The 72089-nt window shown below is 28.1% G+C and overlaps 1 protein-coding gene, 3 long non-coding RNA genes and 2 pseudogenes across 6 annotated transcripts; 2 read left to right on the forward strand and 4 right to left on the reverse strand.

Moving 5' to 3' along the window:
• Positions 1–1105: 1105 nt before the first annotated feature.
• LOC149880416 (uncharacterized) lies at positions 1106–27605 on the reverse strand (annotated as a pseudogene).
• On the forward strand, positions 13126–13672 carry LOC149880417 (uncharacterized). The gene is made up of 2 exons (XR_016446492.1): positions 13126–13218; positions 13345–13672. It is a non-coding gene; the product is annotated as an uncharacterized LOC149880417 (long non-coding RNA).
• LOC149880418 (uncharacterized) lies at positions 26778–31443 on the reverse strand (annotated as a pseudogene). Its single transcript, XR_016446483.1, has 4 exons — positions 29049–31443; positions 28715–28784; positions 27189–27683; positions 26778–27017 (listed from the first exon to the last, which is right to left on the reverse strand). The product of XR_016446483.1 is annotated as an uncharacterized LOC149880418 (transcript).
• A 1538-nt stretch (positions 31444–32981) lies between these two features.
• LOC149880419 (uncharacterized) lies at positions 32982–47454 on the forward strand. Its single transcript, XR_016446489.1, has 13 exons — positions 32982–33245; positions 33349–33418; positions 33713–33792; positions 33980–34554; positions 35903–35953; positions 38201–38415; positions 41084–41295; positions 41504–42068; positions 42315–42400; positions 42928–42959; positions 43954–44126; positions 44314–46268; positions 46933–47454. It is a non-coding gene; the product is annotated as an uncharacterized LOC149880419 (long non-coding RNA).
• On the reverse strand, positions 35140–47119 carry LOC149880420 (uncharacterized). 2 transcript variants are annotated; one of them, XM_090071003.1, is made up of 25 exons: positions 46834–47119; positions 45601–45639; positions 45348–45438; positions 45092–45257; positions 44824–45013; positions 44663–44701; positions 44463–44568; positions 44171–44227; positions 43380–43445; positions 43212–43286; positions 42831–42899; positions 42686–42745; positions 42477–42523; positions 41734–41805; positions 41410–41645; positions 40383–41306; positions 39990–40116; positions 38231–38636; positions 38004–38078; positions 37840–37908; positions 37681–37737; positions 36048–36113; positions 35715–35810; positions 35439–35598; positions 35140–35221 (listed from the first exon to the last, which is right to left on the reverse strand). In XM_090071003.1, the coding sequence occupies exons 1-24, from the start codon at positions 46849–46851 to the stop codon at positions 35462–35464; spliced, it is 3288 nt and encodes a 1095-aa protein (XP_089927129.1). In that variant the 5' UTR covers positions 46852–47119; the 3' UTR covers positions 35140–35221; positions 35439–35461. The 2 variants fall into 2 exon arrangements, with proteins under 2 accessions (XP_089927129.1, XP_089927128.1); XM_090071002.1 differs by having other exon boundaries at positions 35140–35598; positions 46330–46844.
• Positions 47455–68286: 20832 nt separating the features above from the next.
• Positions 68287–69844, reverse strand: LOC149880421 (uncharacterized). The gene is made up of 2 exons (XR_016446490.1): positions 69684–69844; positions 68287–68376 (listed from the first exon to the last, which is right to left on the reverse strand). It is a non-coding gene; the product is annotated as an uncharacterized LOC149880421 (long non-coding RNA).
• Positions 69845–72089: the final 2245 nt, after the last annotated feature.

Genomic DNA, 72089 nt, shown 5'->3' on the forward strand with positions numbered 1-72089 from the left:
AGTATTATCCAGGTAATAAACGATTTTAAGGTTGGATTTTATGGTAATATTTAATCCATACTCTTTAAACATTTTTGTAATTGTTTAGTTAACTCTTTCTGATTCTGGGCCACTTAGATTTTCAAAAAAGCCCAAAACAATTCTCTGTATAAATACCTATAAAATATTTATTAAAAACGGATGATAGCTTATCTAACAGAAATATTCCTACTAATTCGCAAACTTCAGCCCTTTCAAATTACCCATAGTTACATCAAATAAACCTCATCTTTTTTTCATCCATGTCTCATTTCTATGAAACAGAAGAGATTTTCTAAAGTGGTAGACTTTTCTTTTTAACCCAGTCGTAATACAATATATATATATATATATATATATATTAGGGTGGGGCATAAAATACCAAAGTCAATAAAAAAAATACTATTAATTTTTAATAATTCTTAATATAATTTTTCTGGTTCTTTTTGATATGTCTATTAAAAAAATGTAATATTTTTGTTTTTTTTTATGGGTACCTCTGTGGTCGGTCCCAGCAGTCCGAAAATTAGAAAATTTTATTTTTTGTAAATAATAAGGGGGGGCAGGGTCATTTCCAAATATTTTAAAGAAATCTTAAAGGTTATTTTTGTACCCTGATATATTTATTTTTAGATTATGTTTTGTTTTAACGCAAAAAATGATGGAAATGCTCAGCCCTACCCATTTAAATACATGTTTATATTTGGGAGGTAGGGGGGGGCGTATATATATTTTTTCCTATGTATTTTAAAAAAAAACATTTTTAAATTTGAATTTATTTTTTAAAGAAAAGTTATTTTGAAGCTTTCAACCAAGATTTTTTTTCTGTTGTCTGAAATTTTAGTCGATGATCTGCAACAATAAATTAGATTGGTCATTTTCTTCGCTTCTGAAAGTTTCAATAAAGTTTTGACCAAGTTTAATAGCACGTTCTGCACTATCATTTACAACTAGAAGACCAGTAACATAATTTATAAATCTAATATTACCCGAAAATTTTTCCCAGTTTGATTCTGTCTCATCCAATGTCATTTTTTATATATCAAATAAAAACCAGCTTTCAGGAACAATAAAATCTTCAATACTTTTAGTTATTTTTTTTTTCATTGTCAGTAAAAATTTTGAAATTCAGTTTCCCCATCTTATAACTGGTGGGCTTCTCTGTTTCAGCTAATTTAATAGCTAATTTTTATAGCTGATTCACAGGTAAACATTTATCAGCAACACACATAACCACAAATCTTTCATTTAAATACCAATTGTGCTTTTTAAGTGATTTCAGTACGGCTACAGCTGGTTTAAAACTGAAGTTAGAATATTGTATCATTTCATTAATAGTTCCTTACTAGTATTTTATCATGTAAATTTTATAAATACCTCAAAAAATATATATATTTTTTACCACAAAAAATAAATTTGTTAGTTTACTTGGTTTCCCTGCAATCCGACCCAAACCTGGTATTTTCCGATGGGATTCATCAACGGGATTCCCTTCTGGATTTCCAGTAAGCGCGCGCAGTTCATTCTTAAGCTTACTTTAGAGCTTGTTTAAAAGTCTTTTTGAAGTAAAACTAAGTTTTTATAAGCTGAAAATTTTATAATCACTTCGCCATTTAAGTATAATTTCTAAGAGATCGGCCAAAGTCAATCTAGTATTGTTCCATGAGTCAATAAACTCAATACAATAATAATTAGTCAATACAATAATAATTAGTCAATAGTATTAGTAGTTGCTTGTTTTCAATACAATAATAATTAGTCAATAGTGTTAGTAGTTGCTTGTTTTCGTTTGTTTATGACTTTCTTTTATTGCAAGCTGCTGAATACTTTAAGTTTCTGTTTGTATATAATAAAACAGTGATTCACTTAGAAAAGAAAATGACCCAAATAAGAAATGTGAAAGAAAAAGAAAATACATTTTTTAATAAAGTGATTACATAATCAGATTAGAAATTGACAAATATATCTAAAGTAACATCCATGAAACAGACTTTTAAAAAGAGCTGAGATATAATTAACATAATGCATTCCAATATATACATGCACATTAGACGGGCTCGAAATAAGCAAATTTTTATTGATGCTTTTGGGGTAGAGTGGAAAAGTTGTCTCTATACATATGTAAATTCTTTTTAAAATTTCAACACCCTAAAACACTGTCGTCTGTTCAGGAAGGGACTTAAAATTTCAAAAATTTAGTAAATTTGCCCTAATTTCATACTTTTTAGAATATTTTTAAAGCTTCTTTAAAGTCGTATTTATGTATGGTTAGATATTGTGCAAAGTTTGATGCCCCAAGGATAATTTCCTCTGTTTTGGTAAAGAGTCTGAAATTACCCCAAAATCGACAAACCCTTTATTTTTTCATTATCTAACTAAAACTTATGAAGAATAAATTCGAACTGTTATACACTTGCATACCATTATAAGAATTAACAAATAAATATAAAAATATAAGAGTACAATATTGGGTGTTTTAATGGGTCGTTAGGTTTCTAGACTTTAGAGTGGAGAAAATAAAAACGTTTCGTTTGTTATGACCACACGCTTTCTTTTAGGCTTCCGTAACCAATTTTAATGTTCTTTCCGCAGCTTGTGTGTGGCATGTAAAATTTGTAAAAGTCAAGTCAAATGGTATTGGTTCTTGTAGCATTTGCTTTTTCAAATCTTCGGTAGACTTATTATTTACTATTAGTGGTGGAGTAACTTTGCTAGACGACCGATTGATTAGATCGATGTAGTCGTTCGCTCTAAAGTTTGTTTTCGGAATACAGAGCTTTTTAATCCAACCATCTCATTTGGCTCTCCTGCTTTTATGACTCTTTGAATGCCGAGGGCTCGGACACGTGTTCTCTTATCAGTTAGCATTGCGAGTACAATGTTTTGTGGAGATGCAAAGTAAGCATTTCGAGAAATTACTGGGTCAATGACGTTACTGTGTTCCATCTTCAATTGAATGATGGATTTTGATGCGAAACAAAGATGGTACATACGCCCTATTTTATTTGATGGCTCTGTGGCGGAAACATAAAATCTTAATATCCTGTTGGCTGTTCTCAACCAGCGGGACATGTTTATGGGGCCTAAATCTCGCTTAGCAAAACTGGTGGACATGCACCTGAGCTAATGGCGAGAGAAATATCCCTCAGATGCCTCGGATCCTTACTGCAACTCGTTGAAATGCAGTTGACAAATAGCCTATTGCACCAATCTCCCGATCTTCAGTTCAAGGCAATGCAGTGCACCCCATTTTGAATTCTAGTATTTACAACCGTTTCATCACACTCTAGAATAAAATATGTTTTAAACCTTCGGGCACGTATGGTGTGGTATAGTTGTAAATACTTTCAGCAAGTATAATTGCGTGCATGGTTGGCCTGAAGTCAATCCAACAATCAACCTAGGGTGTTTTATGTTTTCTTCAATCGTTTAAAGGTAATTAATTTTGCTTTTTTGTCAAAAGAGGCTTTATAAAGATAACAAAAAGCCCCTTTAAAACTGCCCCGTATTCGAAAGTATTATCTCAATGCCATATGATCACTCACTACAATTCCTGAAACATCAGGATTAGCCAAAATGTTGATACTTGTGCGTTTCTAATTGCAACGACGGGCAAGATCTGGAATGCCTGTTGCGAAATCAACTTTGGAATATCAAGCAGAGGAGGCTATTAAGTAAAGTTTTGAGTTGACGTCTTAAATGGTTAAAAAAGTGCGATGTCGACAGTTCATCCGATTCTTTACCTCACCAAACAACTCCTTTCCTTTTCCAGTTGTATATAAATAAAAATCAAAATGAAAGCTTGGATTTTAACTCTTTCATAACCCAATGCAGCAATAAAACAATACAAAAAGTAGATTAATTTATACAAAAAGTAAAGTTTAAGCAACTGGAAGCAGCATAAAAAACATCAAGTTGTAATATCTTTCTTTATTGAATTCAAGTTATTTAAAAACTACTATTGAATTTTATAAAGTGCTAAAATGATTACAGCTAAGAATGAAAACTTTTAAAATTATTCAGTTTTCATAAATAGATCTATGTACATTAAACAACTGAAAGTCTTGAGGGAAACAAGTTCTCAAGTTGAGCAGTTGAGTTCAGAAAGTAATATTTCCTGATACCCATTTTGAAATAAGAATAAAAAAATTTTCAGTATTATAAAACAAAACTAAATATATTTTGAAGATCAAAAAGAATTAAATTGTTACGATCCGACGTAATATGCAGAGAAACTAGTGACTTTGTTTGAAACAATCCATCGAATTCCTTTCCAGGGATTGTAAAGAGAAAAACGATCGCCTTTATTTGCATACGTCACGATGCTAAGAAAACTTGTGATTCGATTAGAACTCCACGTTCTTGATGCAATAACTTCGTTATTTTTTTTTAGATGATAGCTGATAAATTCAGGAATAGTTGAGTTAATTGCTAAGCGCAGCTACGTGAAAAGAAATCTCCGTCAATAAAAGGTTAATCTTTTGTTTCAATGCAAGTATTAAAATGTAGTAATAGAGCATTAAAAAATAAGAGAGACATGAACAGGAAGGATTGATTCTCTGAATACATTTACTCATGCCCCAGAACTAAAAGACAAACTTAACTAAAATGCTATAATAAGGAAAGAAAAAAACTAAATTTCAGGTCACCAGTAAAAAACGTTGAGTACGTGAGTATTTACTTTTGAAATCTGATTTGTTAAGAAAAGCTTTAGTGAATGTTTATTGTTGAGCCTACGTAATTATTTATTCTTTTTCAAACACATAGCAATGTAAAATCAAATACCATAACGTTCACTTGATAAAATCCTTCAACATAAACTTCTATATAAGAATTGTGATGCAACGAGATTGAGCCAGTTTTCTTTACAACTTTCCACACCGAGACTGCTTCTAAATGCGAACGGCTCTATTTTAGAAAATTACAAAACCTTTTGACTTCATTTGATATTAGTGATTCGCATGCCATATATCTAACATTTCACTTACCGTCAAAGGCGATTATTTTCATGTTCAGTTCGTCTTTCGGACCAAGCACAATCACTTCTTGGATCTAAAAAGCGATGATTTATATAACAGTAGCCTTTTAAAGTTGGTACTGAAATGAAATGTTTGTGTGAACTTTAAAGTTAATAGGTCAGTAACAGCAAAGGCTAAAGGGTTTTTTATGAACAGAGAAGGAAAATGAACAGGATTTAAAATTTAACTCACTCTTTTTTCATCTGTATTTTGTAAATCTAAAGTTAAAAAATAAAGGTATAAGAAGAACAAAATTTTTTTTAAAGTTATTTCTCTAAGTTTTTACGTCCTTAAGTTTCATTTTCATAATATTGCTTCCAACCTTTATTTTCTTTTAGCATATAAAACAAAAATCTTAACTGACCAACAAAGTTGGTTTGCTCAAATCTTAGTTACTTTCATGCAATTTTTTTTTTTTTTTGTATTTTTATATATAAAGAAAATTAAATTTAACTAAACATCTTATGCAGCATGAATATAAATATTAAATCTCTCCGTATTTTCTCAGAAACTATTTAAATTGCTAATATCTTTATTAAAATTCGAAACTTATTAAGCGTAAATATTCATTACTTACTCATCCTATCAATATGATTATATTTTATTCTCTTACCTGCAATGTAAATGTAATTGTTTTCAATTTTATGATTGAAACGGCATTTCAATACAGCTTGCTTGAAAGCACTTACAGACATATATTTGCTGTCATAGGTGCTTCAAAATTACTATTTTGAGTCAATAAATGGGACATTAACCAACAGAGTGGTGTTCATTAACAAATAGGGTTGCTCGAATGATCCTTTGAGAACATAAACTGTACTTACAATTTTTTTATAAAATACAAATTTTATAGCGCATAAAAATTAAGCGCATAAAAAGAAATCACTGATGCTAACAAATCAGTTCCATTTTGTTTTACTTTTTCTTATCAAGTCAAACAGCTTGATTATTTTAAACTTCTATTGTATTGATAGAAACTTTGCAGCTTTGATTTTCACAGTTTGTAAAATTATAATCCCTTTTTTGATTTCTTCTTCTTTTTCCAATCCAATTTCCAATGCAAACGTTTTACGCCAAGTTATTTTTTTATAGTCATATATTGATACTTGCAGACTATTTTTTTCTTGTCCGTTTTTAAACAACCCATGCTTTTTGCACCTCGCGAAAGTTTAAAAAAACTTCAGAGAAAAGCCCATTTGGGAAATCAAATTTAAAAAAATTTAAATTACCTTGAAATAGATTTCGAAGCAGAAATAAAAACAAAAAGGTTTTGAGTCTGATTTTTTCTTTGTTCCTTTGCAGAAGAGAAAAACGCCAGTTTTGTTGTTCTCAACTGAAAAATATTTCACAGTTGAGCTGTACTGGTTGTAATTTTCAGACTATTTGCCTTTTAAGCCAAAAAAAATGCTGTCTTTTTTTGTAAGGTTGGTTTGAGAATGGGTGCTAAGAGTATGTGTACTAAAATCCTTGTCTTTCCTTGGATTTTTTCCACCTTCCCTGACCCAAAACAAGCCCTCTTTGTTCAAGATAGCATTCCATGTCACATGGCAAAGACTGTGCAAACCTAGCAAGTTGAGATCACGAATATTTGGCCACAATATATCAAGCACATGCTTGCTTCATTTGAATTATCTTGATATTTTCATGTGGGTGTACATTTAGGCTTGTACATTGGCAGTCCTGGAAATCCTAATATGAGCTGAAATGCCTTAGTAATAAATTATGGCTCAAAAGTTGGCTCGGAATCTAAACTGCGATTGCAGCTGATGGTGGCTACAATGATTTAATAATATCAAATACTTTTATCTTTCGCTTTATTCTTGTAAATACCCATTTGGTGGGCAGATTTGAAAAAAAAAGCCGTAAAAAAGTAAAGTTTTCTTTTTTAGTGACGCAATCAGTATGGTAAAGCAAATAAGAAAACTTTGCAAATTTTGTACCGCACAAACGTCTGCAAAACTCTGTCTCTCAAGTCATGAGTTATTAACTGTTTATAATATAATTAACTTTTCAGCAGTTTACGATTTCAGCATGAAAGCTATCAACAAAATTAGTTTCATTAATCCACTGATGTAAAAACGAAATAGTTTTTATTCAAACTGTTATTATTCAAAAAATGCCGACAACTTTCACTTGACTTTTGAAGAGTATAATAAAATGCATAAAAATTTTGAAATTTCCTATGTTGGGCTTTATTTTAAGTTTCTGATAATCATGTTATGTGAAAAACTTCAACCTTAAATACACGGTATTTTCAGCTAAAAACTATTTGCGAAACTATTCTCTTTTTAAAATGCCGTAAACAATTTGGTTTAAGGGTTACAGGCTTCTATAGACTAAAGTTTTATTTACCGGATTTCCGGAATCGGTATGCATTAGATATAAGACTTTAAATATGTACTTTTGATTAATTTAATGTCAAGGTCACCAAACAAAACAATTTCTGAGATGTAAAGAAAAACTTTTGCCATAAAGTGACATGGTTAATATCTTTTTTTAAAATGCTTGTGCTTTAATTTGAAACAATATATTCAAATTGCAAGATAAATTTGTAAAATTTTTTACCATTTAAAAGTTATTCAAATAATTAACATTACGATATCATTTACATTTAGAGGTTAATTTCAAACTGTTAGGTGTAAATATTGAAATATTTTAACAGCAACACTTAGCAGATTAAGGGTGAATATTAATCTCTGAAGAAAGAAACTCGTTGCTTTGAGCCTTACCTTGCACTTGCTTCTGTGCATTTTGGTTCTAAAACAAAAAATTAATGAAATTAAAAACGGAATACTTGTTTATTTAGGAAAGAATCATAAACAGTGTTCGTGATCTTTTTAAAGGAATAATTTGCAGAACGTTACACAGAGCTGATTAAAAGTTTAGCACATTTAAAATTTCAATCATTTTCTTTAAAAGTGAAAAAAATAAGTAAAAAATAAGAACTTTTCTTATTTTAAGATCGAGTTTTATTCTTTTAATCTATTCGGAGAAGCGAAAATCTACAATTTATGATATATGCTTTAGTTATTTAGTTTTCTAAGTTTACGTTTGAAGCTGAAAAAAATATTTTCAAAAAAGAAAGCTCATCAGTTTAATACGCTTCAAATCAAATTTTATTTTACAGCAGAGTTATAAAAAGCTCAGCTCTTTTTCTAATAGTTTTGACACTTTATCATAAATCATTATATATAATAAAATATAATAAAAACAGATGGCCAGTTTGTTCGACGTTGTTTTCCATACTTAGCTGCAATGGAGAATCATCTGGCCAATACAGTCGACATACTGCTGTCTAGTCACAGAAAATAAAATCATGGGACGGCATTGCTCCATCTTTTCCTCTCAGTTCCTTTATTAGTTTATAATTCTAGAATTTTGTCTCATCTGAGATTATTTCGACTTGCAAAGGGGCGGTTTACAGCATTTTAAGGGCATTTTTAAACTGATAAAGTGACTTACTGCTAATTCGACAAAATTGATAAAACTTGATTATCTGTACTAATAGAATATTGCGATAGCAGCGAACAGGATACCGTGATAACTATCCTAGTATCAAGGTTTAAAAAAACTCATGTTTTTGTTGAAATCCTTTCAAAATAAGTGATGTGTTAAATTTCTTTGTTATTTTTATGCGAAATTGAATTGATCATATATTTAATTGAATGTAAAATTAGAGAAAGAAAAAAAAAGTTTTTCACATAGTATTTTTTTGTTGCTTTTTTGATTTCTTAAACATTGATTGATTTGAGCATGCTGTCACAGATATCGCCTCGTTTTTTTAAATAATATATAGCTACTGTGAATTGACTAGACAAAGTGTAAAAGCGACTTCTTAGACCACCTGCTTTAAAATCATTATTACTACTGTAAGTTTTATCAGAAAACCGGTTAAATTCTGTGTAATAAATGGAAACTCTGTAGTTCAAAAAAGCGGTAATGATAATTGATGATAATTGATGATAATTGATGATAATTGATGATAATTGATGATAATTGATGATAATTCACGTTTATTTTACTAAATGTTTTAAGTATCAGAAGGTTCTTTGTCTGAAAGTGCCATTGCAGCCAGGAGCAAGGCCAGCAAAAGCGCATGATTAGGTTATGCACGCTTAACTTATTTTGCCGAAAATACTAGGGATACAGCTAGTCATTTATTTACATCATTTGAGTATAGATACATATACTGCAATGAGAACAAAATGCTAGAAGTATGAAAGCCAGAACGAAATGATGATTCAGCTGATATCTGTTTTTAAGGTAAATATAGGAAAAAGCTACGTGTATCTTTAAATTTAGTTATTTAAAGGTATTGCTTAAATTTGTTAATGATAAGATTTTAGAAAAATGCTGGTTGTAGCCAATCTATTTTCATAATTAATAATTTCATAATTCACATAATCAACGCAGTATGTTTTTTTACATTTGCAGTTATAAAAAAAGAACCAATTGCCAGAAAATTTGAAACATAAGAATCCCAATTTTTTATGTTTGAGAAATAATTGCGTCAATAAGCCTAAAATTTACTCAATTTTGCTTTACATTTTTGTTTTCCTCAAAAAAGTGTCTAAAATCCTATTTCTACTTAGGGATGCATAGTGCCATTCTCGAAGGCTTCTTGTAAATATTAAATGTTGCTCCACATAAGGATTGCTGAGACATGTTTAAAATGAAAATTTTAATTATATTTCAGTTATATCTATTTATTACAGTAAAAACAATTTTTCTTGAATGCGTAATTGTAAGAATTAGAAGTCGATAATAATTAATTTCTATAGAGTTTCTGTCTGAAACTATACTATTTACTATAATCATAAAACTTTATCAAGTTTTTTCAAATTTAATGTTTGAAAAAAAAAATGAAAATTTTATTAAACCATGCCTTTTTTAGAGGCTTTACAGCTTCACTAAGTTTCACATCACAACTTTTACATAACATAATAACAACCTTAGGGCCATTCTGTCGAGAATAACCTGACATAGTGAAAACTTCTTTATCAATAAATTTTAAAGCTTTTTCCGTACAAGATACTTTATCTCCTAAATATGGAAGATCATTTACATCTAGTAAGAATGCATCTAATAAGCAACTTTTAAAAAGTATTATTTTCATATCTACATATTGCTAAAAACCTAGCTTAGCATCAGAACCTTCATTCTGCAATTGAAGAGAATGGAAATCCTGGAGTTTCATTTTACTTTTATTTATAATAAAATGCTTATATTTTCATGTTAAACAAAAATGGAAATAGCATAAATAAGAGACAAAAGATCCTATAACCCTTAAAAAAGATAAACTGATATACCAGTCTTAGATTTTTAATTATCAAAAATTGTTGTTATTATTATTATTAGTATTATTATTATTATTATTATTATTATTATTATTATTATTATTATTATTACTATTATTATTATTATTATTATTATTATTATTATTATTATTATTATTATTATTATTATTACTATTACTATTATTGTTATTACTATTAATATTACTATTACTGTTGTTGTTATTACTAGTATTATTACTATTATTATTATTTATATTCTTATCATTTTTATTATTATTATTGTTGTTATTATTATTATTATCACTATTATTATTATTATTATTATTATTATTATTATTATTATTATTATTATTATTATTATTATTATTATTATTATTATTATTATTATTATTATTATTATTATTATTGTTATTATTACTATTACTATTATTGTTATTACTATTAATATTACTATTACTGTTGTTGTTATTACTATTATTATTACTATTATTATTATTTATATTCTTATCATTTTTATTATTATTATTGTTGTTATTATTATTATTATCACTATTATTATTATTATTATTATTATTATTATTATTATTATTATTATTATTATTATTATTATCATTATTATTGTTATTATTTTTATTATTATTATACAAACTAAATGATAAGTTAGGTGTTCATAATATTACTTATAATTTCACGCAATATTGATTATCAGATGTTATAAACCGTAAAAAATATTAACAATATATTCCTTCTACTTATACTACGCTGTATTGAGCACTCTTACTGAAAATATTAGGATATTCTCTACATAATATATATATATGTATATATATATATATATATATATATATATATATATATATATATATATATATATATACAAAAATATATATATATATATAAATGTTGGTGTAAAACTTTGCTTCCGCCATTTTTCGATAGGTGGCGTTAGAGATATGTGGTGAATAGAACTGTCGGTTCTAAAGTGTAATTTGGTAACTTTATGTATCTGTCGAAAGCACCACTTATATTAGGAAGTGTTGCTGTTAACAGATGCATAAAGTTGTAAATTTAAATGAAATTGCTTCTACAATATCCCAGTAATAAAAAAAAAAGTTCAGTTTCGGTTTCAGTTTCGAAAAATTAAAAAAAAACTCGGTTAAGCTCATAATAAAAGAAGAAAATAAAAGAAGAGAATAAATAAAAGATAGTTGCGTTAAAAATACATTTTTTTTAAATAATTGAAATTCAACTTTCTTAAAGTCTGTGTGATTTGTCCAAAACTCTTAGTCTCGCCTAACCAGTCACATCAACTTCTTTTCATTTATTGAAAATAACAGCAATATAACCATGTTATAAGCTTAATTTTTTATAGATATACAATCTTAATATTTTAAGAAATAACGCGGATGGTAAAAAGAAATTGAGATCATTTACTAAAAGACTTTAGTACACGTTTAACTTGATATATAATAAATAATACAAAATGTCAACTAGTTTTTTATATTCCTGGAGCATAATGGTTTCATGTTTTGTGAATTACTCTATTTACTATATTGCTGTAGTCTTCCAGTTTTATGAATATTACAGAATTTTCTATTTGGGCATAAAATTTCTGGATTTTTAGGGTTCTTTAGTATTCTTTTAGAGCTTCTTTAAGATTCACATAGAAAACAAATACTTTTGAAATATATAACTTTTTTCGTTCTTGGAAGTCAGATTACAAGTTGTAGTCATAGAGATTTATTTGAGATGTATCTACACTCCTTTTTTATAAGTCAACATTTAATATAACTTTATTTTTTCTATCACTATATTATTAATTACTATGATAATATCTAATTACTATAATATTATCTAATTACTATAATAATATTATTAACTATAACAATATTATTACTTTAATAGTATAATTAGTATAATAATATTAATTACTATAATAACATATAATTAATATAAAAATATATAATAATATAATATAAAAATATCACTATATTATTAATTACTTTAATATCAAGTAATGTAAAACCAATAAAAAAAATTCTTTTGCTTGAAGAAAAGCAGAAGAGAAAACATTTGCGATAAACCTTGATTGATGGTTAGTTAGAAGAAATAGACAGTATAGAAATTTAATTTTGCATTATAAAGTTTGCCTATAGATTAGTGCGATTACTGTTTGAACAAAAAAATTTTATGAACTGTTATCCAGGAAAATTTCCGATACTTACTTTTAATTGTCCTGCATGAACATCTCTTTCCAACCTGTATTGATTTTGCAGATCTCGCAAACTTATCATTGTTTCATTGGATTTTACCTGCAATTGGCCAACCCACACGCAAATACCGATTTGCAATAACATAATTACTAAAAGCATGTAAAGATTGGTGTTGCAAAGAGTCATTTTTTTGGGTTTGGTGGTAGCTTTCAATATAGTTTCCATCGTGTGCTGTATTGCTTAATGTTCTTAGCAATCTTTCCTTATAACATATTTTTAGTTAAAAACTAGCGCGGCATAAATATGGCTCTATCGAAAGCTAGTTTAACCCCTGGACAAAGAATCGAAACTTAGGGGTTTTTTTGCGATTGAAATATATTATTCAACAAAAAAAACCATCAAAAAGTATTATCAGGAGATTCAAGGAAAGGGATTAATGTGTTTCTAAATTTCTTAGAAGTTTTTTATACATTTATCTTGCGTCTTTCTTTGAGCAATTAAACTAGTATGTTTTTTTATTCAGATAAGTGACGAATGTCATACAGGAAAAGAATATCAGGAAACAGGAACTAAACTGTTAAACATTTTCAAATACAATGCTCCGACAATCTCCTCGAAGGTCAACGTTAATAAACACATATTTGCAAAATGACCAAAACCAGCGAAGAAGTGGTTAGTTATAATATATTATTTATTTTTAAATATAAATATATACATGCTTATATAAATAATTTTTTAGAATACTATTATAAAAAGATTTGCATATTGACAAATATTATTTATTTTCATTTTCAAAAGACAATTCCAAGTAGCAACGTTCATGTGGATTGACAACGGTTCGGTTCTGGCTGCGGAATATGACCAGGCCTGGCATGCCAAACCTCATGCTGTAACGCCATGCTTATCGGGTAAATATGGTCCAGGGCTGGCAAACCATTGCAGGATTTGGCGTTTCAACGGACCACCACTGGTAAATTCTTAAAGATCCAATGCTTGTTCACAGATTCACCAGAGCAGAATCAGTGACGGCCCACAAACAGTAAATCGCTATTATTAGAAAGCTCCTCTTCATCAGTTTTATATGCTGCATGTACATATCACTCAAAAATCGAAACAAAGTTTTAGATTTCTAATTTGTTCATAATATAAAATATTAATATAATATCTATGATATAAATTATAATATAATTAAATTATGCAATGTAAATCATTATATAAAAAAATCAAAAAGATTTGATTTACATACATTTAATTTTCTTCATAAACATTTAATAAAGAAACATTTAATTCAGAAACATTTAATAAAGAACTACCTATTTTAGAATTTTTTTATTATTGTTATTTTTTGATGATGATAAAAAGATTTTATTAATAAATTATTTGTATCATCATCAAAATCCCTTTGAGAAAGATTTAGAACTAAAATGCAAAATCAATCTGTGTACATAATTTATGCCAAGTTGCAATTATACAGTATGCGATAAAATTATTCATAAAATTTGTATCGATAAAACAAAAATTAAGGTGATTTAAATAATTTTAATTAAGACTAAAAAAACGTGTTTTTGCAAAAGCTATTAATAATATTAACTATAATATTTGCAAATTTAAATCTTTGTTAAATTGTTTTGATTTTTGAAAGTGAAAATTATTTAAATTTTGAAATATTAGGAAGTGTCAGAAGCATTTATACCTCTCAAAGTTTTATTAAGTATACCCGAGTATTTTGTTTTACAGTTGATTAATATTTAGTATGAAGTCCTTGGGCATCGATTGCTGCTTGCAAGCGACAAGGAATACTATTAATTAAGTTTCGTAAATAGTTTGGAGGAATATTATGCCAAGCTGCCTCCAAAGCTAAAAAGAAGTTTTGTTTATTGATATTGTGCTCATCCTAATTCGCATTATCATCCAAATAATACCATAAGTTTTCAAATGGATTGATCAAACAATCCAACGACTTTAATTTGTTTTCAAAATATTTTTTGGCAATTATACTGGTAAGGTTCAGATCATTGTCAGGTGGGAAGGCAAATTGATCCGTTAATCCTAATTTATTGACGGAGGGTATAATGCTGTTTTGCAAAATATTTACATATCCAGCTCCTGTTAATTTTTCTTCAATTTGAACTAAGTTACCAACTCTATTATAACTAAAACACTCTCAAAAAAGTACATTAGGACCTCTATGCTTGATGATTGATTTTACAGTTTTTTGTCTAAGCGTTTTTTTGGAATTCTGTAGTCTGAATTTACCTTCATCAGATCATAAAACTGATTTCCAGAATTCTATTGGCTTTTAAAAGTACTTTTCTGGCTTTGCAAAAAAGCACTTTTTAGAGCAACTAGAATTCTGGAAATCAGTTTCATGATCTTTCTGATGCATCTTTGGTTGGAGGATTTTTTCATAATGCTTCTGTGAATATAGATTATCCTTTGTAGCTGAATACAACACATAAGTCAATAATAAACAAATTACTAATAATAAAAATGACTTCTTACACTGAATATTAAGTTGACACTTAAAGTCACAAAATGGTTTTTTTAAGCTAACCCTGTCCTGACCAATTAAATATAATTATTATATTATTTATAATAACTATAAAACATGGGTTGAGGAATAATTCATGAGCGTTTTTTTCAAATTTCTTTTAAACTAAAAAACTACAACGATTTAATCAATAATATACTCTCCGTTGTTGCTTACGACTTCCTCCCATCGTTCAATAAGTTTTTCGATGCCTCGGCGATAGAAATCTTCCGGTCTTGACTCAAAGAATTAGTCCAACCAAGCCCTCAATTCCACGTCATTATTGAACGATACACCGCGCAAAGCGTTCGAAAGCGATCGAAACAGATGAAAATCTGACGGCGCCAAGTCTGGAGAGTATGAAGGATGAGGCAGCACTTCCCATTCGAGTTCTTGAATCGCGGCTTTGGTCATATTGGCGATGTGAGGACGGGCGTTGTCGTGTTGCAGAAGAACGCCATTTCGCCTATTTTGTCTTTTTTGCTGAATTGCTTCGTTGAGTCGGTGCAGTTGTTGAACGTAGAGCTCCGCATTGACTGTTTGGTTGCACTCAAGCAGTTCATAATGAATTATGCCTTCCCAATCCCACCATACACACAACATGATCTTTCGAGGATGAAGGTCTTTTTTTGCTCGCGGAGTCGCTTGTTTTTTGTGGGCTGAGCCATTCTTTTCGCTGCTTCATATTGACGTAAAGGCACCATTTTTCATCGCCAGTGACAATGCGGTAAAGAAAACGCTGTTTGTGACCATGTGTTGAGCGATGACGAGCGAGCAAACCGGCGGCGATTGTGGAACGTTGATTTTTGTTGTTTTTGCTCTAAGTGTGTGGCACCCAAGCGCCGAGTTTCTGAACCTTGCCCATTGAGTGAAGGTGGTTCACCACAGTTTTTTGATCACAATCCATCAGCTCCGCCAATTCTCTGGTCGTTTGACGTGGATTTTCGTGAAGAAGTTGATTCAATCGCTCTTCGTCGAACTCAATTGGTCGACCGGTGTGTGATCCGTCCTTGGGGTCAAAATTCCCATTTTTGAAGCGCGAAAACCAACGGCGGGCGGTACTTTCAGGCATTGCTCCTTCTCCATACACAGCACAAATCTCACGAGCAGCTTCGGCGGCCTTAACACCTTGATTAAATGCAAAAAGCAAATGGTGTCGAAAATGCTCAGTTTTGTCCACTTAACATTCCATTTTAATGATCTGAAAATACACAAAAATAAAAAAAACTAACAAATCAAAACACACTACCTTGTAGAGCAAAACATTCTCTTTCAAACAACATAAAACATTTTGCCAATGCATTTTATTTCTGCGTGCATTTTTAAATTTGAAAAAAACGCTCATGAATTATTTTATAAATATAATTTATAACCCAATTTTAAGCTATCCCTGTCCTGACCAATTAAATATTTTAGGAACCTCATTTTCAAATAAGCAGAAACCATGTCTAGCAGCTTCTTTTACACTTTGACCACTCTTTGAAGCAGCTCTATATGCTTGCATATAAGTGTATATATATATGTATGTATATATGTATGTGTATATATGTATGCCTAGGATTATTTTATACGTAAATGCAATAAACGGATATATTTAATAAGAATATTAAATACAAAATATAAATTCTTTAACTTCATATATCATTTTATTTATATATTATTCTTTGTAATATTCCAGCTCTCAATTTCTTTTGGGTTATTATTCAAAAGAACTTTAAAAACTATTTAAAGGAACATTTTGATAAGGGCATTTTGTATGCTATCAAAAAGTGTATGATATATATAAGTATATCTTTAGATTTTAATATCATCCCTTACAGTTTAGAAATAATAACTCCTAATTTAAAATATAAATGCTTGTAAAAACACCTTCATAATGCATTATTTAATAAATCTTTGAATAAAGAAAGATTTAATTCATCTATTATACTTTTTTACCTGTATTATATACTGTTATACTTACTGCTATGTATATTATGGCTACAGTTATACAGAAATTAAATAATTTTATCACGATGCCAAGTTGCTAAAATACTTTTTTTGAGAAAGAAACTCAGTTGCCTACCATGCAGATGTTTTATTGACCTTCTCGTACACAGCATTGTGTAGTTAAGAACTAAAATATACATATATTGTATAACAAATGCTAATTATTTGAAACTTGAGATTTTTACACTAATAATACACTACTAAGTTGGTAGCTGCCAACAGTTGTAAGTTGATTAGCAATTATGATTTTAGACCTGATAACTAAAAAAAGAGTTAACATACAACAAGTTATTTTAAGAATATGTTTTGTTAAACAAAAAAATATATTTATATTTGAAATTAAAGAAAATGTGTAATATTCCGTTATAATAAATGTTAAGTTAAACAACAAAGAAAGATGGTTATTTGAAACTTATGAATTATCATCAATTTCTTAATTTTCATAGTTGCCGTTCGTTTATGCTGCGAGAGTCCAAAACTGGCTTCCAAAATTTGGCGTAAACGCTATCTACTCGGATGATTAAAGACATGTCTGGCTCAAATTAATGTTCGGTTTCACCAATAAACATTTCTTTTGAGCATAACATTTTTTTGTCAAATAAATCACTGAAATGAACTTTACCAGGCGGAAGATGTTAAAAATTAAAGTATTAATTTTTTACGGCGTTATGGGTTATGACGGATCTTGACTTATTTGAAAAGAGATATTACATATAAAAATAAACAAATTGAACTCTATGCACAACTTTTTCAGTAATATTTAGTCTTGTACAAATCGATAATTAATTTTATCCACTTGCGCAACTTGTGATTTGTGATACGATGAGAAAATCAGACATTTTTTGTAAACTTCTAGCGTCGCCCGGAACCCGACTAAAAGGAGCGAAGATCATTATCGATGCTTAGAGATATAAAGTCGATTAGCATTTTAAAGCCTTTTATCTTTTTGTTGGGTGAAACCATGTGACCAAATTGAGATTTTTATTTAACCAGATCAGGTTGATGATGAATAACAAATGTTGAAAAACTAATAAATAGGTAATAAATATGAGAAATGAACCTCTTCTGCCTCTGGTAAAAAAAAATGAAATTAATTAAATAATCAGTAAAAAAAAAGTATCAATAACGAGAAATAAATCTTGTTTAGTAAATATTTAGGATTATTTGTTGACATTTGTTTGAGAGATTTAAACTGACCAATGATTTTTTAGATTTTTTAATTCTTTTTAGTTGTTTCAAGCAAAACAAAAATCACTATCTACTTTGAAAGTTATGCATGAAATTATGTTTAACCAGTTGTCTTGTTGCTACCTAAGTTTATTATTTGTTTCTTGGTTATATATATATATATATATATATATATATATATATATATATATATATATATATATATATATATGGCTTATGTGTTTCCATCTTTTATAAGAGTCAATTTTATATGAACAGGAAAACATCAAATATTATGTATTCTCAACCCAGCAAGCACACAACGATGAAATAACGTTGATCGACGTTGATCAACGTTATTTCAACGTTGTTTTAACGTTGTGTGCCCGCTGGGTAACTACAAATACTATTTTGTTATAAGAAGATTTCGTTGGATTATGGTTACCAGCATCATCAGCTTGTAAAACATTTTAAGTTACAAAAAGCAGTTTAGAATTAACTGACGTCAGCAGTTAAATGGCTTCTTTCTTTTTTATCCTTACGTAAAAACGTGAAAAATGGTGTCCAAAATTTAGTTTTTTACAAATTGCCCATTATTGAGATTAATTCCGCTAATTAGAGGGGAACATTGGTGCCTCTGTATCTCAAAAGCCTCACTGAACTTCCGATCAAATGTTTTTGTCTCTACTTTAAGAGTTTTAGTTTTCTCCAAATTAATTTCTTCTGAACATAATTTACTATGTGTGGCTATTGCAGACTGATGATGTTTGCCCTTGTGTAAGCTTTTTGATGTTATTGCGTTCGAGTTTTAATTGTAATTTTGATTCGCCAGCGTATTTTTTTAAACAGTTACATTCAATTAAGTAAGTTCTAGGATGGCTATTGCGTGGTAATTTATGTTTATTTTTACACGTTAGCAGTGATCTTAAACTAAGATTAGGTTTAAAAACTACTCTATATCCAACTTTTCTAAATATTTTTCTTAATTTTGGGGACAGTGATTTTGGTATTCACGGTAATAAAACTGTATGGAGGGTGTCACAATCGGTTTTTTTTTTTTTTTTTTTTTTTTAAGGACTGTTTTTTACTAATTTGGTTTGCAATATTTACCAGTTGGCGTTTGTCGTAACCATTTTCGTTGAACGTTTGAATTAGAAAAGTTATCTTGTTTTTTTAAATGTAAAGCACTGCATATGGATTGAGCTCTGTGAACGTAACCTTTAGGTATTGCGCTTAAAGTTTTGGTCTCGTGATTTGAGAGAGGTTTTATTTCAATATTCGTAATGTTTTCTTTCCTGTAAACTTAAAACTCGTAATTACCTCTTTGTTTTATTTACTGCCTTTACATGAGAAAGTTTAAGCTTTATTTTCGCTTTTAATTTCGATTGTGTATTGTATTGCAGGATGTTGTTTATTCAAAATAAGTTAGAATTATTCTGCTTCCTGATCTTTTGAAAATCTAACATGACTATCATCAACATATCTTAGATAGGATTTTAAATCAAGAAAAGGGTTTAGTGTTTGTGCAAATGTTAATGAAAATGCTTCTAAATTTATAAATAAAATCATTAAATTATTAATTAAATTATAATTAAAATTATCCTATCGAAGATAAGTTTATGATAGTCATGCTAAACTTTCAAAAGATCAAGAAGGAGAGCAATTCTAACTTATTTTGAATAAACAACATCCTGCAAAACAATACGCAATCGAAATTGAAAGCGAAAATAAAGCTTAAACTTTCTCATGTAAAGGTAGTAAATAAGACAAAAAGGTAATTACAAGTTTTAAGTTTACAGGAAAGAAAACATTACGAATATTCAAATAAAACTTCACTCAAATCACAACACCAAAACTTAATAATAATAATAATATATATATATACATATATATATGCATTTGTTATCCAAGCTATTTCAAATTTAATCACAAATGTATATATATACATATATATATATATATATATATATATATATATATATATATATATATATATATATATATATATATATATATATATACACAGTTGTGATTAGTAAAAGATTTCTTCACTCAAGTGTGCTCAGTAGCTTGCTGGCGAAAGCAATTACATTGAAAATACAGCGAAGGATGACAACTTTGTTGGTACTTAAAGTTCTTAAAGTTTCATACCGGCGTACCGGCAATCATCAGCCAAAATACATAATGAAAAAAATGTTGCAAAAAGAAAACATTAAAGAAAACGAAAAAACCGTTAAAAATATTGTTAATAGGAATTGTTCTTATAAATGACTTCAAATTAGTCTTTACTTTCAAATGACGCAAGCATGTATTTATTCGTAGGCCTACACTTACTCACCAGCTGTTACTTTTTATTAAATAAATTTGCGCCTCTATATATGGCTATTTCAAATTTTTCTTTTAAAACGTAGGACGCATCTTCTTGTGTTTGGTTGATGAGGTTGGCATTTCCTGATAATACTCCATTTAACTAATTGTTTTCCGTTTTTTTCTTTGTGCGCCACACTTTCTTGGATAGTTCAATGTCGCTTTTGTATCTTGCTGTGTTAAGCGACTTAATTTGGTTTGCATAATGTTCTTTAAAAGGTGGTTCACTTATACCAATATATACTATATCTAAATAAATTTGGAAGGTCGGAAGAAATAACGGCTTTGTATAATATCTTTTCAGTCAGGCAGTGTTGATATAGGGGACAATGCAACCTGCAGATACAATTACAGGATTTCTAAATATGATCTTAAATTTAGTCGACGACTTTTTTGTTATGCCAGTTTATTATAGATTTTAAATTCGGCATGCAGCTGTAACTAAATTTTAAAGTGTTTCTGTTGTATATCTTGTTCAAAATATGTTTTGTTGGAAAATGCTTGTCTACCAAATCAATAAATGATTGCCAACTTTAGTGATGACATTTTTGCTAAATGGAGGGTTGAACCATTTAATATTACACTTTCGATTATACTTCTTTATGGTATTATTAGGAATAATATTATATTTTAATTTATAACTGTATCCTGCTTTATTTAATGCTTCCTCATAACACTTAATCGCTTTGCCGAATATTTTCTTACTGGATGAAAGTCTTGATAATCTGCGTTCCAATAAAGCGGGTGTTTGCTTAATAATATTTGGAGGATAGTTTGATTACTTATGATTATAGTTTATTTGATTCCCTGTCTTGCTATAGGGTTGGTAAGTAGATTCGTTTAAGTTCAAAGTAATATCCAGGTAATTAACGATTTCAAGGTTGGATTTAATGGTATAATTTAATCCGTATTCTTTAAACATTTTTGTAATTGTTTTGTTAACTCTTTCTGGTTTTGGGCCACTTAGATTTTCAAAATCCGTCAAAACAATTGTCTCTGTAAATACCTATAAAACTTTTATTTTAAACGGATGATAGCTGATCTAAAAGAAATATTCCTACTAATTTGCAAACTTCAGCCCCTTCAAATGACCCATTGTTACATCAAATAGATTACAACCTTTTTTTCATCCAAGTCTAATTTCTATGAAACAGAAATATATTAGGGTGGGGCATAAAAAAACAAAGTCAGTAAAAAAACTACCATAATAATTTTTCTGATTCCTTTTGATATGTGAATTAAAAAAATGTATGCAAAATTTTCCCCACTTTGATAAACTGATTTTAAGCCATTCTGTCTCATGTAATGTCATTTTTAATAAATCAAACAAAAATCAACTTTTAGGACCAATAAAATCTTCAATATTTTTAGTTATTTTTTTTTTTTCATAGTCAGTAAAAATTTCGGAATTCGGTTTCCCCATCTAATAACTGGTGGGCTTCTCTGTTTGAGCTATGTTAATAGCTAATTTTTGTAGCTTATCTACAGGTAAACATTTATCAACAAGACACATAACCACAAATCTTTCATTTAAATACCAATTTTGCTATATAAGTGATGTCAAACTGGTTTAAAACTGAATTTAGAATATTGTATCATTTCATTAATAGCTTTTAGATCTAAAGAAGGTGCTATGGCAGGGATTGGAGCTTTAATAAACCATGGAACATAAAATAGTGCTGTAAATGAAGCAATTTCATTAATCAGCTCTCCCTATTGCAATGATATTATGTTAGGACATAAGTTACTGAATTGTAGCTGAAGAAGATCATATGTTAAATAATAAACTCCCTGTGCCATAAACCTGGCATGATGCGAAGCCATTGGAAATCTAAATTGAAATTTTGTTACTTTACCACCTAACCAAAGAGCTGCTAATTGTATAAATTACTGGTAGTCATTTCTTGGAAATATATCATTATTAGTGTTGTTACGACTTTGAAATTATTCGACTGTCGACTAAATCGATTAATGTATATTTTAAAGTCGACCAAAATCAATTAGCACATTTTAAAAACCGACTAAGTCGACTAAAAGTCGATTTTGTTGAAATATTTGAATAAAATTTTCCATTCAAATATTTCGAATAAAAATTGTTAAGCAACATTAAAGTATATGATAGTAATAATTGAATGTAATAATCATATACTATAATGTTGCTTGACAATTTATTTTTTAAATTCTATAAAACAAATAGAACTTTAAGAGAGTAAACAAAAAAGCTAGATGGTATGCAATACTATTACAATAACACATGCTGTTGTTTTATCAAGAGCATTTCCTTTGTTCAATTTTAATTCATCTAATTTATTAGATGAATTAAAATCGAATAAACAAACAAAAATAAAACGGAAATTACTATCACAAAGTAAAGAAAAAAAAACGAATGGGCATTTTATATCATTTTTTACAATAATTAAAGCAAAAAATCAACAAAAAATTTAATAAAAAGTGGTCGCGTAGTTAAGTGGGGGCAGATGGGGTGGCTAAACTTTTTTTGGGGTAGCAGATTTATTTAAAATTTTTGTATCTTGAACTGAGTACCATAACACATTACTTAACATTTTGTTTTAAAAAGTATCAACTGGTTACTATAATGAAAAAAAGGAAACATTAATGAAGTGCTGGTACATACAGTAAGCTAAGAGTTAAGTTAATGTGATACAGCAAATTAGGTTTAATGGTCAGATATTTTGGTTGAATTAAAAAAACAGCTATGAATGATATTCTTACGCATGGCTCAATCTTTATAAATAACTTATCTTTACAAGATAAACTACTTATAAAGATATCTCTTCAGTGCACAGTGATTCAGAAACACTAAAAATTTGGCCAAAATATAGTTTTTTGAGTCGCGTAATTTCCATAATGTTATTAGCAAATTATTTTCTACTGTTTCTTATGATTCTAATGGTATAAAAAAATAAATACTGAAATAATAGATTTAAAAGTTAATATACGTTTGAAATTGATCAAAAACAGCTTTTTTTTATCATTAAAATTTTATCATTATTAAAACTTAATTTTCTCCCTACAAAGTTTTTTATTTTAGTTTTTATGACATGCAAAGATAATAAATAATACTATTTTAATTTATACAAGTTGTAAAAAATCCATTTAAAAAATGCTTTTTTAACGATTTTAAACTGTTTTTATGGTGCTAGGACTTTTTACCTTAGACATCCTTCACGAAGCCAATTCTTTTTTTAAAGAGAGTTTGTATTATTTTATAAGAAACCAAAAAAGTTAGCTGCCCCAACTTGCCCCATTTGGAAATAATGTAGTTTTAAAAAGTTCATTTTATAGAAAAAATTAGCAACTTTCATGTTTTGAGAGTTTTTCCTGACACGTCTGAACAAAACTTTTTAATTTTATTTTATTCTAGTATATAGCTTATGTTGTTATCTATGTTGTAGTATGTATATACATACATACATATATATATATATATATATATATATATATATATATATATATATATATATATATATATATATATATATATATATATATATATATATATATATATATATATATATATATATATATATATATATATATGTATGTATGTATATGCATACTACAACATAGATAACAACATAAGCTATATACTAGAACAAAATAAAATTAAAAAGTTTTGTTCAGACGTGTCAGGAAAAACTCTCAAAACATGAAAGTTGCTAATTTTTTCTATAAAATGAACTTTTTAAAACTACATTATTTCCAAATGGGGCAAGTTGGGGCAGCTAACTTTTTTGGTTTCTTATAAAATAATACAAACTCTCTTTAAAAAAAGAATTGGCTTCGTGAAGGATGTCTAAGGTAAAAAGTCCTAGCACCATAAAAACAGTTTAAAATCGTTAAAAAAGCATTTTTTAAATGGATTTTTTACAACTTGTATAAATTAAAATAGTATTATTTATTATCTTTGCATGTCATAAAAACTAAAATAAAAAACTTTGTAGGGAGAAAATTAAGTTTTAATAATGATAAAATTTTAATGATAAAAAAAAGCTGTTTTCGATTAGTAAAGTTTTGTATGCTTATATATATATATATATATATATATATATATATATATATATATATATATATATATATATATATAACACTGGATGTGATGATAGGGCGACAGTGTAATTTTGTAAGTTTAAGGCGACATTTTTTTTTTCGTTTTATTTTTATCATTGATGATTATATCTATAGAATATAACTCAAAGGCATAAAAAAGGTTGTTTTTATCTTGTTTTCATCAACAACGGCTGAAATTTAAAAGATATAAAATATGCTGTCGCCTTAAAGTAATACAAACACTAATTGAACATTAAAGCGACTTGTCTATGTCGCCCTAATAGCCTTTTAGGTTTTCGAACCTTTTTCATTCGAATCGCTATTTAATTTTCACTGAATCACTTCTTAAATAAAAGTTTCTTCAATTTAGAACTATTTTTTTTAGTTTTGCTAATAACTATTATTTAAATTTTACGACATTTGTTTTTAAAAAATATTTGGCTTTGTTTAAATGACAATTTGAAGCATACACAGCTTTACAAGTATGTGTGATCAAATTTATTAAACAAACAAAACTAATTTTTTTAAATAAAAATAACTTAAATGTGTGAGAGAATACTGTTAAACTTTTCTACCTTTTTATTAAACGGGGATAGTCTTTTGCTGGGTTGCTTTCAGCGGAGTAACTTAAGAGTTTTCAACTCCCACCCATTTTTTTCCCCCCATCTTTTGAACAATTACCCCCTCCACCTTTCCTGATGTTCCCGTTATCCACCCGAAAATGTTTTGAAATCTTCAATTATTTTTTCCAGATTTTCATCACATGTTTCATTCTGACCAAAAAATATAGCTTTATACTTAGAGGAGCACATTCATTAGAATTTCTCCATCCTCCTCACTTTTAAACATTTTTATTTTATGATCGTTTTTACTGATCGTTTTTAGTAAAAGAGCTTTCTGCACTTGCTCATGTGAAAAAAACTAAAAAGGCAGTTACTCTCACTCAATGTTATATATTTACTAGATGACTAACTCGCGCTGCCGTTATGAAGCAAATTTTTTTTTGCTTCATAACGGCAGAGCAAAAAAAAAAATTTGCTTCATAACGGCAGCGATTTTCTGCGGGCAAAACAACCAGCAATGTTGTTTTGCCAGCAGAAAATCGCGAAATGATAAAAAACAACCAACAGATATTTTTGTCGGTTTGATTAGAAAATATGTTTAAGAATTGGTGAAAATGTAATTATTTTTTGAAATTTTGCAGTATTTAATGCTTTGTAGTTATAGTTATTTAAAAGTAACTTATACGTTACTTTTGATTTGCTGATATAAATAAATTTCGTTTACATTTTTCTATGAATTTTATGCGGAGTTAGATATCTAGTTAATATAGATCTTTGCTCTCATTTCATTTCCCGATATTTGATGTAACTCGTTGTTAAAATTTTTTATCCAGAAGTTAAACTGAATTAGGAACCTTGAATGTATTTTTTACCAGAATTTTAAATAAACAAATTTAAGTGAAAAGGAGCCTAATAAACGTACGTAAAATTTGCAAATTTTTCAAATGGCGTCTGAAGATTGCCGTAGTCCCCGCTTATTTTAATTACGCCACTGTGAGTTAGTTAAATCGCTGAGTTTAATTTAAAAAAAAAACAAAAATGTTATATTTCCTTCAGATAGTTTGTAATTTTAACGCATCTGAATACAAAACGTTTTTCGTTACAATTAAAAGTGAAATAAATTCATAACGGCGTGGTGTGAGCTAAAAGTGGTAGTTACATTAAGCATTATAAATTTTTATTTCAGTTGTCATAGCTTAAGAAGTTTCGTTAACTGAGTTTTCGCTTCGAAAAGAATATACTCATGATGGGGGTTTTTTAGAAACTCGTTGTAAAGTCAGAAAGTGTTTCTTAATTTGTTAGTTCCCTGAACAGCTCACATCACAGATATTCACTTTTTTTTTTTTTTTTTTATTTTCACTTAAAAATTGATAGTTTGACAATTTCTTGATCATGAAATATCAAAACCTAGACGTTAACTACATTAGAAGAAAAAAAAGTTAATAACATGTATATCTTAAGATAATTTCATATAATTGACGCTGAGCACTGGTTATTTTTCTTAATAATGGATAAAGTTTCTCGGATGGTCAGTAAAAAATATAGTCCAATAGATGAATTTATTTATGTTATCTTAAATGTTACAAAAGATTCTGCTCTGAGTAAAAGGTACAAAAAAAGTGTTTCTGTCCATGACATGCTGCTTTTGATTAACAACTAAAGAAAAAGGTTTTCTCATTTTGACTTTCAACGCTATTATTCGTGTTACATCCGCCAGTTACCAATCTTGTCACCTTGCCTAACCCAATGTTTTTCTCTTGTATTTTGTTTTGTGCTTTTATCTGCTAAAAAAAACAAAAAATACTAAACAGTTACTTTTCTTTTCATATCCTACATTTTATCTTGAATTTAAAAGTATGTAAAATATAAATAAACCTAATAATATCTATTGCAAAATATTGGAAATTATTTAACAAACATATGTTTTAAGATTTTTTCAATTTTTCTAAGCTTACTTTTAGTTTCTGAAGTTTTTTCCAATGATCACTAAAAGATGTTGTCTTCCCAACACATATATGAGACTAAAAAAAACTGTAAAATCAGTAAAAAAAAATTTGAAATATGATAAAGTAGAGTAAAATTAATTTTTCAAAATTTTTTTTAATTTGACTAAAACTTTGGTTTTCTTTAGATCTTAAAGATTTTTTTAAAATTTAATTATAACTCTCAAAATGCATCTCTTTCATTGCAATTTAACTTATGATATGCTTTTGGACAGCAACAGTTTTTTTTTTTGTATTTTTAAAGGTTTAATGGTGAAGTTAAGAGGAAGTAGAATAATAAAAAACCTGTTCACTGTGCCTCAGTTTTCATTCAGAAAATAGAATTAAATACTTAACAAGCACTTGCTTTACTTTCATATTTAGCTGCATATTTGGTTATCTTTTTATAATGATGATCAAGATATTTTCTTCCTAACACGATATATGGAACAGATGTGCTTATTAAATCTAAAAAACAAAATACTAAACAAAATACTAAACAAAATACTAAAATTACAACATAAGGCAGAAATATTGAACAAGATTGAACTGATGAGCCGTCAAGTTTATAAATATATATTGTTTATCAGTCAAAAGAAATATACTTTATGAGTAGAGATTATATGAATTAAAACTTCTGATATCTTATTGGGTAACTATTTTGGTATTTTACAAATTTAATTAACATTTTCAAGATAATTGTTTTTTAAAAAAAAACACCTGTTTTTCTTTTGCCTTTTTTTTGAATAAATTTTTGAAGATTTTGAAATTTGTTTTATATTTTTGTAAATAGTATATTTTTATAAATTGTATAATTGTACGCTTTTAAAACTGTATTATTATTATAGAAATGGTACATAAATTACTGAAAATGAAAAATTTTCACTAGGATTTAAAAAATCATCACATGAACTTTACGCCATTTGTTTCTGAGTGTAAAAACCCTTTGTTTATTTATGCTTTCTTAAGTTTTTGTTTGTTCTGGAATTTTTTTAACTAGTGGATTTTTTTATAGTACCAAATGCTACTTCCACAGTTTCAAACAACAATGTCTTCTAGCTGAAAAATGTTTTTAGCATAAAATAACTTTAAAAAAACTTTTGGTATTTTTGGGGGAGAATTAATATTGAATTAAGTTTAACACTTAAACTTGATTCCATTATGAATTTAATTATGTTTAACGTTGCATATAAGTAACTTTAATGTGACTTTGTTGAGATGCTACAGGTGCAAAACTGAGATTGTTTATATACAACTGAAGAGATGTTTTCTTGCAGAATATGATGGTTAAAATTTATATTAGAATTGTTAAATATCTAGGAATTTGTTAAAAATTGTTGAAAAATTGGTAACGTAAAATGAGGTGACTTTGGCCAAATTTAAAATCTTTTTTTTTTCAAAATTTAATTATAAATGATTAATATATTGATATAAATTGCATTAGGTGTGCACAATGTCAAAGAAATAAATAATTAAAATAAAAAACAAAAGTTTTATACCTTTTACCCAATTTTTTCAATTTTTACGGTGAGTCAAAGTCACCCCTATAGTGGTGGTGACTTTGGCCACCTAAAAGCAAATTATAATTATGGATTATTCGTTTCATAATTTACATATTCACAGATACATGGATACAAGGTGATATGTTTTTAAGGCAAAAAAATATTAAAAACAAAAGCTTGAAGCTAATTTACACATTTAATTAAGATATAAATCACACAGAAATCTTGATAATATTTAAAACTCAAAAAACTATGCATCAATCATCAAACTATAAATGCTAGAGTTATTTAATAAGTTATCTGTAATTATTTGCTGTTCAAGAGTGGATACCTTTGTTTTTTTTGCAAAAGTCATTTTTTTTCTTTTTCTTACTTGTATTTATAGCTGCTTGCATATTAACTACATCAATTGATGATACACTTTTTCCTGGGACAACAGAGACTTTATGTCGCTTTTTATTAAGGGGTATATGATCATCACCTCTAGCTTCAACTAAATGTTGTATGAAAGAATCACTGACAAGAGAACCTATTTCTACATCGACATCTTCATTTGTAAATGTTCGTTTAGGAAGTCTATCTAGTACCTGTTTTCGATCAAGTGGGTATAATCCAGTTTTTCTGAAGCCTGCCTTCATACTTTCACAACCAGGTTCTTCAATTTTTTTCATGAGACATTTAAGCAATTCTGGAAACTGGTCTTTTGGAAGGGAAGGAGCTTTACGTCCTTTGCCACTTTCCTTGCAAGTTGTTTATATTTTTCTCCACTGAGCTTTCATTGGTCGAAAATATGCAACATCCAATGGCTGCATTAAATGCGTGGAGTTTGGAGGAAGTGCAATAAACTTAATGTTGTTTTCTTCACACAAAGACAGTACATATGTATTTATATGTGATGACAAATTGTCTCCAATTAGAACATGTTTTCCAGGAGCTTTTTTTAGTTTAGGTAACAATAAAGATTCAAACCAATCTGTAAAACAACTGGAGTGAAACCATCCACTCTTTGAGCGGTTATAACGTGCTCCTTTTGGTCCATTTTCTGTCCAAGTTGTCCACATCGAATCAGCTTTATATACAATATATGGAGAAAGGATATGCCCTTTTGTATTACCACAATACATCAAAGATGTAGCAGACTTTGTTGAATTTATTATCCTCTCAGGATATTTTGATTTTCGCTTTGTTATTACTAGTTTATTACCAGGGTCATCTGTTAAATTAGTTTCATCGTAATTCCAAATGTTTGATGGAGGAACCCCTGCCAGTTCAGGAGTGATATTATCAAAAAAGTTATTAATAGTAACAGTACCTACTTCTGCCCTCTTTCTTTTAATGTTACTTGCAAATCTAACACTTAATTGTTCATTTCTCTTAAGGAATGATTTTACCCATTCAATACCAGGAATATTTCCTGCAAATTGCCTAATAAACATTCCTTTACAGTCTGCATAAGACTTCACAATACTTCGTAAATCATTACAGTCAACTGGGAATCCAAAAGAAGACATAGCTATAACATAGCTTGCAAAAATTTCTTCTTCAATTTCACTAAATATTGTGCAACCCCCCTGGTTTTTTATTATGTAAACCTTTCAATTTATTTTTTATTGTTGATAGAGGAATTTTAAAGGTTAAGCAAGCATCTGTTTGTGTTAAATTACCACTTCTTACTTCTTTTAAACATTTGGTTAATGTTTCCTGGGTGTATGGAATATAATCACGACTCCCAGCAACACGTTTATATGTTCTTGGCATGTTTTCTTTGATATAAATATGATTATTAATTAGTATTTTGTCCTAAAAACCAAAATTTAAAATTAAATTAATAAAATTTTATCTGTAGACAACATTTTCTGAAAAAAAAAATCAAAAATTTTGTGTTGAAAATCAAATAATTACATTTTTTCACTAAGGTTAAAGTCACCCCAAATTGTGACCAAAGCCACCCCATAAACTTTAATTAGAAGTGTTATAAATACTATTAGTTATAACATCACAACCCACTCAAATATTAACAGCATTTTCAACCAACTCACAATTTTGCAGCATATAAATTTAACAGTTTTTATAGACTCTAATAAACAAACAAAAAAATATATTAATAAATCCGCAAACTGCAATTAATATAAGTAATAAATAAACAGAATAACTTTACTTTTGAGATAAACTTAAATTTGGAGGAAGCCGCAAAAGTACAAAGTAGTTTTTAAAAGTTAAACATTTTTTTTATAAATTAGCCAAAGTCACCTACCAGGCCAAAGTCACCTCATTTTACGGTAAATATCTTGAAAAAACAGTTTATTTAGTTCTGTGGTAAACTATTTTGATTTAAAAAATTAAAGAACTTTATGCAATCATTTATATTATTGAATACCATTAATTCAATAATGAAAGTGTATTGTTAAATCAACAAATAAATCACATTCTAACAACATATTTCTTGATGATAAAAATGATTGCATGAAGATCTTTCAGTTTATTTCATCAGTAAACATAAAATTGCAATAATAATATATTAGCGAAAAAAAAAGGGTTACTTTCCCAAATATTCATTAAAGCATTGCTTTCAAACTCACAGAGTTTAGCCAATTTAAATGCAAGTGGGATCTCATAGCCCCATAGCTGCATCTGAACTCAATTATTCAGTTAAAGTTAAATTTTTATTAACTGAAACTGGAGAATAGTACTTTAACAAAGAAAAATACAGAAGGAAATAAGAAATAACTTACAAAATAACCACACACTGTTTTACACATCTTTTAAATGTTCTGCGTTGAAGATTGTCATTGAATTTTTCGATCCTCCGTTTCATGTAACCAAAGCGTCAATAATTCTGAACCAAAACGTGCCCAAAGGATGGACAGGGGAGGAAGGAGCACCGATGGAGCGAACAAAATGAGCAAGGAGGGAGTGGGGTTGGTTGAATTCAGATAGTTCGCGAGGTAAGAATTATTTTGTTCTATCTCCAATTTTGAAAGTTGGGAGAAAATGAATTATTAATTTTAGTTAGTAATAATAACTTTTGAAATACGCATTATTTTATAAATTTTTTTCTAAATAGTTTCTTTAAATATAAATTTATTTAAAGAATAAGTTATTATTTCTTTAAAAATAAAAGCTAAAGCTCTAAACAATTTTTACTTTTAGAAAAAATCAAAAACTTTCTCCCAACGTTTAAACTTGGAGATAGAACAAAATAATTCTAACCTCACGAGTTTACAACTTACATTAAAAGGGACGGGAAAGGAGTTTGAAAAATGCATATTTGTGCTAAAAATGAGGGTAGGGGGTAGCTGTAATAATATAATAACGGCAAGAGGACAGGGTTATGCCGCCAAATCATTTTCTTATGCAACTGAGATATGCTTATTATGATTTCAGTTTTAGAAAGAGTTTAAAATGTTGATTTATATGGAAACATATATAAATAATCAGTCAACTAAATAAAAAATCAGTTGCTACGGACCGTAGCCATTATTAAAATTTGAATTTTTTAAAGTTACTACTGCGCTTGCGTATAATAACTTGGCCTAGGTCCTTTAATTTTTTTCCATGGTAACGGTCTTAGCAACAGGGACGCCTGCATTTTGACCCCTTCTCTGGCTCAAATAAGCGAATTTTTGTTTCTTGTTATGTTTTGTTGGACGTGAGTTATGCTTTAATTTCTTCAACAATTAGTGATGTGCATTGTGATTTACGGAAATTGAGAACAATCTGATCTGTAAGTGCATACAGTGAAAAAAACCTCCTAAATGTAAAAATATCTCGAGTCAAAGTGTTCATACTATCAATGTTTGTATAGGATTTTATGAAAACAATAAGAAGTTTTATCCTAATCATGTTCAATGTAATCGCAATATAAATTAAGCTGTTATTATGTCGGTCGCCGCGTTTTCATGTCTTTCGCTTGCAGAGATTTTATCGATTTTTAGTGTGGTCTGATTGTGCAGCGTAGTTTTGGAATTTTTAGTAAAGTAGAAGTAGGTATGTGCGTTTTTTTGCAAACTTTTGAATCAATTTTATATATCTATTTTCTATGTACCTGCCAAATTTTATTAAAAAATAATGACACGCTCATACTCTATTTTTGCACGCAGTAAAGGTACCAAATATTCTTCTGTTGGAGAGGTTGGGGGGGATTCAAGATTATGAACCTTTTGTATATTTGACTTTTTTATTCATTAAAAAATTGTTTTTTTAGAAAAATGAAACTTTACTTAAAATATTGGTGATTTTTTAAAAGTATTCAAAACATGATTTACACACAAAAACACACAAAAAAAACCTTATTCTGTTATTAGTTGAATAAAAATATGACCAAGGCAAAGTAATGCGCTAAAAACTAAACAATGAAGTTCTATTATATAACCACCGTAAGCCGAACGCTAATTTTTTAAGTTGGTTGCAGCTTTCTTAAGCATTCCTTATAATGAATTTTTGTCATGGGCATAACTTTTAGTAGAATCATTAGTTTTTTATGAAATTTTCACCATCGTTATACTGATTTAAAGCTCTTTACAATCATGTAAAATAATTGAATAGCAGAATAGTTTAAAAATTTTGCACACATACCTAGTAGAAGTGAAAAAGTTGAGCAACGTGAATGTTTTCGACTTTGTTTTTTTTAGTTATGCAACCGTGAGAGCTTTTTCTTTGTTCTAAACTTTGCGCAATCTTTAGTGTTTAGTTGTTAACTTGGTAAGTTTATTTTTGTTTTGAATTATTTTTCTTATTGTTAAATTATTTAGTTTTTGACTAAAGTTTTAGTTGTAAGTATTTCTAATTAATTTTTCGGTAATAAGATGTTAACACATTATATTAAACTTATGAAGCCATTGCTTGTTAGGTTTTCGTTCTTTTTTTTTATTGCACTCAACCTTATAAACTCTTGATAAGTAGTTCTGATTTTATGCTCCAAAGCAAAATACAGCCCAGTTTTTATGTTGTTTAGTTCATAAATTTTATTTATTTTTATCATCTTTTGTTTTTTAGTTAGTAGGTTATCAACCGATATGATGTTTCAAAGGGCTGTAAAGGCTTAAATATCAAATAAAAAGACAGATAACATTAAAGTATGCATTCCATAATTAAGACTAATAAATTTACTTATGCTTTCAATAGCTTTATTTTTGTTAAAACATTTGGTATGAGTAATTGAGTATCATAGTGCGTCTTTCGGGATGATAGGGGAGGGGGAGTTAAGATATTTTGAGTACTTCAAAGGAGCGGTTTTATTTTCCTTTTTTTTTTTAAATTTAGGTTAAAGATAAAAGTGATATGCTCCATGCGAAGAAGAAAAATTTTTCTTTTATTGTCTTGAGCTGAGTAAGGTTATTTAAACAGGAGCGCACCCTTGTACAAGTACATACGCAAATTGAACAAGAGGAGGTGAATGTGTATCATCTTCGAACATAAAGATTTACCGAATAAGTTGATTTTCGACAGGGCATGATATACTAGTCTTGTAAATATTGGTATAAATGTAAAATGCTAATAAATAAAATTCCATTAATATTTACCACCAAAGCAGTAGAGGACAAAACTACATGACTTATGTAATGATCTTATAAATTTTTTGATGGAATGTTTCGTTTTTACATTTTCATGTCCTCCGATGATTTCATTTAGCATTTCCTGCATTTTTACCAGTCTAACGATTTTAAATTTTTTTCCTATGTATTTCAATACTTAATTTCAGTTTTTACTTGTATTATTAATTATCAATTTAAATCGCGTTCCGGCAAAACGACAACCAGAAACGCATGCTTGCAAATGGAGTGCATAATCGCATGGAAGCAAATGGAGGCAAATGAGCTACAATGCTATTTAAAAAGGTTGTGCGATTAAGGTTACTATTTTTGAGTTCTTCGTATTCTAGTACAGTTAGTTGGCAGGGCAGAGTATATTTAGTTTTTGTTTAGTTTATTACATTTAATTTACATTATATCAATTCAGTGCAAGCTGTGTTATGTACACCGCTAAACATTTTTTGTTACTCATGAGTTATTCATTTTACAGAGGTCTTACTGTAAGTTTTAGTTCTATGTATATTTATTAAAGTGCATGCCTTAGAATTGTTAAACTGCATAAAGATAAATTTATGCTATTTTCCAATTATGACTGTTGTATCCAATGAATGTTTTTAGATTATTTACTTTCAAAGTAACTAATTGATAAATTTCATAAAAAGTAAAATATTATTAAGAAAAATTCTTTAATAGTTATACTTAAAAACGTTTAATCATAACCAATATTTTTGAGAATGTTTAATCTAAAATTCTAAAGATGATTCAGCAAAAGAGGTTATGTCATTCATATACATATGTATATAATGTCTTTGGGCTGGTCTTTGAAAATAAGTATCTACTTTTCATATATCTTTTTTTTTTATAGACATTCTAAAACCAAAAAATATTTCAGCAGTGTATTTTATTCTTTCTTTCTAAAAACTTCCTCTCTTTTAAACTAGGCAAGGTGAACTGAAAGGTGAGGTGAAAGCAACTAAAAAAATATAAATGTATAACTATAGAAAACTATTGCAGAGAAAGAGGGAGGGGGAGGTTAATAACTATTTATTTATTTTGAAATTTAGTTATTTTTGCGAAGAAATCACAAGTCTATCATCTCCAAAAAGTTACAGATTTGACATCAAAATGATTGGTTTCATTTTTCTTTCAAAATTAGTGTTAAGGTACTAAAAGTAAAAAAGAAAACCTACCATTACAAAATATCAGTAATTTTTCACTCTAACATTTTCATGTCTTTCATTCTTTGCTCATGAAGTTTGTTTACTCTCTGTCGCTCATTATAAATTTTTGTTCTAAGTTTTTGAATATCAACATTATAGCGTTCGCTGAATTCCTTCATTTGGTTTTTTGCTTTAAAATAATAATAACTTATATCTATTTAGATTTACAGTTAATTCATAAAAAAGTAGCATATATATGTATTTTTTGATTAAAATTAAATTATCAAAGCACTGCCTACAACTCACCTGGAAAAGTGCTCAAGTTAGTACCATTGATAAATGGTCCAAATGTACTGTGAACAAGCTTGACTTGTTCTGCACTCCATTGAAAGTATGATCTCCCTAAAACAAATTTATATGTTAAATACTTAATAGTCAGGTCACTATGAATGATAATATAGAAAGGTTGATTTTACATTTTAAAATTCTTTTAGATAACCAGATATGCTAACTACAAGTTATTGCACATAATCCTATGAACTTAGGTATATATTTTTACAACCTTCATTTTAATTTGTTGAAATAGCAATATGAACTTATATAAATATGTATTCTTAAAACAATATTGAAAAAACATACCAGATTTATTCTCAGCTACTTCATTATTTACAACCACATCTAACAATCTTGTTTTTCTGAGTTGACCTGTATTGGAAAGAAATATTCAAACCATATTTACATGGTGATACTTTTTATACCAGTAACATTATTTCAGTAGGGCATAAAAAGGTCAATTTCTTAGGGGACCTCAATAACCATATTCATGAAAAACTCAACTAGGATGTAGTTAGGTTTTTAAGCAAATGACAAAAGTTTCAAGTTAATTTTTAAAAGTACGAATTTACCTTAGCTGATAATTTTTATATAACCTTCAAAGAATATTTTGTGTTTTAGAGACATTTTTGTGAAGAATAACATTGAGTATTTCATCCAGAAATCTTTTAAAATGTAACGCTTGTCCCCTGAAAATTTACTGTTCTATTTAGTAAATTTTTACTTGTGAAATTGAGTGATATCCCAGCTACTTCTTCTGATAGTTTAAAATGCTTAAATTGCTAATTCGCTGTTTGTTTTTTTAAAAAGAACTTTATACTTTTTAATCAAAAAACCTCCAACTATCATCTTTGAAAAATTACAACTTTTTGATTAACAAAATATGATTTGTAATTTTGAGAAACAATGTACAAAAAAACTTTGTAAGATATTACCATTGTGTTTGATCAAAACCTTTAAAGAATATATGAAGTGTTTTTTTTTGGCAAAATGTTAAGTGTGTAAATTTCTCTAAAAGCAAAGATACTTCTTTAAGCTGTTAAAAAAGGGAAAATGTTGAAGCTATAAATGGTTATCTAATTTAATTTTATGTATTTAATTTTATATTAATTAAACCTACTTTAACAATATTTTCAGCAATATGATTTTGTTAAAAAGCAAAAAGATTGAAGATTTGTTGAAAAGATGTAAAGACATGTAAAGAGACAGTTTCTCAAAATGTAAAACTAATAAAAATCATTTTCATGCAGTGAAGTAGCTGGCCCTGGCACCATTTGTTAATCCAATTGAACTTTCTGATTGATTTTCAAAAAAAACTGAAGTCCAGAAATTTCCAAAGAAAGATGAGAGCTAAAAGCAGTTATTGTAGGTGCTTGGGATAAAATTACAAGTTAAAGAAGGACCCAAAAAGAAGAGATATAGTTTGAAAAAAAAAATTTTTTTTCTATTTTGTTTTGTCTTTTTGATATTATTTTGGCTTGTATTTGAACATTGACATAATTTTGAATTTATCATAATAAAAATTTTAAACTTAAATGGTACTTATTTTCAAATTCATATTATTTTTTATTCCACTTCTTTATAATACAACATAGATATTTATAATTGTGCTTATCAACTTGTTTAGAATTTACTATAATTAAAACTAGAAGATAAAAGTAAAGCCATTTTTAAAAAAATGTTTATGAACAATAAATAAATGAGCTATTAGATACACCAATACATAGTAAACACTTTAGAGGTTTTTTAAGTATTCTTATTTTTAATGCCACTACCAATGTTAAAGAACAAAGAGGATTTTCAGTCTTTGATTTTTTTTATTCTCATTATTTTCCCTCATTGATTTTTTAATTTTAATTTTGAGAAAAACTAAGAGAGAATCAAAGGAATAATCACTATATAAAATCCATTGTAAATACAAGAAGAATTTGGAACTTACCAGATTCATTTTGATCATATTCATTATCTCCCATTTTTCTTTTATTGATTTTATTTTCTAACAAAGCAAATCATTTTGATATTTTCTATTATCCAAAAAAGGTTCTTTAAAAATTTAGGTAATGATATTTTAGACTGCATAAATACTTTATAAACTTACTAAATTTATTATCAGGAAGCCAATCATTATCATTTTCCTCATTTTCACTACTGCTGTGCTCTGTCCAATCTGTAAGGATTATAAAAATTACTTTGCTCTTAAAATTTAATTCAAAAAATGTACTGCTGAATTTTTAAATTATAATTTAAATTACAAATAATTACCATTTTGAGAATGGTGATCACTAACAGTGGTTAAAGTTACTGTCTGACAAGTACTTGAAGGAGCTTTTTGTATTCCTTTGAAATAAATTATATTAAAAAAATAAAATCTCTTTGAACAAACAGAAGACTTAGCTATATTTTAAAGTATTTAGCATCTATTTTGTTTCACTTTTTTTTTTTTTTTTTTTTTTTTTCAGAATAATAATATTAAAGGAAAAAACACTGACCATTATCAAGATCTATCAAGTGTCGACCAACTTTTGTTATTTCAAGTAAAGCTGGTGGTGCTTGATAAACATTTTGGTTTATTGCTTGACTGTGGCCCATATGCTCGTAAAACAGTTCTCTATCTCTAAGAGGTAAATCCAGCATTGCAAACAACGTACTTACTCGATGACGGTTTGATGTTGCTGTAAGTTTATTTGAGAACTGCAATTTGTCTTTAATTTTTATGCAAATATTGTGAAGAGCATGCCACCCTGAGACATGGTTTTTGCTTCCCTGTGTACTAGGAAAAAGATATTGATTTTCTTCAGAAATACCTGCATCCTTTCGAATTTTAAAATCTGCTAATTTTCTAATTGCTTCAATAGAGTCTTTTGGAATAATGACTGGCACCAAATGATTGTTTCCCTAAAGTATATTTTCAGAGGTTGTATAAGTGATCTATCTTGAATGAATCTTATTAAGTAACTTATGTGTATATGCAGAATTTGACAGTGAACAGGACTATTTTGGGAACTAGAAATTCTAAAAATTTAGAATGATGAAGAAAAATAAATTTTCTATAATCATGGTCTACAATAGCCTGAAAACCTACTTGTTTGTTTACTCATAAGTAAAACTTCACCTAAAGAGCTTTATAACTTTTTATTAAACAATGCTAGTTTTATTATTTCCTTACAAAGGTTGCACAAAAATAGATAATGATAATCATTTCAGATTTTTTTTTGGCTGAGATTGTAAGAAGATCCCAAACTTAAAATAGAAAAGTAATAAAAAGTAGTGGTAGATAAGAGGTGTGAAGGATCAACAACAGAGAAATAGCCATTCGATTGTTGATTTCTGAAAATGATGTCAGATATACTCCTAAAACATTTGAGGTGATATTTACTACCATCAAGGATCAAGAAATTTGGTTAGTTTATGAAGACTTTTTCTTCATAGTTAAACAGTTTTATATTTTGTCATATTAGTGCAAATGCAAGGTTAAGTCATAATGATCTTACCAAAACCTTCACTGAAAACTGTGAAAATCTTGTTTCTTAAATATAGTGAGAAGCATTTTACCTTGGAAAAAGAGATAAGCTTATAAGAAAATATTAATGTAAGCAGAAGCAAGAAATTTTCAGAAGTGAAAGTAATTTGAAGTAATAGACAAGAAAAGCAAGGGCTTGTTAAAAGATTTAAATGTGAAAAGTATAGCAATTGTTTTATATTACCAAGGGTGTATGGTAGCATTGAGAGGGTTAGTATTGCTATGTGGAGCTTCTTTAATTTTGTTTGAGCAGATTTGTGTAATATCTATACATGTTCAATCACAAGATTTGAAATCAATGATGCTCAATCACCAGATTTATAATCAATCCACTGTATTTAGGCTTGAAGGAGAAAAAAGTTAGTTGAGGTCAGAATACATTTCATAAGTAGTTTGATACAAGAATTGCATTACATTTAAAGAAGAGTTCTATCTGAAATTTGTAACAACCTTGTTAAATTGATGCCAATGAGGTGTATAGTTTGTAAAAAAGGACATTGAAAAATATAATTGTATGCTTTAGTATGACACCCTGATGCTAGATTTTTTTAAAAACAATCTAAATCACTTTATATTTCTGCAAATAGTGCTTGAAATGTCAATGTTACAGAAATTCAGAGATTTTTGACTTTGGGTACTCAACTATTAAATGATTACTATCATTTTTACTAATTGGTAATTTTTAATACTTCTTTTCAAAAGATTATTTTAATAAAAAAAAACAATACCTTTCCAGTCATATAAGCTATTTGCAATGTATTTGTTAATTTTCTGTCAAGTTCGTCAAGCTGTTGAACTCGTTGAGGATCAACCCACGAGCCTTTTTCTGCATCTTTCCAATCACTTAATAATAACCTAGGAGAAATATTTTTAGTTTAATAATTTTTCTGTACAAACAATCTCCTTTTGTAACTTGTTTTTATGATTTTTATTTATTCAGTTTTTATTGATATTTTTGTTGTTCTGTTCATAAATTACTGTTTTAACTGTTTGATCTGACCTTACTGCTGAGGTCATGTTAAACTCTGTTTACATTATCCATTTCATTTTAAAAAGATGTTAATTACTTCAATATTTTAGTATTGAAAAAATTAATGTACAAAAATTTATGAAAAAGTTACCTTGCAGGTTCTCCACCACGCCTCGCATTAAGCAATGTTAACCTAGTGCACAACAAATCTCGAAGTTCAACGAATACATGGGTATCCCAAAATATGTACCCATCAGTCATTACTTTGTTTACATTTTTTAAGATATAGTTCTTAAGTGTTTTAATATCATCTTCTTCTGGTAAGGAAGCTGGCTTCCTTAATTTTTGTTGGCGTTTTTTGTTTATGTCATAACTTGCATCCCCAAATACAAATCCTTTCCAGGTATCAAAAACAGAAATAAATAAGTCTATTTCTTGGACTTTTTCAAGAACCTCTTTATTGTTTTGCTCAAATGTGAGGTTATTGTTGTTCTGGGTCAAAACTGTTCCTTTCATTATTTTTGCAGATTTTTTAATTAAAGATGAAAGAACAATTTTGAGGCCAGACTTCAAATATTCCTCGTTTGTAGTGTATTTATCAATTGCTAATCTTAAATAATCAAAGTTTACTCTATTAAACATGTCCATTGAGTTGTTATATTTTTTAAGCACACCTTCAATGGAATTAAAAATTGAGTATAAGTGTGCTAGACGTCTCATGTCATTCCTGACTGATTTTAAGACTTCAGACGTCTTGTCACACTTTCTCTTCATTTTGTCATGTAATCGAAGTCCTATTGTTAAGATGTTACTGTCTTGTTTGCAAATAAGACCAATGCTGTCATTTCTTAGATTTGATAGAACATCTCTAACAAAATCCTCCGGAAGAGACACTGCAAAACTATTCTTTAGTAAAGATAATGGAACTTGCAATGCTGGTTTAGAAGAGTTTGAACTGCAAAGTTTAAGGTGGCGACTTATAAATCTTTTCGAGAAAAATCCATTACAGCTTCCACACATTTCAAGATTTTGTGGGATTTCCTCTTGGGAGTGAATTTTAATAGGTACTCTTTCTCTAAATTTGTTTATTTAAAAGTAATAGTATAGTGAGTTAAAATGTTTTATAAAATTGTTTGCTTAAAAAATCTAAGTCAGTTAAATAGCAAAAATATTCTCACCTTTGAAAATTAGGCTCTTCTAATTTAGCTTGTTCGATGTTGTAATTTTTTATTCCTTCTTTCTTAAATAAATCAATCATTTTTATTTTTTCAGGTTCAGGAAGTTTAAGAGCAACTTTGACTCTTTCATTGTCTTGGTGTTTGAGCTGAATATGTCTTGACAGCCTTGTTTGAAATTTATTGCAGAATATACATAGCCTTGATGGTTTTCTTGTTTTCTTTGTTAATAGTTTGACCTAAATTGTTAAATTTAATTTATTTTTAGAAAATGTTTTAAATTTATTGAGAAATAATAATAATGAAATAGAAAATGAATCAGATTACATTCTCAGTTATATTCTGATCGCTTTTGGTCTCTATCAATTCTTCTACACTTGATGTATTTAATAGTGGTTCCTGGAAATAAAATACTAATTAAATTTAATTTTTAGGCATGGTATTTATGTTTTTGTAATTGCTTACTTTTAAAATCATTGTAGGTTTTTGTGTGAAAACAATAAAGAATAAATTTGAATGCTTTAAAGCATAAATCATTTGATTTTGGAGCATTTTTTGTAATAATTTTATTGTATCATGCAATTATTATAATGTCCTATTAGCGCTTATCTGTACTTATAAAATACTTTAACTGTGCCAACTGAGTGTCTGAGCATTGTTTGGTAAGCTTTTTGTATACATATATATTTTTTTTATTTGTAATGAGTTTAAAGTAATAAAAGAATTTTTAATGAAGCTTAAAGTACTAAAAATATTTTCAATGTTTGCTAAAACACTGTTACTGTATTTTTAATGTAAAAAAGAGGACAGGAAATTGTTAAGTCAATAAAAAAATTAAAATGTAGCACATCCTTATATTTGAGTGTTTATATAAGTTAATGTATATTTATTAATTTTTAATTTTACAGTTACACAATACGAAGTGAAAATTTAAAAGCAGTAGATCTATAATGGAAATTGCAAAGTTTTAAAACAGCTTTAGACTTCTCTAAAGGTTAGTGGTTTATGTCTAATAAATCCTACTCTTTCTCATTGGGCAATTTAATCACTTAGAGAGAAAAAATACTCACTTCTGAACAAAAGGAGTTCAGTTCACAAATTTTGAAGTCAATATCATCTAAGAGAGAAGAATTAATCATAATTATCATCATGTGTTGAATAAACATTATGCAAGCAGCTATTTACAAAGTAGTTTAAAAGCCTTAGATATTTCATATAAGTTCAATTTATATTTTTCACAGTGCATCTTCTTTGAAATATTCAATTTAGTATGACTTACCTGTTTGCTCTCCTAGTGTCAGTTCACTGTCTAAATTGACTTGGCATGGAACACTGTTATCTATAAATATATTTTAAAGTTTATGTGTGTTTTCACATGATTATTTTCAGCAAATTGAACTTTGTAAAATGCATATATTAACAACCTGTCTGTTCATTTATAACTTTCTCCACTAATTCGTCTAATAAGTCTGGAGAACTTTGAAAGCTGCAATCTATTAATGCAAAATACTTTTATTATAGTTATAGCTGATTTACTTGTGATGATAAATGAGGTAAGTTAAATTTAAGTTTCTACTTTAAAGTTTTTTAGGAATAAAAGTTACAGTGGTAATACATATCTAAAACTATTTTAGTATTATTTGGAAGTATTTGGCTTTAGTAGTTTTTTCATTTTTCAACTAAATGCCAAATAAAAGATTTTTTAAGTCATTTAGTATGCAACAGCTATGATTGGATGCTGAAGCATGTTTCCCAGTTGACTTTTCATAAAGTGTATTTTAGTTTCTCATATATATACAACTCACTCTTACAATTTTCTTCAGTTGGTTCATCTTCATCAGTTAACTTAATGGAACCTTTAGACAATATCTCATTGTTATCTGTAAAAAATTTTAGATATAGTTTTTAATTATAATTTATAGAAGCAGATTAAAGGGACAACTTATAGTTGTAAAAAGGCATAAAATATTTACCTTTAATGCAAATATCAATCAACTTGTCTAAGTTTTCAGAAATTTCTAAGTTGCAATCTGGTGAATCTAAGAAAAAATTTTCTTAGCTCATTAATTTTATTAAAATAAAATGCTTTTTAAGCAATTGTTATTAGTAGCATTTCCCCGCAATTTCAGTTTTAAATTCTTTTGGTTATGATCTGAAGTTCTATTTTAGGCCTATGAAAGAGTATGAAAATGATAGGGGACGCAAACAACAAAAAAATATATCTCATCCCTCCTCCTTAGCATAAATTAGTTGATATCTAAAAATTAAGACTTAAACCTTAATTTTGCGCAACAATTCTTACACAATATTTTTTTTATTTACCGACTTTAAAACTGCGAATCCCTTAAAATCACTAGCTGCTTGACTGGTTTGTAAGTCTTTTCAATAGCGTGATATTTTATTTACAAATGCAGAATTAAGGTTAAATATTTTAGTTTGGAGCACAATTTTATTATGGTAGTGCAGAAATTAAGTTAATAAGGTCATTTAAATTTGTATAACAAGTGGTGTCAATAAATAAAATTGTATGTCATTGTTTCTTGAAAGAAAAACAGCAAAGTTTGGTGGTGAATATTGAAGTAAGCAGAACTGGAGGAGTGTGAGGCAATATCGATCAAGATATTCCATCCAACAGATTATTCTGAAGGAACAAGCGATGCCATTAGTTCTCTCGTATTTTTGAGTATCAAAGATATTTGGAATTTGGTGCCTTGGTTTCGGTAATATTAAGAAATATTAATTAGTTTTTAAAATACTTGCTTACCTATATACTTTTCTTTGGGCTCTTCAAGCACTTTTTCAGAATTATAACTTCTTAACTCTGGAAATAATACCAAAATATTATATCAGTATTAATATATCCATCAATTTGTATTAATTATTTTTGCATTTTATTTGTTACATTAGGCTTGATATTATGATCATGATGAGAAGCGAGTTTAAACCAATCTAAGAGTTCATTTTGAACCATTCGTTTATTAAAGCTAACAAGATTGGTTAATATTCACTGAGGAAAGGTTTATTCAAGATTCTTAAAGAAGTTTGCTTATACCCACCGCTTAATGAGTCGAAGATAGGTTCAAGTCTCACAAAACATCGGTAATTTCGAGGTTCAATTTCCTTAGACGTATTGGGATTTCTTTGGCTTGCTTTTTTCTGAACCTAAGACGTTGAAAAAATGAAATTAGCTGATTCATTAAATTTGAATTGTTGGAAAAGAATTTCTTTCCTATAATCAAAGCTCTAACAGACTTACCATTGTGCCTATGCTTTTCAGGGGTTTTATTGGTTTTTTCTAAATTTAAAAAGAATCTGACCTAAATATTTTTTTTACACTTGAGTTAGGGTGAATGTGCGAGTTTTGTTTTTTTTTTTTGTTTTTTTTTTTGCATAATTGAATTTAATTAGATAATCTACCTGTCGCCAATGTAAATTTTTTACTCCATAATCATAGCGTATTTCTTCATCTGCTTGAATATTTCTCAAAGCAAAAAGGCAAAGGCGTGGAGTGCCCTCTACTATTATTTTTTTCATTTTGGCATTTGCTTTGCTAATGGGAGCATCGTTGACATATCTCCCCAATCTTTTGCTGTTTGTGGCGTCAATACTAAAAGATTTTAGGCGATTAGTAAAATACGTTGTGACAAAAAGCAACTTGTATAAGAGTTTAAATTAAATGCTTCACCTAAGCTTTTTGCCATTCCAATCGAAGAAATAAACATAACATCCGCGGTTATCTTCAAAGTGTTTCGATAGGCTAAGTTCTCCTTTTTCTGCGTTTTGCAAATTTCCAGCATATTCCAAAAGAAAACTACCTTTCTCTATTCTTTTACTTGTAAATACACCGAATCCTAAAACAAAGTAATTTTTTTTCTTTGTAAATCTTTTTTTTTTTTATAAATCAGCTTTACAATCGTCGTTTTCTAAAGAATGAAAAGTACCTATTTCGTCATTAATGTGCTGAGCGTAAAAGTGTTCTGGGTCTTCTTCTCGTGTGCAATATTTACCGGCAATATCTTCTTGATTTTCTCTCTAAAATCAATTTGAATATTGATGAAAAATAAGAGTTCCTACGCGTATAAACTAGTTCTGGTTCACTTGTTAATTTTATTGTAAAGCTAATATAACTAGCGCACGAAGCCTAATAAAACCATTGAAATTAATTACGGAAACTGAGAGATTCATTTAAATTACCTCAACTCTTCTCTCCTTTCTTGAGGACGCTAACACAATCTAGACAATATTTTCAAATTTCTATTTAAGACTTCACAAAAACAGCCTGGTGTGAACGTATATACTTAAAAATAATGCTCAATTTTAAGTCTTCGAAGTCAGCAGTTATCCTACTATAAATAATCCAGAAAATTCGTTTTGGATGCTAAATAGCTCAGTAAACAACGTTTTGGTATTAATTTAAAGCAAGTCCTTGTATGAAATACAAAGAATTTTTACCTGCCATCATTTTCAGCACCAATTCATTTTTTAGTCAATGGCCTTAAAATACAGGTTTTTAGTTTGAGGTTATACATTTATGTTCTGAGAACATTACTAGGAAGTACTTATTAAATTTAAGGTGAAAATAACTGCGTTCAAAAATAAAAGAGTTAGAAATTCTTTTTTTAGGCAGATTTTCAGCGTAGTTCTTCATAGTAATAAAAATCTATTGATAACTTCATGAACAGGAAAGTTGCTTTAACGGATATTACACAAAAGTATGAGCGTCAGTTGTGATAAATAAGTTCCCTTCCCACAAAACATTAGATTTTAGTTTATGTTTTACTAAGAATGTAGTGACAAAAAGAAAAAACGGGAAAAGGACACAGAAACAAAAAAATTAAAACGTTAGCGCAGAAGAAAAAAAAGTAGGTATACAGAACACTTTTAAATAAAGACTTAAGAGTTGGAAACAAGTTTCTCACTTACTTGACTTTTAAAAGTTTCTTTAGTCATCCTATTTTTATTTCCTTGCTTTTTTTGCATATATGTTTGTTTATATGCATCATCTAATAAGCTTGTTCTTTTTATGTGAGCTTTATGAATTTATTTGTCTATTTTTATTAATTACTTAGTCAAAATTTTTCTTGTAAACTCTTAATCATACTTAGGTAATTACATTTTATTAAAGAATCATCTGTGTTTTGTAATATTTCTTATTTAAACACAAAACATAATATCAATCACCATACTTGTCCGTCAATACTGAGCGATCAGTAGTAATATTTAATATATTGATTTTTGAATATTCGGATATTGACGGAAAAAGGAAAGATTTCGTAATTTTAAAACAATGAGATTTTTCAAGATTTTTAAAAATCAAACTAAATTACCAAATAATATAATTGAATTTAAAAAATCACTATCCGATTTTAGATATTATTACCTGAAAAAGCTTTCTATGAATTAAAAAAATAACAACTCAAATTTTACCATATTTGTAGTTTCCATTTGCGTGACAATATGTTACTTTTACTTAAAAATTTTGTGAATGTTTGCTTAATAATTTTAGTTTAATTTATTTATATAAAGGTTGTGTTGCTCTGACACCTGCTTAGTTACTCAACTTCGAAATGCGTTGCAATGTCAGCGCATGAAACCTCCTTAGTAGCCAGAGGTGAGATTAAATACATTAGGGTGACATTTTTAAAATATAGTTGTTTATTGTTTTGCTTGCTTAGTTACCTATCTTCGAAACGCGCTATAAGGTCAGCGTAGAAAACCTGTCAGCGCACGAAATCGTCTTAGCAGCCAGAGGTGATATTATATACATTAGGGTGACATTCTGAAAATATAGTTGTTTGTTGTTTTACTCGCTTAGTTACCTTATCTTCGAAATGCGCTATAAGGCCAACGCATAAGACCTATCAAAAACTGTTGCAGTATAAGGAAAATTTATTTTTATTTAAAAAAATATGCAGAAATGCTCTTAGAGAATGTATGTAAAAAGTCAACATTATGCTGAATTTGAAATATGTGTAACATTTTTCGGATCATATTCACGACTTGCATGTCGAGTTTGAGGAAAATCTAAATTCTTCACTTTTATTGCTAAATTCAGTCCTTAAAATGTAAAGTTGTATACTTGTGCGCAATCTTTGCTTCTTACATTTCTTTTAATTCTTTTATGTGATTACTGTAAATTATGTAAAAGTGTATTTTTATTTCTTTTTGAAAATATATTTCTTACTGTCTAAGGATATTATATATTCTAAGTGAATACCGTTTGCAATGACCTGTGTTTTATAACATTTTTACAAACACGAACAGATTTTTAAAGATATTGTTATCGATTTAAAATGTTGGAGAACTATTAGATTTTTATGTTGATGATCTTATCGATTTGTACGAAAAATTTACGCAATTTACGCAACGAAGTCATTGTAGTTCATTTACTAAGGTAGAAAATAAAGTAAAAAGCAAATAGCTTGTTGTGCAAAGTTTTAGTCAGAGCGCATCATTTTTTTTATGGTACGCACTAATAAAAATTTCAATCCACTTTTTATAAAAGTCAATCATGTGTTTGCATTCAACAAATTTCAAATTTCAAAAAATTTCATTTAATAAAACTTTAGGTACCCGTCGAGAGATGGGCTTGGCGAGGACTTCGTCCTATGGCTTCAACTGGTTGGGGACTCACTAGCTGTAATTATGAAAAATTAAAAAAATTTATTTTAATTTTTCTCATGGCTTTTGTCGATTGCTGTATGCTTTTTTGTAAATAGATATATTGGAAAATAATTAACTTTTTTCTAACAGAAACAAACGTTACAATGGTTGTTTTTTTTTTAAAAGAAACTTTTTCTTAGTCACACGCAAAGACAATAACAACAAATATTCTGCAAGAAAGGTGGCTACCTGAAACTTCGCCCTTTTCCTTGCAGTAAATTTTCGGTGCCTTTCAAATTACAGAATCACACTATCTCAAACGCTTTTAGTCAGGAATATTTATTACTAATTGCTTAAATAAGGCAACAGAGTGATTTAAATAAGACCATATTCAGAACTTCTTTAGAGCTCATTAAACTGAGTTGTAAGAGTCTCGATAAAATTTGTATAATACGAAAGATTTTATAATATGATGTATTTCAAATCATTTTTAAATGCTCAGCTAGCTTCGTCAGAGATTTACTTCAAAACAGATGCTAATTTATTATGTTATTTGCAGAAATATGTAAATTATCGGAACATTTATATATTTGTTAATAAGTCCTATCAATCAGCTGATTAGTTCCTCTCAACCATTAGCAGCTACTGTTTCTCTTATAAATTCTTGTAAATCATCGTTCATTATAGATTATTTGTCACGTAATTGAGAAATAAACCGGTTTGTATAGGGCAAAACTATCCCCCAAAATAACTATTTCAATCATTTTATCTTAAAATAAACTGAAAGAGTTTGCAGTTTTTTTAATAATTTTACTTTTATTTACTCTTTTTTTTTTTATTTAAAAATACAGAAAACATTACGATGAAAGCACTCCGTTTGTTTTCTCAATCCAATGCATTAATCTTTGCGGAGAAAAAAACGACCTTCCAAAAAGTACAGACGCCACGGGTGAATTTGGCCAGAGAGTGAACAAATATTTCATTGTAATGCAGTCATTACATTGTATAAATTGTACGCGTATAATGACACGAAGTATAATAACACGAAGTCGCATTAAAAATAAAAAATTTAAAAAATCTTAAAAAATAATAACTGAAAAAAAAGTTTTTTTTCGAGTAATCAAAAAAAAAAAATTATAATTAAGAGATTGAATTAAGAAAAGCTGCAACAAGGAGGACGCCATAACTTTTTAAATACCAAGCATCATGCGTTGTCTAAATTAAACAGCTTTTAAAGAAGTTCGTTGCGATCAAAAGTTTTTGATTCAGTTTAGTTTTAAATCCTTTCAATTTATTCCTTTGAATATTTTGACCACAAAAGTTTTTTAGTTAACGAGAATGAAAGCGGGTATAATTAAACGTTAAGTAAAACTGTACAACTGGCATTTTTAGTTTTTACGAACTACTTTTTAAAGGGAAAAACGTTTTGAATCTTTTTTTTTTCACATTAATGTATAGAATTTTTTGCTCCATCATACGGAAAAAAAAATATTTAAAAATTTTAACATGAGTTAAAAAGAGTTCCTTTGAGTAAATTGTTTTAAATTTTATTCGCTGACTTTTCAGTTTCGTAAACAAAAACATTCAGCGCTAAACATTAAATGTAGTTTTGCAGTAAAAATACTGCTGAAGACGACCCTTTTTTCAGAATTAACTTTGCTAGTTTTCGGAAGAAAGATACGAAGAAAAACTGAAATAAAAAGGTTTTCTGTTTAGTTAAACACACTTTTTACTTATTTTATATATTTATAAAAATATTTCACACTTATTTATTAAATTCAGTTATGCAACAAGTCCATATATAAATATGAGTAAATAAAAAAACAAGGAATTACATAGACCAGCAATTCAATGCAACGATTGCACAAACAAAATAAGATGACTTCTCATTATGCAAAGCATCCACTTATGTAAGATATTCTAAAGACAACTTTATCATTCAGGATAAAGAACCCTGCAAGCTCTATTGATACTGGCACAGTCACCATTTTAAGTACTCTTACTGAATAAACATAAGCTGAAATGCTTATTGAACTTGCCGGTTTGGTAGGACCCGTAAAGAAGTATTAATTTATTTATGAACAGTAAACCAGGCAAAGCTTGGCACTGTACTTTCATCAAACGTTAGAAACAGATGAAGCGAGAGAACTGCATGAAAAATTGCAATACTCAGAGTCATAGGCGCCGAGTTCACGGGGGCAACAGGGGCGGGACCCCCCTCCCCGTCCCGGAAATTTATACTAGTTATATATTATCACGGATTATCATGAGGGCGAGAATATCTATTCGCCCCCGAGATAATCCGTGATAATATACTATTAGTGTAAATTTCTGGAGGAGGGGGGCCACTGCCCCTGTTGCCCCCGTGGACTCGGCGCCTATGCTCAGAGTAGCTCCTTTTACTAAAGATAACATAAATAAAAAATTCAATACATCCAAGACTCAATTTCTTGAAGCAAATATCAATGAACTCTTTGCGTTAAATGTTTGAAATTTAGACGAAATTGGCTTCAAAGGTGAAAAGCGACTTCAAACAATTCTCTACAATTCTGGTTCCAAGCGTCCTCTTAAATTTAAAATAACAAAGCCGGGTGTGTTTTGTATGCTTGCAAAAAAAATATCCGTTTGACGATGTGTTCTTTTGTACCAAAATGTCCTCTTGTTTATTCTATAACGCGATAACATGCAAATAATTTTTCGTATGTTTTCGTTTACTTTTCCTGAGCGTCTGCCCCGGAAAAACTATATTTCCACCTGTTTTAAATATTACATACACTTATTTATCGTACTGAAATTGCAGATTAAATTTTTGATCGTATCAGCAATTTTAAAAGTTTCCGTGGCTAGGTGTAGTTCTTTTTGTTATTTTATTGATAGCATTATCAAGTCGCAGTTTTTTCGCAGTTGTCTGGAAATACACATCCCTTTCCTCCCTACCCACTAGTAAGCACTCTCCTCAGCAAAGATTTACAATTAACTGAAAAAGAGAATAAAGGAAGTCTAAGAGTGAAAGTGAAAACGTTCTCTTATAATATGCTGTCAGTAGGGAGTTTAGGCAATTTTTATAGCCAAAGAAAATCTTTTTTATTTCAAATGCATTGGATTCCTTAATATATTTTATTTTCAAAATGGTTTCAACCACTTCTGTAGCTTATTTGGTTCCAAAGATATTCGTGTTTTAATATTTTCAATTCATATACATTTTATGAAATATTTCCTTAAAGTATTTCGTTAAACTTTTGGCGCCGAAAAAAAAACTTTTTTATCTTTTTTTTTGTTCTTGCGTAAAAAGTTGCGTTAACAATAAAATATCTTAAGACGGGGGAAATTTATAAAATCTCCGCTTAGAAAACAAAAAACCCACCCTATTAGACTACAAAAAAAAACAAAAAAAAACTGATTGACAAAATAAACAAATATTTGCAGAATCTATTTTTATGTGGGGACGAAAGAATTAGCTTAATTTATTTGTATATAAACAAAACTAAAACATTTAAAATTAAATAACTTTATCAATTCTAAAGCAAAACGACGTCCCCAAAAAAATTATTGTAGTGCAACCTTTTCTAAAAAAATGACATCTATATATACGTATATACTATTTATTTTCATGGGTGGGTTTTTATTCTTTGACACCTACATAAAATCATTTGTCGCGTTTTTTGAACGAAGTTTTTTAAAAACGTATGATATATTTTTTATCAGCGATAAAACGTCACGTGACAAAACTCCTTACTTAAATAAAGGAAAAATATATGCGAAAGCTATTCCTTGTAGTCCCGTGGAGAGTGAATAAGCAAAGCCCTGAACAACTTATTCGATGGGCTTCTAGAACCCAGGGATGACTACATGGGGGAAGAGATTTCCAATCGTTGCCTGACCAGCAGAACTTTTTTGATTGTGATTTTTTGTGGCAACGAAATTTTTTTTTTAAAAAAAAAAAACAACATCATAAACGAAACTATTACAACGGTTTTTTCTTATTACAAAAAAATACATTAGTTTCAAAAAACGCGATGTTATCAAGAAAAATCTTATGGAAAACAAAGCGTAAATTTTTTTTCATTATTCCAACTGATAGGGCCTCACCCAGAGTAAGACGCAGAGCAAAAAGCTCCGCCTTATCTAAACTTCTTAAGGGGTCTGTTGACAGGAATATTTTTCTACAACAATAAATATAAAGTAATTTCAATGATAATTGCTATTACAATAACATTTTTTACTTAATAACAAGAAAAGGTTTATTTATAATGGTTATAATGATTTATATGTAAAGTATTAAAACCATAATAATTTAATTCATGTAAATTATTATAACCATAACAGTTTATATTTAGTTTTGTAACCATAAAATAAATTAAAAAGCATTTATTTTTTTAACCATAAAGTAAATTAAACATTTCCGTAAAATATTTAGCAAAGTCATATAATTAAGTTAGTTATTGTTAAGGCTACTATTTTAATTTAATTATGTTTTTCATTAAGGTTATATAAAAAATATGTTTTAACGATACGTTCTAGAAATGCGCTAAATGGAAGAATGGATAAATGGAAAACTCCGTGTACAGTGTTCGTTATCTAAGTACAACGTTTTCTTCGCATATTTAAATTTTCCTATCCACTGGAATCCTATCAAATCGAAGTTCAATAAATAAAATTAAATATTAGTTAAATAAATAAATTAAAAATAATGAATATAAATAAAAAATAGAAAAGATTAAAACAACGCTAGCTTAAATAAATAAAGTAAATTAGCAATGAAAACACTTTGAAATATTACCTTTATCAAGTTTGATTTTATTCGAAATTTTTCGTTTTACAACAGATTAAGAAAACTAAATCATTGTTTTAAAACCAAGGCTTGCTTAAACAAAGTTGTTTTTCTAATATTGAAGAATCGTAAATTATCAAAAATCGGTTTTGACAAAAATTTAGAAAAAAAAAGCGATAACTGTGCTTCTAGTTGACGTAAATAGCTCACTAGCAACGCAGCCTGGGCCCTATCCTATAAAGCTTGTTACGCAAAACGCAAAAAATAAGTAAATGCGGAAAATTTTTGCATAAATTAAAATTTTGTGTAATTACGCAATTTTCAAAACAGCAATCCTACAAAAAAATGCGAACTTACAGATTTTCCAAATTCCACGTAAAACTGGTAATTTTTACGTAAAAAGAGAAATTTTATCTTTTTTATGGCACACATGGTAGAGACAAGGTATATATTTTGGAGAAAAATATTTTTCTTGTCTGTATTTTGTAAACAAATTTTATTTCATCGTTTCAGAGATTAGCGTACCAAAATAGAGGTTTTATATCTATACTATGTAAATTTTATATTCCGTGCTTACCTTGTGTGTCAAAAAAAGGGCCTGCATTTCTTAAATTTAGAGGAAGAAAAATTCGTGTACTCAGTGATATGTTGCTTGATTTTTATTGATTAAAACCAAGCTTCATTTATTAAAATGACAAAGATTTATTTTAGAGGATATAACAAGTTGTTTAATGAATAATTAACCTCTAAAACAAATGATCTCTAAAATAAAAAACTTCTTATTTAATGGTTCACCTATTCACACTAATGTTGGAAATATAATTCTTTTCTTTAGCTCATTTGCTCCTTTTATATAAGTTTACACATAGATAAAAATCACAGCGTTTGAATAGGAATTCGTCACTCTACAAAGCAAGGGGTTGAATGCTAAACTGTTTTGTAGTTAAAAATTTTTCATTCATTTTAGTAAATATTACGGCATTCAACTCCTTGTTTTGTAGAGTGATGGATGCCTATTGATAGGTCTTATATTGCAATCAATCGTGAGTTTGCTCTTGTGTAAACTTACCAGTTTGGTAAAAGTTTCATCTTCAAGTTGATAGATTTTAAAATATTTTAAATAAAGTTAAACAACGCTTCTCACCCAATACGTACAAAGTTAAACAACGCTTCTCACCCAAAAATGTCCAAAAGATTACTGAAACACTTAATATTCCCTGATATTTTTGAAAATTATGTAGGTACGTTTTTCGAGGACAAATACTTTTGTTTACAAAAAAAGACATCTGTGGTTTGAAAAATAATTCACGAACCTTTGCACAATCATTCTTTGGTTAAAATTTGTGTAATTATGCAAAAGTTAGACGTTGCAGCATTTTTTTTTGCGTGAGAAAATTTGCGTAATTTATTCAAAAATTCTGCGTAATTTTATTTATAAGATTAAAGGTTTACGGAAATTTTTCGTAGCAGAAATCCTGTTTTTTTTAAGGCCCAATCCTATAAATCTGAAAAATGCGTAAATTACGCATTTTTCAGATTTATAGGATTGGGCCTTGTATATTGTATAAAAGCACACACAAAATGAAAGAATTGTGTTTTTTTTTAAAATAGTTTAAACAGTTTTTCAAACAGTTGTATGAATATGAGTTTGTTGAACAAAAAAAATGATTAAAGAAATATATTTAAAGAAGTTTTCCTAATAAATTAAAGAAAACTCTGTATTTAAATTTTTAATATAAAGTTTTCTTAAACTTATAATTTTTAAACATTAATTAGCTTGAAAAATATTAGGCATTAATTAGCGTATGGGCTATAACAAAAAATAAACTTCATATATTTTTAAATCACCAAAAGTATATTTTAAATCACCAAAAGTAAATATTTTAAAAACTAAAAAAACTATAAATTAATCAATTTTTAAAAACTTCTCTTCAATTAACTATTTACTAACTTGAATATAAAATTTGTTCAAATCGCGAAAGTTAACGATTTTAAAGCAGTGAAATAAAAACACGAAGTCAAAAAAACATTGCACGAAGAAGTGTTTCGTTACGGATGTGTTTTTTTTTCTCAATAAAAATATTTCAATCATGGATGTGTGCACTAATTTATTTTGTTTTCTTAGTTCTTAATTTTGTTTTTGGTTGAACAAAAACCTTTTCACCTGTAATTATCGATTGAAAGAAACAATTTCTGTTGCATGAAGCTTTTTTAATGAGCTCTTTTTCTTTTTTTTTTAAGCTTGCAATTTTCGTCATGAAAAATTTATTTAATATCTAAAACAGTTAATAAAAGTCATTTCTTCTTATTTAATGTTTTAATAGTTGGCGTTGGTACGTATCAAAACATTAATATCTCACATAAACCCACACAAACCCTTGCAACAGCTCATGCAAAAGTAGTCTTCAAAAACATTCTCCAAACAAACTTTATTTAGTTTGTATCACAAGGATGATCAAAAAAGGCTAGTAATCTTCTGCAGCACATAATACGATTTTCTCACTTAATAGTAAACCAAACCAAAAACTTCCAATAAAATTTAACTTCAAAAGCTACAATTTTCGATTGGCTTCAGTGATGTCATAAAATTCTTATGGTTTTTACATTCTTTAAGTTTGATAAGTCTTTTAAAAATCTAAAAATTTATTTCATATAAGAGGAATTTAAAACCATAAGACTTTTTTTTTTTTCAATATAATATTTTCTTAATATCTTAGAAATTTTTTTGAAAATAAAGGTTGAAATTGTCTTCTTAAGTTTTTATTTACTTAAAATGATCTTTTAACAAAAGTTCTTAATGCGACTCTTTTTTTTTGAAATTATTACGTAAAGGTTAAAAACCGTTTTGAATTACAAAAGTTCATGGATCTTTAATTACAAAAAGTCAAAGTAATTGTCGCGTACACTGTTTTTCATTAGAGTTTTGGTTATTTTAAAAATCTGTTTTACATTCTTGTTAACGGAAAATTACAATTATTTTACAATTTTTCGTTCAACTTAATATTCCTGTATTCTAATACCATGAAAGTATAGTTTTTCGTTCAACTCAATTTACTTATATTCTGATACCATAGAATTAAAACTAGAATGAAAGTCCATCATTGAAATGTTTGTAATCGTCCTGGTGTTAGGAATAATAAATTAACATCTTATTACTCACCCACTCATTATTTTCCCTTTAAGACAATTTTTTTTCAGATAGTAGCCTTATTTAGTAATAACTTTTTTTTCAAGACTTAAAGATATTAATTAAACAAAAAATTTAGATAACGTAGTTTTCGAGCTTTGAGTAAATCTCCTTTCGTTGGAAATTTACACTTTTGACGCTGATTTCACTCTACAGTTGCAAAAGAAACTCTGCAGTAACAATAGATTTTTTCCTGAAGTTATGATGAACCAATGAGAAGTACAGAAAAGTTATGCGCTAATAAATCCAAAGTGAAAATGAAGCTAACACCTCATTCCAGCATTTCGCAAAAAACAGTCGTATAATAGATCAAAAATTTCACTCTACTTGCTTATTTTATAGTTGAATAAAATGATAAACGCAATGAAATAATTTTGGTAGTTCTATTTTAACTAATTTACTTTAAGTAATTACACTTGCAACTAGGTTAGTGTTATGAGTAGTTGATTACTTATTTAATTACTATTTATTAGTAAAGTCACAAATTATTCTTCGGCTACTTTTTAAAAAAAGAGTAAATAATTTTTAAAAACGTAATAGGTGTACTCAGAATTTTTTTTCTTCTAAATAAAATTTACAATTCAAAAATGCGGTAAGTACATTTTTTTAAAAAAACAATTCAAAAATGCGGTAAGTACATTTTTGATGAAAGTGAACTCACTTTAGATGCATGTTTCTATAAAGAAAGAAAAGTTCAATTGTGTTGCAAAACCGTGATAAACAGCATTTTAAAACCACTAAATGGCGTTGATTATCGTGTCTCTCTAGTCTTACATACAAAACTGAAAAGCTGTGAACAGCACTACTGTGAAATCAAGATTTTGTGCGTAACACATTTTACAATTAAGTCATTGAAATTGTTTTTAAAAGAGAAAGTTTTTTTAAAAGAAAAAGCATTTTTTAAATAATTTGACATGCAACAAAGCCATTTATTCTTATCAATCGTTAAAAGTGTATGAAATCCATACTTTCTTTTAAATTTGTATTTTGCGCTGCATAGGTTTCTTTAAAAACGCAAATGTTAGATTTTTTAAAATTTCATCATTATGCTCACGTTGTCATTTGAAAAGTCAAACACATTTCCCATGATGCATATCATACTTTTACTTATAACACAATTTATATTTTCTATTTAAATAAATGTTCAATAGTTTTTTGATACCCATATACCATGATCTTTTATTTGATAGAGCATCAAAGTTAAAAAAATTTTTATTTAACTTCAAAATAAAGCAATACGAATATTTTATTTCTGCCCCAAACATTTTCCTAGATATATTTTATATCTTACATCAAAAGTTCTTTGGATCTGTGACTTAATTTAATGCATAGATTTTTCATTTGTTTGAGATCAACAGCAACAGCCTCCTTCCTAACATATTTGAATGGCTTTAAAAAGTCGGATGATGTGCTGGCATAGTCTAAGATTAGTCACTTCTCACTACTTAATTATTCTACATAAATGACAACAACATATGGAATTAATTCCACTACAAACCAGTGCACTCTTTCTTGGAACACTATTCTAAACACATGTAGATGCTTATATTCAAAATAATAGCAGTAGCAAAGAAAATGCAAAGTCAAGTTGTTTTTTTTTTGTATTTGATTATTTGATTAATAGAAAAAAAAAAAGGGAGTCAGAGATGTAACGGACATCTGATGCTATTTCCACAAATAAAGAAACTCTGCATACTTTATTAACAGACGTTTAATGGAAGTGATTAATAAATTTGAAAACTTAATAATCTGAATTTTAGTTAAAAAATAATGTAAAGCTGTTAAAAATCCCATTCACTTTTTTATTTGTTCTCATTGAATTTCTAATTAACAAGATAAAAAAAATCATTTGTTTCCGTTTTTTACAATATATATATGTGTGTATATAATACTTGAAATTCTATATTTTCATGAAGTTTTTGCCCCAGGCCTCCGAAGAAAAGTTGGCCTACGAAAAGAAATGATTTATAATTAAGTTGTTAAATTAGAAAAAATTTAAAATCATAGTTTTCGTTTTTTTTAATTGTTATACTTTTGGTTTCAGTTTTGGTCATTCACTAGTTACAGATGAAAAATGATGGGAACATCCGAAACCGAAAGTACTGAAATTTCGATTCAGAAAACCGTAACCAAAATTTGGTTTACAAAAGTCTATCTGTTTCAGATTTGTTGAAACATTTTTCAAACAACAATTGGTTCATAAGCTGGAATGTTGGAAGTAAATCAGGCTACGTCACATGTACTGAACATTCTTCAAATCAATTTGGATTAGATTCAGCTGAGTGCTGTGTGTAAGCAATATCCTTATTCAGTATAATTTATATATTAATATGACTTAATAATATCAAACAAAACATTGAAAAATAAATCACGGTGAGGTAGTGGATGGTGGTACTAGACCGCCTACAAAGCGAACTGACTCAAATTTCCAAAGTTCATCCCCATGCCTCTGAAAGTACAGTGCTGAAAGTTTTTCTGTGCGTAGCGGTATTTATGAACATTTTAAGATTAAATTTAATTTATCTTAAAAAAAAAAAAAAAGATTTATTTAGTAGTGGAAAATATTTATTTAGTCGTATTTATTTAGTAGTTTAATGTTTTACAATATATATTTGGTTGAATAAAATATAAGTGAATGATAAAAGAATTAATATGCATTTTATGTTTTATTAATATCAAAAAATTTTTAAAAGATAGCTTGCGGTCGCAATAACAGCTTCGCGCAAATAAACGTGCTTTATCTATCTGATGTGTGTCAGACAGACAAGATTTTTCCCGGAAACATCTCGTTTGTTAAACTAATAACAGAGTCACGACAATTTCTTATAAAGCACCTTAAATACGCTGGGTATGAAAATATGTTATCACGTATACTCTTGAAACTTTGTTCTTTGAGTTTTATTGAAAACGTTTCTTCGATAGAAAGATCTCTTTTTTCTTACAATTCTTGAAATTAAAAAAACTTTTATAATACTATTGCAATTGGTTCAATGTTCATAAAATCTCTCGATTGTTCATAACTCCGTTCTACGCAAAAAGAAAAGTATTGGTATTAAATACAAAATAATATAATTTATTATATTTATAACAAATAATAAAATTTTATTTTTTATATAAAATCAAGAACTACTGGAGTAACGTAATATTGTTTAAGTTTATTAAGTTAAGTATAACGTAATTAAGTTAAGTATAACGTAATATTGTTTAAGTTTAACGTAATATTGTTTAAGTAATATTGTTTAAGTTAAGCTTTATTTTAAAATCTTTTCTTCTTGAAGAATTTACTAGTTTAAAGAAATTATATTTAAAATGATCAACAAATGTGCTGCACCAAAATGTTCCTCCGGATATTTAAGCAACAAACATAAGCAAATAAACTTAAATAAACTTTGGATACGATTTGTTAATCGTTCAGATTGAATTTCAACAAAGCATTCTGTTTTATGTGAACTTCATTTTGATGATAAATATATAACTAGAGGTGATAAATGCACCCTGAATTGGCTAATGAAACCTGTTCCTTCCAAGTATCCATGTGAACTTTTGCAAAAAAAATCATCTTTACCAGTTTCAAAGACTTCTCAAAATCCTCCTAAAAAGAGAATATTCCAAGAAGATCAGTTAGATACATTCGAGAAAAATGATACATTTACAAGTTTACATGGCTTGAATGAAGCAGTAGCACCACCTGGGTTTAAATTTAAACGATTTGAAAAAGGTGTTGTATTTTATAATATTGCATTTAATGAACAGACATATTTTCCAACTATATTAGAATCAATAACAGTTGATGCAGACCTGAATGTGCATTTGCTCTGCAAGGGCACATCACTTCCATTACCAAGCTGGTTGTTAAAGGACATAATGCAAAACTTGATAAAATTAGTATGCTAGAAAATTTTCCTTCTTATATTAGAAACTTTATAAGCCAAAAGGTAGGCCACCATATTCTGAAGAGATGATTCAGTATGCATTACTTCTAAGATATACTTCTTTGCAGGCATACAAACTGTTACTTAAAAAGTTCCCTTTACCATCAATATCTTTGTTAAATAAGGTTTAACAAGGAGGTGTTGATTCTTTAAAGGAGGTGTTGATTCTTTAACAAGGAGGTGTTGATTCTTTAAAACTTCTACTTGGAAAAGGAAAAATTTCTTGTGATTGTATTATCATGGTAGATGAAATGTATTTACAAAAAGAAGCACAATATCAGGGAGAAGAGTATGTTGGTGCTGATGAAGAAGGCAACTTGTACAAAGGAATAGTTGCATTCATGATAATTGAACTAAAAGAATCAATTCCTTATATTGTTCAAGCAATTCCAGAAGTTACATTTTCTGGACAATGGCTATCACAAAAAATAGCTGAAAACCTTTAAAGCCTAATAGCTGCTGGATTTACTGTGCGTGGTATAGTGCCAGACAATCGTTCCACTAATGTTAATGCATTCTCATCATTAGTTACAATGTTCAATTCTAAATCAAAATATTTTATGTGGACAATTACTAATTCTAAACAAAGACTTTCACCTAATATTATTGGCAATGCTATTGTATCAGACATGAAAATGACATTTTACCAAGCTCTGGCTGATTGGATATCAGTGGTCTCTTTCACCTGCATTCACCCTCACAAATCAAACTGCATCAGCATCTGTAGTCACTCTATATGCTCAAGCAGTGCTTGTTGAGGAACTCTTGAATGATGGATATGATTATGTAATGACATCTCATTTACAAAGTGACCCAATTGAGAGACGTTTCTCACAATATAGGCAAATGAGTGGGGGCAGATTTCTTGTAAGTTTAAGAAAAGTTGTAAATTCAGAAAGAATTTTTTCATGTCATTCCTTAATTAAAGAGTATATAAACTTTTGGGAAGAAAATCTACTACCAGATGCTCATCCTTCATTAACTATACTTGATGAACTGTTTAATAATCGAATTGAAGAAATTATAGAAAGTTCTCTTGATTGTAATAGTCAAGAAGTTGCAATAACTATAGCAGGCTATGTTGCAAAAAAATATCAAAAAAGGTCTAAATGTGAAAACTACAAAGCATATTTGAAAACTGGGGACTGCGGTCTTGAAAATAACTCTTATCTATCTCTGTTATCACGTGGTGGACTATCTGTTCCATCCAAACAGCTTGCAGAATTTGTTTGTAGTGTGTTTGCCATTTTGGATTTAATTGAGAATGAAATCTCATCTTTATCAATTCCTGTCATTAAGTCATCAACATACATGGTACATAAACATGCACCAAAAAGTAAATTTGTTTGTGAGAATCATGGAAGTTGGGGAATTATGTATTCAACAAAAATTCTTGTTAATGTTTTTTTTAAAAACAAACATAAAATATCAAAGGATTTCCTTTCCAATGATACCTTAAAAACATTTAAAAAGAGACAAAGAAAAAAATAAAGTTAAAATTGGAAATATAAACTATATGTTATGCAAGTTGTATAGCATTTGTTTATATACTTTATTAAAATTTACCTTCTATTTGAGTTCTTTGAATTATTTCTTGAAATTTTTCTTATAGTTTAAGAATATACATGAATATAGATATATATTATAGATAAATATAATATACATAAATATAAATGTACTTTGATTTGAATAATTTTTGTGAGAATCAGTTAACTTTGGTATTTTAGCGATGACTACAAATCTCCAACAAATATTACACAAATGTCTTCAAATCTTTGATAACTAATATATCTTGAATAAATACATAATGATAAACAGCGATTGCCACTTTTATATTGAAGAAATATAAGTAAATAGTTCAGGTTTGAACTGCTTTTTAATAATTAGATATTTTGTGCAGCCATTTTTTTCTAACAGAAATCGGCCTCTTAATTTCCCCCTCAAAAATGTGAGATAAACGGCCGTGAATATAGTTAGCCATAGATACAATACTCAACGCAATGATATATTAAGAATAACTAGATGTCTAACTGCCGTAAATCGGCATAAGAAAAAGTGAAGCAAAAATCGGTCATTATAGGGGGCAAAATCTTTACGCTATTTGCCCCCCATAATGGCCTAATTTGCCCCCCATAATGGCCGATTTTTGCTTCAAAAAATACGTGGAAGTTAGACATCTAGTTATTTTTAATATATCATTGACTCAACGTCGTTAATGCATGTTCTCAAACTTTTTTGTTTTGCTTGCAAACATATTTTTTTTCCGGTCTGCAACATTTGTTTATAAACAATATGATATGTTAAGTTTTAAACAATATCTATAGATATTGTTTAAAACTTAACATAACTTTTGCGATGGAGTAAGAAAATATGTATACATATTTTCTACAAGAAAATAGTAAGTAAATTTATGTTCTGCCCGCTATTTTACATGTTTACTTTAATCTTTGGTAATTTAAAGACCGGAATTCTAGTTAAATTGTTTTATGGCATTGTGAAATAGGGGTGGTTCATATCACAGTAATGTTTAAATTTTGAGCTTAGACTTTTAAATAAATCTAAAGAGGTTTAACTTTAAAAGTCTAACTAGTCGTATATTAATTTGTGTGTTCTTCACACTCATATTAACAAAAACTTTCATATAAAATGGAAAAAACAGATCTTAAACTTGAAATAACTAAATTTTTTCGACCTTTATATGTTTGTAGACATATGACTAGTTAGAAATTAAACATATAACTTAAAACTTGTTTGAAAAAGTTGTTTCCTCGATTTAATGTTTTGAGTTATGTTATATGGATAAATATAATATCTCAAAAGTTCAGTCACTTTACAAAAGTCACAAATTTATTGTTAAAACTAGTTTTTACATGTTATTTTGTAGTAGAATCATAATACAAAACTAGTTAATACCATAAAAAATAATAAACTTTTTAATTTCAAAAAGGAATTTTTTTACTTCTAAGCTTATTTGCATTTCTTGCACATATCATCCACCCAAGTAGATGTAAAGTTACTTTAAAGTTTCAGTGTTTACTATTTTTTTCGTTTTCAAAACTCCAGGTGACTTAATTATACTAATAGTAATTCCATTATTTCACTCTCTTTTTTTTTTCACTCATTTTTTTCACACATTATTTCACTTTGTTTATTTGAAAATTCAATTCTACGCATGATTGTATAGGTGTTAGTTTGCAAACGATTTATTAAAGCACGAGCCATCCAATATGAGCGAAGTTAAATTACTTTCAAATTTCATTTATTTCTAAAAAAAGTAGTTAAAATCGAAAAAGAACTTTATTTTGCAAATTTGTTTATTCTTGAGACTCTTAGTCATATAGAAAAATAGAAAAATAGTTTCGGTTTTTTATTATAGCATTAAGAATTATATTATAAGATATTATAAGTAGGTAGATATTGCAGTTATTTAATAGTTAATAAATATCAAAATTTACTGCTAAATATCTAAGTCCATGTCTTCAAAATAGTCAATAAGAGAACCTTCATTTAAATCCATGAAATTTGATTCCTCAGTTGTAGCGTCCCAATCAGCTTCTTGTTCATAATTTTTAAATAATAGGAAACTTTTGACAGCTTCTGATACCTGTCTAATCCTTTTCATTCTCACATCCGATTTTGTAGAAGACACTATAGGGTCCGATGAACCTAATGCTCGATTAAATACATCAAGCAAATTACTTTTACGAAAACAATTTCGAGAATGATATCTTCAATTCTGCCTATAGTACTTATTACAAGATTCAGCTCCCTCTTCACCAAAAAATCCAGGTGATAATGGTAGTGTCATAATAATGTTTTTTGAATGACAAAGAATTTTATAAAGAGAGACGTGCATGTTGAACCATTTATACTTACTAATAAATAAGGAATATGTAACATGGCAGAAGGACCCAAATTTTTCAAAGTCCAAATGTTCGTGAAAATTAAGGGCAGCAAGAGTTTTTACTTAAAAACGAATTATACTTAAATAAATATTTTGTGCATGTAAGCTTTCAGAAATAATATTTAATGCAAATTATAAAGATGATCACATGTATGTATTAGCAAGGCCGAAGACAACTTTTTTTGATGTTTGAGCTAAGCAACTTTGAAACATGAAGAAAACTCCAGATTTAAGTATGTTCATATATATAAGGAATGAGGGTGCTACGCAAAAAATTGCAGTGTTTGGAGACTGGGAACAACAAAAACCCTAAAACGTTAGCCCCCCAGCCCCAAATATGAGGGCAATGAGTCAAATTTGTTATTATTTTTTTTAATTTTAAACTTTATTTGTATTTATCGACAAATTTCAAATTTGATTCAATAATCTCTTTTTGATCGGCTTTAATGACTTTATAAAGTTTCTACCCCCCTCAAATTGAGGTTTTTGTGAAGTTCCATCATTCTGTTTGAAATTCTATAACTCTCAAACGGAAATTTTGAGGGGTATATAACCTTAACCTTTTTGAAACCCGGAGTATTCACCTTTCATTTGGTACCAAAATAATTGATACTTTTTGATACTTATAAAGAATGCGGGTCTTGTAAAGCCAAAAATATGGTTATAACCCCAAATTCTGTATCTCTAAATATTTCTTAAAATGTTTTATACGTGGAGAAATATAGATCTGATCAGTTGCAACCAATTGCTAAGAATCACATTTGTAACAATTAAACATGTGTTGTGGGAAAAGCTTCTATTTATTTGCGCAAATTTTTTGCAAGAAATATCAGAAATTTTCTTTTTTTTTTTTAATTGATAAATATAAATTTCGATAACCTACAATATCAATACCGTGAAAGATATTTTCAAAGTTCGTTTAGCTACAAATTTCTATAATCACTAGTTAATAAAAAATCATATCTAAATTGAAAATTAAAAAATTGTATTTTTTGATTTTTGTGATCAATTTTTATTATTTTATCCCATAGTGCACCGAACGAAATTGTCGACTGATGAAAGCGGTCTTAGCACTCATCTTAAAAAGAAAAAAATAACTTGCAAAGAGGAATTAAAATTCCCGTAATAATTACTCCTGGATCCAATAAGAACAGTTTACAATAATCTGTTATCAACAACTTCAGCTGCAGGAATGAAATTCAATCCTTTTACTTTATATGCTGGAAAGCACTTATGAATAAGATGTTGACTTAGTTAATGCATTACTAATTTATGGTTATTGACCCATTATTCGTATATGCTGCAGTCCCTTGATATTTATGTCTTTCGATAAGTCAAATCTGTGTGGCATGAAATTCTTGCTGATTTTTACAAATATTCAAAGAAGAAGGTAGTGGGAAGTCCAGTTTTCCTTATTTAATAAACAAACTTTACAAAGTTTTCTTTAGGCAAGCTCATTTAGAGCAGGGTTTTGCCAAAGCAGGATTAGTTAATTCATCTGCAATAGAATCTTACAAATTGATCCCTGTCAAAATCTAAGAAAGAATTCTTTTGGAAACAGATGGTGAATGTGATGGCTGAAGACATTAACAATATTAATCGAGACTTAAAGACATTAGTGGTTGTATTGATGCTGATAGCAATTCAAAATTTTTGTTTGCTAAAGGACTACCTAATAGTACTGACACAAGGTGATGATTTAAAGATGATTTATAGCATCTACAGATGATGATTTTAAAAATTATAAAAAACTATTTGAACAGGAAGTTTCACTAGAAATGATCTTGTATGAAAAAAAGTCAAATAACAGCTAATATTGACAAAATATTCATGCATGTGAAAGTAAGACAAGCAACAACAACAAAAAGATGCTACAGATATGAATGCCAAACATCAGAAGAAGCAATTGAAAAATTAAAAATTTAATAATTGAGAAGATAGAAGCTGAAACCAAAGAAGTAACAGGTTGATCAATGATGAAATAAAAAAAAACAAACATATTTTACCAGAAACCATAAACACAAGTTTACTAAAGGTGAACTCATGAGAAAGTCATTTTGAATATAGCTCTAGTATTGTTATCTTATATATCAACTATAGTGTTTTATTTCATGGTCACATGTAATGTTAAAACTTCTAGTTATTGAGTTTTTACTTAGAGCACTTTTTTTAAAACATTATTTTAAAACTTCAAAAGTAGTTCAGTTTACTCTAGTTTCGTCTGCAGTTTTTTGTTTAACCTATATTCATATTTGAAAAAACAAATTAATTGCTTACAAATAAGTTTATAGGTATGAAAAATTCTTTTATTAATTTCTTTTTAATCATTGATAGTTTAATAAGAGTTTCTTGTTTACACCAACGACACTTTGATTTCAAAATATTTTAGATAAGTTATGGTGCTTTTTTTTTTTTATATGTCACTAAAATGTTGTCAAATTTTATTTTTACAAAGTGTTTAATTAACTTTTGGTGTTATCTTTGATATTATATATTGAGGGTGTGAACTTGACATGTAGAACTTTTAGTAGCTATTTGGATATTTAGCCAGCAACTGTCACATCTTTGTCATCTTTAGAATACTAGCACTGTCAAAGCTCAGTGATTAAAAAATTCATGTTTTCTTTTTTCGCTAAAAGTGAATCTTAAAATTCTAGTGGAAGGTTTTCTTCCTAAAAATTAATTATTAATAAAAAGATAAATGAATATAAAAAAATTAAAAAAATCCTTTAAAAGGAAACTTTAACTGTTAAAGAAATGTTATATTATTACTTTTTTCCAGATTGAAATTTGGCAGCTCTGTTTTAAGTGACTTTTTGATAATTAATTTTTCATAAATTTGATTAAATAAATCTTCCACATGAAATAACCTACTGGAAGTTCTACTAACTCTGAAAAAAATCAAATCAAAAAGCGAAGGAAATACTTTTTTCCGTTTTAAAAGTTATTTTTTTTCAATCTTTTTAATTATACTGTAGTCTTGAAATGAGATCTTAGATGATGATACCTGTCTTAGATGATGATACCTTTGACAGATACCTGTCTGCCAATGAACCATTTTTAAATTTTTTCCTTAAAATTGATAATTTGTTATTTTGTCAAATTAGTAGTTCATTAATACTTTGAAATCATTTATTCATCTCAGTTGTTAGTTTAAAAAGTAATGATAGTTAGAGTATGTAAAGTGTCATATCTACGTATGGCTCTGATTAGAAAATCGACCGTACTTAACAAAAAAAAAAAAAGTCGAGTTTTCTTCGTTTAATAATTAAAATTCACTTAAGTACCCAAATTTTCACCTATCTACGGACTTCCTAAGACCCTGAAATTACTCTAACTTTGTCTTTCAAACCAAGAGGTTGCGCAGAACTGCCATTTCATTAAACTTATTTTTCCTTTGATCCGTTTAAATAATTTAGAAAAAATACGTTATATGGATAAATACAAATTTGTAACATCAAAAACTTTTAAGTGTTACAAATTAAGAAAACGCACCATTTCTAATTAACTTCAGAGGATTCGATTTATTTAAAAAATGACTTTTGTAAAAAAAAAGCAAAACTTTTGTTTCTGGTTTTTTAAAAATAGCGTGCCTTTTATAACTAATGAAATTTCTTTTATAACTAATGATATAATGCTTAAAGTCCAATTAAAATAAGAAAAAAGGAATAAAAGATATTCTTTTAATATAAGTAATTTTAAAACAGTTCTCTTTTACTTAAAATTCAGTTTCACTAAAACTTATTTAAAAAATTAATCTTTCTAAATGGTTTTTGCGGCCTCCTTTTTCATTTAAGACACAAGCGTTTTAAAGTGTAAGTTTGTCACAAAATGCTTAATGTGACAATTTCTCCATTTTTATTTACATTTCTTCAAGTAATAAATAATTTACTTTAGTGGTTTTTACTTTTATTACCAAACTAAATGCGAGCAATCTAGCAAAACTAGGTAGCCATCTACCAATATAATTTTTAAATTTCATCATTCTTATAAAAAACTACTGAACTGTCTGCTAATCAATATGAAAGCTAAGAAAATAAATGAAACTTCATTTTATTTTACATAATGATGTATAAATCTCCATGTTGAACATAATATTTCAGCTCTCCAGCAAATATAGATCAGTTTAAAAGAATATGCATCAAAATGGGTTACAAAATCAGTCAAAAAAGATTTCCAAAATGAAAAAATAACTCAAAAAAACCACAATCTAATCAATGGGAAATAATGGGAATTAGCAACAATCTTCATTTCTTATTAAGTAAAATAGAAAAGTCAGTATTTTATCAGAAATCTAGGTAAATAAGCTTGAATACAAAACTTCAAATTCAAAAAGTGAAGCTAAGAATCTATTTGTTACTCATTGTAATTCTAAATGTCATACTGTCAATACTTTATCATAAACCTTTGCAAGAAAAAGTTCTAAATCAAGAAACCAGATTCAAAATACTAATTTTCAAACTAAAAGAATTATTAAGATGTAAACATTAATTCTTTTAAAATTCTCTTTTCAACTTTTACAAGTGATACTGTAGCCTTATAAACAGTTAGATACAGAAGAAGTAGGTTTAACCTAAACAAGAAAAACATTTCAAATATATTATTTGTCACAACAGAACCATATATTATTGACTAAAAATGTATTAGAAGAATAAATTTCCTAAATTCACTTTATGAATGTAAGAAACATAGTTTTGTTGATGATACAAAAAATTCCTGTTTCTATTACATTATACTTTCTATATTACCTCTATTTCATAGAATTAGTTGAAAAAAAAGCGAAACTTTACAATAAAAAAGGGAAACTTAATAACAAAAAAAAATCATTTTACTTAAGAAGAAATTGTATTACATTATTGCTGATAATATATTCATATATGAAACTAGATGCACACATTAATTAACAAACTTTTTGTTACTTTTTCATAAGGGTGTTTCAAATTAGTATAATTATACAAAAGCAAACTGCCTTTTTTTCCTTAAGGCTGGAAATGTTCCGTAACATACTAATATTGAGTATTTATAAAGCATTTTATAAGTGACTATTTCATTGTGTTATTGGATAATGGGTGTCTTTAGAAATTCAGGTCTTCTCAGTATTTACATAAAAATCTTGTAAATCAAAAAACACATTCTATTTCTTTGAAATTCTTATATGAAATTATTGTAAGATTAAGTGATAAGGGCTTTTATATATTATATTACTGTTTATTTAATAAGCGGAAACAATCACACACACACACACACACACACACACACACACACACACACACACACACACACACACACACACACACACAAAATCTTAGGCTCCTATAGTACTTACTTAAAGACAAATGTGAGTATGCTTTTACCCTTATAAAAGAAATAGTTAATGTTTTTGTTTACAGTAAGCTCTATTTAATGTTTATCTAATCATAGCTTGATTTACTAAATTAAGCTCCCTAAAGTAAATTAAATTTTTTGCTACTTTATAAATTATTTATAAGCAATAGTTTTGACTTTATTTACGTGTATAAGTAAGTATAAAGCTATATACCAAAAACTATATCACAAAACTTAACAATTTCTTATTATGGATATAGCTACCTTTAATGTATAGGTGAATGGAGCATAAAACAAATAAAAAAAGTATACTTTTCAACTTGTAAGCATTTCAAAATGTTTATAACTTTAATATACTATAAAGCATAATTAAAGCAACTTTAGTATAAGTTCAATAAAAATATATGTTATGTAGTAAGCAGCTATATTCTGACACACCGTGAAAACATATTTTCAGATAGCAGAAAATGTGATATATTTTGTTGCATTGGTCTATATTTTTGTGTACATATATTATATACTAAAATTTATGTATCAGAAAAGAAAAAATAGTACTTTAAAACCCATTTATTGCATTATCTATCAATATAAACACAAAAACCATTGGCACACCAAATGCTAATTCGACACCATCTTTTTTGATATTTTCACATTAAAAAGTATGCAGCCAATAGAAATTTAGAGTAGAAGCTACAGCGCAATACATTAAGGCGACTTTATCCTATTACATTAAGGCGACACCGTGTCATTATGAAAAATCTAACAATTATATATGGAATGAGAACAAAAAGCCAAATGGTGGAAAAAGCTCTATTAAACATAACTTTTTTATTCATAAAACGCATTGATTAGATATATAAAAACAAATTCCATCAAAACTCTTTTAAAAAAATGTTTTTTTTGTCTCGTGTTTTAAGAAATACTGTTAGTGAAAAATGCATACATTACGGCGACGGATTGATCCTAAATTCAACTAAAATTCAATTTTGAGACAACAACACGTTATGTTGATGTTATTAGTGGGCTAAAATTAAGTAAGTACCTCATGCGTTGGTATTAAGAAATATAATGCAGATATACAAATGATTCATGCCAGTTTAAACCAATTAAGCACGCGTCGCCCAAATGTACCATATTCAACATATCGAGATATACAGGCTAAAACAAATAACGATTAAATAATGACTTAGAATACACTGATAATGGTTCCAAATGCATATTTAGGCTGCTGAAACATAAAAGAACTCATGTTAAACAAATCACTCTTGTTACACGCTTCTTTATGCTCAAACTGATAGTGCAAACGTTAAGGCGACACGAAATTGTCGCCTTAACGAAAGTGTCTCCCTAATGTATATATTTTACGCATGAAAAAGCCACCTAATGTACATTTAGTAATGTATATATATATATATATATATATATATATATATATATATATATATATATATATATAAGCATACAAAAGTTAAAATAATTTATCTCTCTTTTTAGTTTAAAATGAATATAAAGTTTACTAAACATCAGCTTTATTTAGTTATTAAATCAGAGTTTTAATCGATAAAAATAAATTGCTTCAAAATTTTACTTTTTGATTTCATTTTGGAAGTTAATCAGACAGACTTGCGTTCTTCTAAACAATATATAGTATACTAATATATAAGTATACTAAAAATAATGGAAAATTTTATTCAAAACTTAAAAAAGAAGCTTTATAATCATAATCGACAACGTGATCGCTTTGAAATTAAAGAAGCAAGTTGGCTTCAATCAGATCTAGTTATTCTAGAAAAATTAGAAGAACATTCTATTGCGTCAACTTTGAATAACATAACGTATCAAAATGAAAAGAAAACACCTGGAAGAAAATGCCTTGAAAGGGAGCAATCAAGCAGCAGAACAAAAAGAAGAAAGAGTGAAAAAATGGGAAATCTTCTTATTACAAGTGATCCAATAAAATCATATATAATAGTTTCTCAAGATAGAAGTAAAGTTAAAACAATTCAATTATCAAAGAGCGCTCTAGAACTTGTTAAAAAATCAAATAAAAACACCATTGATAAAATCCAAAGTGATAATAAAACTGATAATGAGTACAATGAGTATGACAATGAAAACGAAGATGAAGAAAATTATGAATTAGTTACTGAGGAAATAGATTACGAAGATGTATATGAACATAATAAATAAGACGATGCTGATTTATTTCTAAGCTTATTTTTCAATTTAGGTGAAATATAAAACGTATAGATCATGTTAAATAATTATTTTCATAATTTTTCATTTGGTTTTCAAAATGATAATTAGTTAATTAGTTAAATCTACTCAGGGGCAAGGTGGGGGAGGGGGGCCCAGTAAAATTTGCTACCCCCTGACCATACTTAGCCATTTCAAAAATATTTTGAGTCTTCTTCCCTTGTCTACTTTTTTTACATCTTAGAGTAAATTTTCAGCAATTTTGAACAAATATTTTTGACAAAATTAATTTTGGCCTAATTTTAAGTTATTCCTGATCACTGTGCAGTGGCGTAGCTAGGTAACCAAGGGCCCTGGGGCAGATTAAAAAATGGGGCCCCACTGCTTTGTAAACTGATTAGGTTTTATCAAATAAAAATACAAAATATACAAATACTTTAAAAATGCTAAGCTACTTAGGCTCTTTTTTGTGGATTGCAGGGCAGGTAATAAAAATATTAAACTGTAACAACATAAATTACAATTAATACATGGTGTAGGTTTGGCTAATAAAACGAAATAGAGAAGATTCAAGGCTTTATTACATAAAGGTCGGGCCTACCAACTTACTAAATAACAATTATATTTAAAATTTTTCCTAGCTTTAGTTTTCTCAAAAGTATCAATTGCTTCGTTTAAATTCAGGCTTGATGCGGTTTTGTTTTCAATTGCTATTAGCGATAAATGTCGGAGTCGAGTTTGGCCCATCTTATTTCTTAAAGGTCG

Source organism: Hydra viridissima, unplaced genomic scaffold (genome assembly GCF_058129835.1).
Source record: "Hydra viridissima isolate aposymbiotic clone 2 unplaced genomic scaffold, HvirCarnegie_v1 scaffold_13, whole genome shotgun sequence".
In the NCBI taxonomy this organism is placed as follows: domain Eukaryota; kingdom Metazoa; phylum Cnidaria; class Hydrozoa; order Anthoathecata; family Hydridae; genus Hydra; species Hydra viridissima.

Coding starts and splice junctions, on each gene's coding strand:
- LOC149880420 (XM_090071002.1), bottom strand. CDS start 46,386: ATGCAAAAAAAGCAAGGAAATAAAAATAGGATGACTAAAGAAACTTTT. Junction 45,258..45,347: donor GCACATTAATGACGAAATAG/GTACTTTTCATT, acceptor ACTTTGTTTTAG/GATTCGGTGTATTTACAAGT. Junction 37,738..37,839: donor GCTTCCTGATAATAAATTTA/GTAAGTTTATAA, acceptor TTGCTTTGTTAG/AAAATAAAATCAATAAAAGA.